Below are 72,089 nucleotides of genomic sequence, written 5' to 3' on the forward strand. Positions count from 1 at the left end.
TCATTTCAGCACGTTCAGTAGCTACTTGATATAGATTGTTTTATCCCACGCCCGAAGTATCTGGGGGTGATGTTGCCACAAGCAATAAAACCAGATATGAAAACATTATGCCCTGATTTACCAGGTGCAATACATTTGCACCTGGTAAACTGGTCAAAAAAAGTATTGTAAACCTGGAATTGTATGAATCATATTTATCATTAGAAATATGCAGTAAATTGGCTCTGCATTAGTTATGAAAGCCTACATGTTCTAAATTATTTAGACTGTCTTTCAGCTATCTACCCTTAGTAGATATCTTCTCACCTTCCTTATTTGTTTGCTTATTTTTTCTGCTAACCTTGTCTGAATAATTGATTTATGGTGTTAGGCCCTTGTGAAAATAGACACTATGGGCAAAGAAACTGTCAAACTGCCAGCTGCCCTGTCTTCATTGGTGGGTACCGAGATTGGGGAAGACGCTTCAAATGGCGACAAGATAGGGGTTAAGTAACCCAAAAGATTGACAGTGGTCTACCGAGGAGTTTCTCACGGTCCAAGCAAACTGCCTGTGCATGCCCTGTATGCCTTCATCAAAGTGCCATATCAACAGTTGGCATACATGGAGTCAAAGCGCAACTTTAGCCAGTCTGAAGTATTTGATGAGAAAGAAAGCTTCACTGGGAAGTCTACGCATTAGTGGTCACGAAATCATGAATAAGGCCATACAGGAAGGTACAGCGCTACTATGCAGCATAGAGCTATACAGTATATAAAGCAGTACTGCTGAAGGCAGATGCAACCAGGTTTTGAAAGTGCAGCAATTAGAAATAGTAGAATATGCTATAACGATATGATCAGAAACACTGCAAGACAGCGATCAACCAGTGTTTGAAACAGCAAAAAGAAAGACTGAAAACACGACAACTCAGGTGCAAGAGAGGGTTGACTGCTTACCTTACCTGAATAAAGAGAGTTATACTGCTGCTGAAAGTGACTCCAAGAGAAGTGTCTGGGGCTGTGCTTATGGAGCCGTTGTAGGAGGCTGGACTGGCTTGTAGTGAGTACCAAGGGGTACTTGCACCTTGCACCAGGCCCAGTTATCCCTTATTAGTGTATAGGGTGTCTAGCAGCTTAGGCTGATAGATAATGGTAGCTTAGCAGAGCAGCTTAGGCTGAACTAGGAGACGTGTGAAGCTACTACAGTACCACTTAGTGTCATATGCACAATATCATAAGAAAACACAATACACAGTTATACTAAAAATAAAGGTACTTTATTTTTATGACAATATGCCAAAGTATCTTAGAGTGTACCCTCAGTGAGAGGATAGGAAATATACACAAGATATATATACACAATAGTAAAAATATGCAGTATAGTCTTAGAAAACAGTGCAAACAATGTATAGTTACAATAGGATGCAATGGGGAAACATAGGGATAGGGGCAACACAAACCATATACTCCAAAAGTGGAATGCGAACCACGAATGGACCCCAAACCTATGTCACCTTGTAGAGGGTTGCTGGGACTATTAGAAAATAGTGAGAGTTAGGAAAATAACCCTCACCAAGACCCTGAAAAGTGAGTGCAAAGTGCACTAAAGTTCCCCTAAGGACAAAAGAGTCGTGTTAGAGGAATAATGCAGGAAAGACACAAACCAGCAATGCAACAACTGTGGATTTCCAATCTAGGGTACCTGTGGAACAAGGGGACCAAGTCCAAAAGTCACAAGCAAGTCGGAGATGGGCAGATGCCCCGGAAATGCCAGCTGCGGGTGCAAAGAAGCTTCGACTGGACAGAAGAAGCTGAGGTTTCTGCAGGAACAAAAAGGACTAGAGACTTCCCCTTTGGTGGACGGATCCCTCTCGCCTTGGAGAGTCGTGCAGAAGTGTTTTCCCGCCGGAAGGACGCCAACAAGCCTTGCTACACGCAAATCGTGCGTTTGGCGTTTTTGGACGCTGCTGGGGCCCAGGAGGGACCAGGAGGTCGCAAATTGGACCTGCAGAGAGAGGGAACGTCGAGCAAGACAAAGAGCCCTCACTAAAGCAGGTAGCACCCAGAGAAGTGCCAGAAACAGGCCCTACGAGGATGCGTGAAACGGTGCTCGCCGAAGTTGCACAAAGGAGTCCCACGTCGCCGGAGACCAACTTAGAAAGTCGTGCAATGCAGGTTAGAGTGCCGTGGACCCAGGCTTGGCTGTGCACAAAGGATTTCCGCCGGAAGTGCACAGGGGCCGGAGTAGCTGCAAAGTCGCGGTTCTCAGCAATGCAGCCCAGCGAGGTGAGGCAAGGACTTACCTCCACCAAACTTGGGCTGAAGAGTCACTGGACTGTGGGGGTCGCTTGGACAGCGTCGCTGGATTCAAGGGACCTCGCTCGTTGTGCTGAGAGGAGACCCAAGGGACCGGTAATGCAGCTTTTTGGTGCCTGCGGTTGCAGGGGGAAGATTCCGTCGACCCACGGGAGATTTCTTCGGAGCTTCTGGTGCAGAGAGGAGGCAGACTACCCCCACAGCATGCACAAGCAGGAAAACAGTCGAGAAGGCGGCAGGATCAGCGTTACAGAGTTGCAGTAGTCGTCTTTGCTACTATGTTGCAGGTTTGCAGGCTTCCAGCGCGGTCAGCGGTCGATTCCTTATCAGAAGGTGAAGAGGGAGATGCAGAGGAACTCGGCTGAGCTCATGCATTCGTTATCTAAAGTTTCCCCAGAGACAGAGACCCTAAATAGCCAGAAAAGAGGGTTTGGCTACCTAGGAGAGAGGAAAGGCTACTAACACCTGAAGGAGCCTATCAGCAGGAGTCTCTGACGTCACCTGGTGGCACTGGCCACTCAGAGCAGTCCAGTGTGCCAGCAGCACCTCTGTTTCCAAGATGGCAGAGGTCTGGAGCACACTGGAGGAGCTCTGGACACCTCCCAGGGGAGGTGCAGGTCAGGGGAGTGGTCACTCCCCTTTCCTTTGTCCAGTTTCGCGCCAGAGCAGGGGCTAAGGGGTCCCTGAACCGGTGTAGACTGGCTTATGCAGAATTGGGCACATCTGTGCCCAACAAAGCATTTCCAGAGGCTGGGGGAGGCTACTCCTCCCCTGCCTTCACACCATTTTCCAAAGGGAGAGGGTGTCACACCCTCTCTCAGAGGAAGTTCTTTGTTCTGCCATCCTGGGCCAGGCCTGGCTGGACCCCAGGAGGGCAGCTGCCTGTCTGAGGGGTTGGCAGCAGCAGCAGCTGCAGTGAAACCCCAGGAAGGGCAGTCTGGCAGTACCAGGGTCTGTGCTACAGACCACTGGGATCATGGAATTGTACCAACAATGCCAGGATGGCATAGAGGGGGCAATTCCATGATCATAGACATGTTACATGGCCATATTCGGAGTTACCATGGTGAAGCTATATATAGGTAGTGACCTATATGTAGTGCACGCGTGTAATGGTGTCCCCGCACTCACAAAGTTCAGTGAATTGGCTCTGAACAATGTGGGGGCACCTTGGCTAGTGCCAGGGTGCCCTCACACTAAGTAACTTTGCACCTAACCTTTACCAGGTAAAGGTTAGACATATAGGTGACTTATAAGTTACTTAAGTGCAGTGTAAAATGGCTGTGAAATAACGTGGACGTTATTTCACTCAGGCTGCAGTGGCAGGCCTGTGTAAGAATTGTCAGAGCTCCCTATGGGTGGCAAAAGAAATGCTGCAGCCCATAGGGATCTCCTGGAACCCCAATACCCTGGGTACCTCAGTACCATATACTAGGGAATTATAAGGGTGTTCCAGTAAGCCAATGTAAATTGGTAAAAATGGTCAATAGCCTGTCAGTGACAATTTGGAAAGAAATGAGAGAGCATAACCACTGAGGTTCTGATTAGCAGAGCCTCAGTGAGACAGTTAGTCACTACACAGGTAACACATTCAGGCACACTTATGAGCACTGGGGCCCTGGGTTACCAGGGTCCCAGTGACACATACAACTAAAACAACATATATACAGTGAAAATTGGGGGTAACATGCCAGGCAAGATGGTACTTTCCTACAGCCGTCCATACCTGCAGTGACGAGAGGTCTGGTAGGAAGCCGTTGTGTCAATGGAGACAATAAGAGATGACCATGAGGCTGGCACATAGGGGCAGGGCCAGGGTAGGAGCATAAAAGGAACAGCAACTTGATTTCTGGTGGAGGGAGCCGAGGGGAGCTCCACGAGCAGTGTCCGTCAATCTTGTGAACAGTTACAATGCTGGCGTTTTCTTGAAAGCACCACCTTTGAATACCAGCAAAAAGAAAAAATATTGGCTATAGATGGACTGCTTGGATAGGGACATTTGATGATTTCATTCATGTACTAGATGAAAAAGATAACAAAAAGAACAAAAAGAATATCAAGTGCCTCATAAATATTGCCCATGATGGTGTAAAAGAAGTCATATAGAAAATGCAGTGAACTGATTAAGTTATGTACCATCAAATCAAAGAAGTCTTCAATCTCAAGTTCAATCCAGTGCCGAATGTAGATGCGAAAGGTACATTTTCAGTTAAGAATGACAAAGAGTTGGTGACACCATAGATGAATTTGTTGAGAGATTGGATAGGCTCATAATACACTGCAGATTCAATGAATTTACTGATGAAGAAGCAATATGTCTCAGAGGTATTGATGGATGTCAGATTCAAGCAGAAGACGAATGCTAAGAGAAACTCCTAGAATCAAGCGAGTTCTCATGGCTTCTAGAGCTGAAGAGTGTGCTGATTGACAAGCTGGTGACCTGGAGGTCAGAGATGCCCAAAGTAATAAACATGAAAAGTAAGCAGAAATACAAATCTGAAGTACAAATGGTAAAAAGTTTGAAAGAGGAAGTTAGAAGAGATAAAAGAAGTTATGTTTCAGCTGTGGATTGTTGTTTCCGCATGAAGGTAAATGTCCTGCTATCAGTTGCGGCAGCCACAGCAAATCTTAAGGGGAAGGGTGGATTGGGGGAGAAGTGGGGGCAGGGGGTGGAAATATATATTTTTTTAAAACACATACCTGTTCCCGTCGCTGCCACTGCCTGCTGCCTCACTCCTCTTCTTCTGGTGTCCCAGCATTCACTGGGACACCAGCACAGGCTCCCCAGCAATCCTGGTGCTGCTTTCATATTAAACCTCGCATGGAATCAGTGTCAGCATTGGTCTGAGTTGCTTGGACTAACACTCAGACACTGCCCTGGGGTCTGTGCAGTTTATTCAGCCCAGCTGTTCAACACAGCTGGGTTGGAGAAACCTAAGTGCGCATGTGTGTTTAGCCGGCCTAAGACAGCCGGCCAAACACATGTGCACTTAGGTGCATTCTCTCCTCCTCTTCCTTCCCACTCCCCGTGGCCCAGCACTCTCCTCACATGCCACTGGCAGAGCCAGCAGCTGAAAGATAAAATGATAAAGAAGTATTGTTTTATTTTTCAGCTTCTGGCTTAGCCAGGAGGGCGATGCTCCTTTGCCATTGCGAAGGAGCCACCCCTGGCCATCAGACAGATTTGTAAACGCTGTGGTAAAGAGAACCATTTTGTAACAGTTTTCAAGGCGAAGGTAAAAGTAAGTGCATCACAGCAAAAAGACAAAATGATGATTGAATGTTCCAGAAGTGGTGTTCAACACGTGCCCACAAGGCTAAGCAACAACACCATTTGAGACAAATCAACACTAAATAAAGTTGATTGTCATCTGAAATATGGTCAAAAGGTTCATCATTATCGAGTGAAAGTGAAGAAAATAATTGCACAATGCTAACGTTCATCTCAGAGAAAGGCGCACATGTTGGACTGACTGAAATATCAGTCAAAGACGAGTTGACATAAGAAAGCATACTTGTCATGCAAGCATTGTCCAAAGATTACACAAAAAATAAATGGTTTTTGTTAGACCTAGCATCCTAGGTGTGGTTGCCCCTAACTTTTTGTCCTCTTACCATCCTGTTTTCCTGACTCCATTTTCGTTGCTTTAGGATTCTGGACACTTTATCACTGCTGACCAATACTGAAGTGCAGATGCTCTGTACTCTAAACATGGTTACATTAGCTTGTTCACAATCAGCTCATTTAATGTACTTGTATGTCCCTAATAAAGTACACTCTATGTTCCCAGGGCCTGTAAATTAAGTGCTACTAGTGGGCCTGCTGCACTGATTGTACCACCCACTACCACAGCCCCTCAAACATGTCTTAGACCTGCCACTGCAGAACCTGTGTGTGCAGTTTTAAACCACTATTTCAACTTGGCAAGTGTCCCCACTTGCCAACCCCAAACTTTCCTTTTTATTACATATAGGTCACCCCTAAGTCAGGCCCTGCTTAGCCCCAAGGGTGGCATACAATGTATTTAGATAGTTGGACATGTACTTTTACGTGTAGCATATCCTGGTAGAAACAAAATGCTAAATTAATTTTTCACTACTGCAAGGCATATCTCCCCTAGGTTTCCAAGTGTAATTTCTGATTTGGAAACAATAGAAATGTGGAATTTGGTGTCCCTGGACTCATAATTTTAAATCACAACTTATGGTGAAGTCAGATTTCTAATTGTCTAAATACCACCTTTAGAAAGTTTACATTTTCCTACTTTAACCAGTCTGTGCCTCTTTCTGTCTCTGAATACACGCCTGGGGTTGATGACAGCTAGGCTTTGTGCAGTTCCCCTAGAAAGCCACACACAAAGGGAGTTTGAGTTTGATATTTGAATCCTGATGGCCCATCATCCAGCTGATGGGTCTTCCTGGGCTAGATGGGAGGGAGGAGCTGACACTTACACCTGAAAAGGACTGCTTATCTCCTCATACAAAGGGCTGCATAACCTCCTTTAGAATGTCTGGTGCGAGAGAAGGAAATACATGGACCTTGTCATCCTCAAATGATTGTTCAAAGTCTCCCCCCTTAAAAGGCACATTTAGGCGTATGTACTGGAACCCAAACCCCAGCAAATCAGAACTCTACTGGATCCTGGGACATTCTGCCAGGAAGAAGGACTGCTGTGCTGCCAGAGGGGCTGTCACTCTACAACTGCATTGCTGTGTTGGCCTACTGCTTGCTGTGTTGTAGGAGGGATTGCCACTTTGCTACTTCCTTTGCTGTGCTGACCTGCTGCCTGCTGCTTCTGGCCTGGAGTGAGAGAGAGTGGACTTACTCTCTACATCTTTACAACTAAGGTTCTTGAAGGGCTAGTTGGCTTGCCCCCTGTTCTCTAAGTCTCATGGCCATCAAACAACTTTGTTGCACTTTCCCTGCACTCCTACCGAAGCCTGTTCTGTGAGAACCAGAACCATGCTTTATGAGGCAAAAGTTCCACGTGTTTGGGAATTCAGCGCTGTCGGTGTTTTTCGTATCAGACAGACCGGCTCTACAATTGTGAATGCAGTGGAGTCCCAAGTGATAACAACACATCATCTTCCTCCCGTACCTTCTGGCTTAGAGGGGTTGCTGGAGCAACAGACTGATCCACCTTCCACCCAGATGAAGGCTCACAGCATGAGTGCTGATCAGTGGGACCTCAATGAAACTGTGCGGGAGCAGAGCACTTTTCAGGAGTCCCATAACAAGGCCATCACCTGCTGCAACTCAAGTTCATCTCGATTGGAGGAATATACTGTGAAATTGGGAGTTGTGAATTCCTGGTGAATGTACTGCACTCTCATTTGTAGGCCCTCTTATGGATGTTTTCACACTAGCATCTGTGGGGCCCCAGCTATTAGACTCATTGCATCCCTCACAGTCTAACATTTCCCTGCAGGGATCTTACCCAGCAAAACCCAGTCCTATGTGATTAAAATTAATTTACACAGGGGTGAGTTTCAAATGCTCCTGTTGTAAAGAATTGTGTTTTTATTGCGTATATTTTAACCCATTCTCACAACTTAAGAAGTACTCTTTGGATATTTGTCATTTTAGTCTTGTTTCACTCAGATAGGTATACTCTATCTTTTTAAACTGATGTGGAATATTTTTTGTGATGCCTTTCCCTGTGTTACTGTAATTAAGTGTTGCACAATACTTCACACATTGCCTCCTAAGTTAAGATTGACTGTTCTGTGCCAAGATACTAGATGATGAGCACAGGTTAATTTATGGTGTGTATCTGACTTACCCTTACTAGGATTATGGTCGCTACTTGGACAAGGTGCAACCTCTGCCAACTATAGACCCAATTTCCAATAGTTCTGCAATATCTTTAATCATCAACAGCGGTTCGCCAATAAATATTATTGTTAGAAATGGGGTCTTTGGTTGACAGTCTGGTTACCCCCTGTTCAAGCAAGGACCCTCACTCTAGTTAGGATAAAAGAGAATCACCCTCAGCTAACCCCTGCTTACCCCCTTGGTAGCTTGGCAGAGCAGTAGGCTTAACCTCAGAGTGCTAGGTGTAAAGTATTTGTACCAACACACACAGTAACTTAATGAAAACACTACAAAATGACACAACACCAGTTTAGAAAAATAGGAAATATTTATCTAGACAAAACAAGACCAAAACGACAAAAATCCAACATACACAAGTCAAGTAATGATTTTTTAAAGGTTTAAAATAAAAAGAGTCTTTAGGTAGTTGTAACACCACACTAGCGCGGCTAGCGTGAAAATGTACCTGGTTTGCGTCAAAAATAACCCTGCACGGGCGGTGTGCGTCGAAAGTAACCCTGCACGGCTGTGTGCGTCGAAAACAACTCGGCACGGCGGTGCGCGTTGAAAAAGCCAACCACACGACGATCCGAAAGTCCCGCGGCGCAGGGTGCGATCTCTCAGCCTCCGTCAGCGATGCTGCGCGTCGTTTCTCCTGTTCCGGGCGTCGGTTTTTCGGTCGCGTTTCCTGCGGCGTCGTTTCTCAGCTGCGGAACCGGCGTCGCGTCGTTTTCTCAGCCGCGATCGGATTCGCGTCGATCTTTTCTCCGCACGGCGCTCGGTGCGTGTATTTTTGTCCTTAGGCTGCCAGCCTCTCCGTTCAGGGTCCCAGGAACTGGAAGGGCACCACAGAGCAGAGTAGGGGTCTCTCCAGAGACTCCAGGTGCTGGCAGGAAGAAGTCTTTGCTATCCCTGAGACTTCAACAACAGGAGGCAAGCTCTACATCAAGCCCTTGGAGATTTCTTCTTCAAGATGGAAGGCACACAAAGTCCAGTCTTTGCCCTCTTACTCTGGCAGAAGCAGCACTGCAGGAAAGCTCCACAAAGCACAGTCACAGGCAGGGCAGCACCTTTTCCTCAGCTATCAGCTCTTCTCCAGGCAGAGGTTCCTCTTGGTTCCAGAAGTGTTTCTAAAGTTTGTAAGTTTGGGTGCCCTTCTTATACCCATTTTAGTCTTTGAAGTCACCTTTCTTCAAAGGGGACTCACACCTTCTTGTGAAATCCTGCCTTGCCCAGGCAAGGCCTCAGACACACACCAGGGGGCTGGAGACAGCATTGTCAGAGGCAGGCACAGTCCTTTCAGATGAGAGTGACCACTCCACCCCTCCCTCCTAGCAGAGATGGCTAATCAGGAAATGCAGATCACACCCCAGCTCCCTTTGTGTCACTGTCTGGTGTGAGGTGAAAAACAACCCAACTGTCAAACTGACCCAGACAGGGAATCCACAAACCAGGCAGAGTCACAGAATGGTTTAAGCAAGAAAATGCTCACTTTCTAAAAGTGGCATTTCCAAACGCACAATCTTAAAATCAACTTTACTAAAAGATGTATTTTTAAATTGTGAGTTCAGGGATCCCAAACTCCACATGTCCATCTACTCTCTAGGGGAATCTACACTTTAATCATATTTAAAGGTAGCCCCCATATTATCCTATGAGAGAGAGACAGACCTTGCAACAGTGAAAACGAAATTGGCAGTATTTCACTGTCAGGACATATAAACCACATTACTATATGTCCTACCTTATCCATACACTGCACCCTGCCCTTGGGGCTACCTAGGGCCTACCTTAGGGGTGCCTTACAGGTAAGGAAAGGGAAGGTTTAGGCCTGGCAAGTGGGTACACTTGCCAAGTCGAATTTACAGTGTAAAAATACACATACAGACACTGCAGGGGCAGGTCTGAGACATGATTACAGAGCTACTTATGTGGGTGGCACAACCAGTGCTGCAGGCCCACTAGTAGCATTTGATTTACAGGCCCTGGCACCTCTAGTGCACACTACTAGGGACTTACTAGTAATTCAAATATGCCCATCATGGATGAACCACTTACATACAATTTAAACAGGAGCACTTGCACTTTAGCACTGGTTTAGCAGTGGTAAAGTGCCCAGAGTAACAAAAACAGCAAAATCAGAGTCCAGCACACATCAACAACCTGGGGAACAGAGGCAAAAAGTTAAGGGAGACCACGCCAAGGATGAAAAGTCTAACAATTATGCTTGAAGATAAATATAATGAACTATCTCCATTACCGCATTTGACACCATCGAAAACAAAAGTTTGCATGGGCTGAAAAGTAAAGGTTAAATCGAGGTGACTATAAAGCTCAAGAATACAAAAGTGCAAGCGCCCATTCATGTACTTGAAGGAACATCATCAAGTGCCTGTTTACATCATTTCAGAATGACTGCTGATAAGGGACTGATATTGGAAAATTACAATATGAATGTATTAGAAATGGGGTCTTTGGTTGACAGTCAGGTTACCCCCTGTTCAAGCAAGGACATTCGCTCTAGTCAGGGTAAAAGAGAATCACCCTCAGCTAACCCCTGCTTACTCCCTTGGTAGCTTGGCAGAGCAGTGGGCTTAACTTCAGAGTGCTAGGTGTAAAGTATTTGTACCAACACACACAGTAACTTAATGAAAACACTACAAAATGACACAACACCAGTTTAGAAGAATAGGAAATATTTATCCAAACAAAACAAGACCAAAACGACAAAAATCCACCATACACAAGTCAAGTTATCAATACAAATGCAAAAAGAGTCTTTAATTAGTTTTAAACACACACTGGCGCTGCTAGAGTGAAAATGTACCTGGTGTGCGTCAAAAATAACCCCGCACCGGCAGGTGTGCATCAAAAATAACTCCGCACGGTGGTATGTGAGTCGAAAATCCAGCCGCACGATGATCCGAAAATCCCGCAGCGCAGGTTGTGATTTCACAGCCTCCATCAGCGATGCTGTGCGTCGTTTTTCCTGCTCCGTGCGTCTATTCTTCGGTCGCGTTTCCTGTGAGCGTCGTTTCTCAGCTGCGGAGCCGGCGGCACATCGTTTTTTCAGCCGCAGATCAGATTCGCGTCAATCTTTTCCCCGCACAGCGCTCTGTGCATTGATTTTCTTGTGGGGATTCACTTTGTTAGAGTAGGTACTGACATTGTTGATCCCCCTAGTTCCAACTACTGCCTCACGACATAGATTTATCCTGGTTGTAGGCCATGCCACTAGATATTCAGGACCTAGAGCCCTACTAAGTATTTTTACTAGAGTAGTGTTCCCTAAAGAGGTCATTTCAGACAGGGGCACAAACTTCATGTCCACCTATCTGAAAGCAATGTGGGATGAGTGTGGAGTGACTTACAAGTTCACTACATTTTACCATCCATAAGCAAATGGCCTTATTTGAAGGTTTAACAAGAACGTGAAAGGCATGATTATGGGTTTACCAGAGACACCGAGGAGGAGATGGGATGTTCTTATCTCATGCCATTTGTTTGCCTACAAGGAGGTTCTTCAGAAGTGAGTAGGTTTCAGTTCTTTTGATCTGGTATTTGGACTCCCTCTTAGGATTCTCTTAAGTTTGGTTAGAGAATGTTGGCAGATGCCTCTCAAGGATCCCAAACAGGAAATCATAGATAAAGTACAAGGCCTTCTCTCTAGAATGGCTGCGAACATGAAAAGGGCAAACAAGAACTTGGAGGCCAGCCAGGAGCCTGTCAAGCACTGGTATGACCAAAAGGATTCCATGGTTGAGTACCAACCTGAATAATCAGTTTGGGTGTTAGAGACTGTAGCATCAAGAGCTCTTTGAGGCATATGGACTGGGCCTCAGCCTATCTTGGAAAATAAGGGATAAGTCACATACTTTGTGGATTTAGGTACCAAAAGGAACCTCCATAGGGTGATGCATGTGTTCAAGTTACATCATGACAGAGCAAACATGACAGTGCTCATGGTAACAGCTGCTGGGGAAGAAAAAGAGAGTGAGCCCCTCCCAGACCTCATGTTAACCCATGTTTAAGATGGTTCAGTGGAGGGAGTAATTAACTCAGCCACGTTGACACCAAAGCAACAGAACAACTGTTACAACTTGATTCAGCAGTTTGCTGGTCTGTTTTCATTGACTCTAGGTTTGACACCATAATGTACCATTGATGTGGTCACATGTGACAGTCTACCTGTCAAAAGTAAAATTTACAGGCTGTCAGACTAGCAATAAAGATGAAGTTGCTAAAATGCTAGAGTTGGGGGTGATTAAACCCTTTAGTAGTCCTTGGGTGCGCTCAGTGTTTCTGGTGCCCAAAGCCAATCCCAAAGGAGGCAAACCTGAATTAAGAATTTGTGTGGACTACAGAGGTCTAGGTACAGTCATCAAGACTGATATCACCCCATATATTGTGCTAATGAGCTCATAGATAAGTTCGAGGCTTCAACATATCTGAGTACCTTTGACCCAACATCAGGTTATTGTCAGATAGCTCTCACACAAGGAGCCAAGGAGCGGTCTATCTTTTCAACCCCAGAATGTCACTTTCAGTTCAAGGTGATACCCTTTGGGTTAAAAAATGCAGCTGCAAACCTCCATAGGTTGGTGAATAGTGTACTTTCAGTTCTGGAAAGTTTCAGTGCAGCATATCTAGATGATGTCGCTGTCTTTAGATCGTCCTGGGAGGATCACCTGGTCTCCCTCAAGGAAGAGCTTCAAGCCCTTCAACAAGCAGGTTAGACTATCAAGGCAAGTAAGTGCCAGATAGGGCAAGGGTCTGTAGTGTACTTGGGCCACCAAGTAGGCAGTGGCCAAGTACATCCTCTCCATCCCAAGATCCAGACACTTCTGGCCTGGAAAGCTCCAAAAACTCAAACTCGAGTCATCCTTTTTTGTCCTGACTGGGTGATATAGAAGGTTTGCGAAAGGTTATGGTACCATAGTGGCACCTTCAACAGAACTAACCTCTAAAAAGCGGCCAAGAAAAATGATATGGACTGACTGCCCTCAAAAGCCCTTTAACACCAAAAAGGAAGCTTTGTGCTCAGCACCTGTACTAAAGGCACCAGAGTTCAGTAACGAGTACATTGTCCAAACTAATGCTTCAGAACATGGGATTGGGGCAGTTGCCTTTATCAGCAACCAACTCTCACCCAGAGAGCAGCCTTGGAGTGCCATTGCGATGGAAGCCTTGGCTGTGGTTTGGTTCCTGAGGAAGCTTAGACCCTACTTTTTTGGGACACAATTCAAAGATCAAACTGAACATAGGCCTCGCAGATGGTTGATGCAGATGAGAGGAGAGTATCAACATTTTTTGAGGAGGTCCATTTCCCTACAGCATACAGACTTTACAGTGCAACAGAGACCTGGAACTGACCTTGGGAATGCAGATGGCCTTTTCAGATTCTTCCACACAGCTGAGGGGAATTAACAGGATAAGGGTTAGGGTGCTCACCTTTCATCTGGAGGGGGGCCATGTAGGGAAATGCCTCTTTTTGCATGTTCACCCCACATTTTTGGACTCAGGCTGCCTTTTTTTTTCTCTGATAGAGCACTGAAGCCTGCTAACCAGACCTCAGTGCCAGTGCTCTAATCCTGTACTATTTGTTTGTCAAATTGGTTACAACCTATTGTCAAGGAATGGCTAACTTAAACATCCCTAGTATATGGTACCCAGGGCATGTAAGACAGAGTGTCCACTTAGTGTGGCAGCACTGTTTGTGTCACCATTCATTTGATATGGTAAAAAATCGTTCCCAGCCTGCCACTGCAGACTGGAGCGACAGTGTTTTCACTGCCAGTTCAACTTTGAGATTGAAACCAATGGCAAAGTCACCCTGTCCCTTAACATTACACATACATCTCCCCTATAGAGCCCTATGTCAAGGAGCTACATTTTGTTAAGACATACTTTTTCAGTATGCCTTAGCAGCAAAACGTCTAAAGTGTCATTTTGCGATGAGTGAAGTTAGTAACCTCAGTAGCTAATGCAGAGTTACTGTGGTGGCATCCCAACTCATCTTTGACCTCCCCAGATGAACTCAGATCACCCCTCACCTAAAGAAGCTCCACTGGCTGCCCATTCTCAAAAGATGCCAATTCAAGAGTCTGTCTAATGCCTACGAAGCCCTGCAAACCAAGGAACAGCATACATCGACCACTGCATGAGATTCCACCAACCCTTCCAACACCTCCCTCTCCCTCACTCTCACCCAAAGCAGCAGCGTAGGTCACCCCTTCTCCCACATTGCCACAAAAGGCCTGGATCGGCCTTCCCTCCATCTCCAGACTTCCCCCTTTCTTCAGGAGTTCAGAAGGGGTCTTAGGACCTGGCTGTTCAACTGAGCCACCATAGCAGCTTACTTCTCAGCACCTGGATACCCTTTCAGGTGATTAGCTGCACTTTATGAATCCTGATTGATTGACTTCTGAATAGGAATATCTAATTAGGTCATGTAGGGTATCAAATTAAGTGTAGCACTAAATGGACCTGATGGTCAAGTTGAAATGAATCCACTTTTAAGGATATGCAACCTTGTCTCTGCTAGTCCAGTGGCCTCACGAAGGCAACCACACACAGACAGCTTCCTGCCCACCTGGGGAGATGTGTGAATGAATCTCTGACTAAGATTAAAGGCAGTTGTCACAGAGTGCAATGTCACCTCCTCTGCCAGGATGACCACTCATAGGAGGCTAGCTCAGAAGGTGTGCTTCAAAGTGGAAGCCGCCTTTGATGGGCTGCCAACTGCAACACCCCACAACACTCCTGAGCAGGATGCCTTTCTTCTTGTACATAGAATGGAGACAGGGTCAGAGTGGAGAAGATTCCCCCAAACCGGTTTTACCATAGGTGTGTAATCCCCAGGTAGCCACACCTTTACGATTGAGGAAGATTTGTTCTATCATGAAAGTGACAAGATGACAGCATTCTGAAATAGCCAAAGGCAACACATCATAGAAATATCATTACTAGGTAGCAGGGGACACAGTAACCCATTGGCTAGTGACTGCATGGTGCCTTTGGGCTACTTTCCTGGGATAATTATGGCACCCTTGGCACCCTGACCCTCACATCACATTGAAATCAGATAGAGGACTGAAGAAGGACTACTCAGCTGTAATTGCACCCACAGAAAAAAAGGCTGCATGCTTGGAAGGATTACATCTGCTGCACTTTGGGCTTGCAATGTTTAGACTGTGCCTACATCTCCAGACTGTGCCTACAGCTCCTGACTGTAAGACTGTACCTGCATCTCCAGTCTTGGGGGAAAAGTAATTACTGACATCCTACAACATCAGTGACCCAAAGGATCATTCAGCGATCCGCTGGAACCAGCTCAAGGGACACAAGAGCTGAAAATACCCAAACTGAGAGTTTGGTATCCACTACAGAAGTTTTGCCACTACCAGTTGTTGGGTACAGATAAGAGATATCCAAAACCTGACCCATGTCTCCTGGACCTGGGAATTATTGTACCCAAGGAAAATTAGTACCCACCGAAGTACTTTGCCCCAATGATGGTGCAGTTCAGCCAGTAGCTCAGCATCGGTAGGCCTGCTCCTGCAACATAGAGGACTTCAAGGGACATTGAACTCTGTGGTCAAGTTCGTCCCACTACACAAGTGTACCGAGAAACACCCACAAAGGCACCCCCATCAACCACACCACAATTGGAGCATCCTTTAAGCATCTTTTTGCCTACATCCCTCATGATCAGGATCACTCTGTTGTTGTCTATGGCGGTCGTCCTCTAAAATGTGGAACTTGGTTTAAAAATGCTCTGGTGGCCAGGGAACTGTCTAACTTATCCTCTCTGGCCCCCTAGATCTCTTTCCATCTGGACTTGGTCACCAAATTTGGGCCAGAGTTTCCAAACAGTTTCAAACTTTTCAAAAGTTTCCAAACTTTTTGTTGCCCATTGCTTGTTTGCAGTTGATATAAAAGTTATTTATTTGTTCTAAAATGTATACCGCTGGAACTCTCCAGTGGATTTTGATGAATAAGCTCAATAAAAATTCATACAAAATATAATCTATTTTTATAAATTAGTGTCTCATTTCTTTTGTGTTGTGTTACTTTCTTATTTAATTTTTTTGATGGTGTTAAATGCTTTACGGAATGTTCTTTTGCTAAGCCTTACTGCTCACAGCCACAGCTACCCAGGACTGAGCTTAAGATTAAAACGTACCTGACTGACACAAGACATTATTTGAGAGTGTTTTGCATGCAAAGCCTCCCAAACATACCAACTATTACACCAAAATCCTCACACAGATCACTGGCCATTTACAAGAAAACACAATTTAAACTGGAAAAAACCTGGAATACTTTGAAATTACTTACATAACTGAACGTGTCTCTTAAATGTACCTAATATGACACTATTTTCTCTTTTCCTTCCTCATACTATTACTTACTTACTAAGTCAGTGTCTCTCATTCACTGATACTGCTTACTACTTTCCAAATCTGTTTTCTTCTACCCTAGAACTGGGATTTTACCCATAACTCCCCCCACAACACTGCCTGTTCATTTTTTGTGGCTCAGTCACTTCAGAAGGGCTATTTGCAGTGTGGGGTGCCAACTTTCTGTTTGTTAGAGGGTACAGGGACCCACTTTTGAAAATAATGACTTCAAAGGTTTTTTATATCTGTGCAATGTTTTTACTAATCTTTACAGTAGTGGGGTGCCTTTTACTGTTTTATTTGAACATTTCTTTTCCCTGTGGCACCTGCTCCTGTGGTGCAAGTTTAAACAGTTGGGCAGCTGGGTTACTCTGTCTCCTCTCTGTTTCTCTCTGTTATTGAAAGTGGTTAATCAGGAGATTGGGTTGTAGTTGTGTTTCCACGGCTCCCGACAAATTATTCACTGTGGTCCACAGACCCAGATGGCACCAGGCATATGGGAGCTGCTGCATGGTTTCATTAACAGTTAGGGTTGGTTATGGCTTGACTGAAGGATGTTGTGATTGGAGTGTTACAAAGTGGTTTATTAGTAGGTGCTGGCAGGTACCCACCGCCAGGAATAAGGGCACAAACAAAAATAAAGTCCATTCATGGTCTAAGTAAATTCATCCCTTGTTCAACCCTTATTAGCTGGCAACTATCAGGCAGGCTCAACTTAGGAGACAGGTGTGTAAATCATTTAAAAGCACCAATACATTAAATAGGTAAGTCACAACACACAATAAAAATCCAACACCAAATTCTAAAAATAGGAAATATTTTTATATTTAAAATGACAACAAAATGACAAAATCCAATGTAGGGAGCCAGAGATATGAATTGTTAAAGATTTAAAGGTCTTAGAAGCAAATAGCACGCAAAGGGTTAAAAAAGGTCACACTGGACCGGGCCAAAGCAAAGAGCTACGGCCTGACCACAATATAACTCTTCTACACTTACTTCCAGTAGTGTTTCTTGATGCAGGAAAGTGGTCCACAACACAAATCCGACGTTCCAGAATCTCTGAGTTGCTCTTTGGGACAATGGGACTACAATTCCCACAATGCAACTGGCAAATCCTTAAACGTACACTGAACACTGTCCAGCTGGGCTCTTCTGGCAGGAGTTGATGCAGATGACTCTTGGTAGCTCCTTTATACCTGTTGCTTACAGGGAGTCCACTTCTGAATCCTTTAAAAGCCAGGCAAAGTCCTCTTTTGTGAAGCTCAGAGTGTACAGCAGATGCAGTCCTTGTGAGTGCAGTCCTTCCAGGTGCAGAGCAGGGAATCAGCAGTACAGACCTTCTTCTTCTTCTTGTTTTCAGGCAGAGATCTCAGGGTGTCCACACCACCAATCTAAAGCCCATATTTATAGGAAAATGACGGAGCGCGATTCTGCACCAAAATTGGCAGCGCCGCGCTCAGTCATTTTCACAATGCAGGGATTCACCCTATTTAATTGAATATGGCGTACCCTTGTGTTGTGCCCTGCGCTGGCGCTAAATTTACCTGCCAGCGCAGGCATCCTTGCACAATCGTGCAAGGATGTCTGTGTGGATAGGTTTGATTGTTTATGTGCGGGAAGGTGCTGCAGCACACACAGAAAGGTCAAAGCGTCATTTTCAAATGGTTGTTTATGTGCAGGAAGGGACACCTTTCCGCACATAAACAATCAATTCTGGCACTTTGCTCTTTCTATGCGTGCTGCAGAAAGCATCACACATGAAAAAAGCAAAAAATGAGAAGGAATAAAAGTATTCATCCTCGTCGTGCCTTGCTAATGCCACCCCTGAGGTGGTGTTACATTTTGGTGCTGCCTCAGGTTCCCAAAAACTTATAAATCTGAGGCAGCGTCAAATTGCAATGGATGTTGTAGTGGCACGCCCACAGCAACACCCATTGCACGCCCCTTCCACGCAAAGGGCGGCATGTGAAGGGGGCGTATTTACAAGGTGGTGTTAAGCCACAAAAACTTGCTTAACACTGCCTTGTAAATACGGTGCAGGGCATAGTGCCACTGGAGCATCATGAAAAGTGACGCTCTCTGGTGCTAGAGGCTCATAAATATGCCCCTAAGTGTCTAGAAGCTCTGACATGGCCCTTGGGATGGTAGGACTACCTTATCCAGAATGCACCAGGACAATTCATTCAAAGGCCAATGGAGGCTGTCCAGCTGGGGTCTTCTTGATGGTGCAGGTGAAGTTTTGTTAACCTGTTGCTGTCAGAGAGTCCACTCCTTCTCTTCTTGAAGCCAGGTAAAGTCATTAGAGCTGTAGTACCTCAGTGTGCATCAGATGCAGTGATGCAGAGTGCAGTTCTTTGGGGTGCAGACCAGGGTTCCAGAAGGGCAGTCCTTCTTTTCCTAGTAGCTTCAGGCAGTGATCTGAGTTGCTGGGCAACTCTCCCATATGTATTCAGTGTTGCTGGGTTGGCAAGAAGAGGTGTACCCTTTACCAATGTCACCCCTGGGGTGACCATTTCCTGCAGAGTGTGGCAAAAAGCAGTCCAAGAAAGCACTAATCCTTCAAAATCCAAACTGGAGAAACTTTATCCTGGAGGTTATAATCTGGTTTAGCCATCCCACTGTTGTGGCTAAGTTTCCTTAACACTCCCCCTCGAACCCCCGGCTAATCTAATTACTGTTATCTTTCTCACAGTCCTGCACTCAGCCTTTCCCACATCACAACACACAATTGTGCATTGCTGTACTGTCTTGCATGCAATTTGTGTAATATTGTGCTTTGGAAGTCATACTTGACACAAATCCACACAATTCAACACAGCAAGCAAGCTTGCTCCACTGCAGGAAAGGTGGTATGCATTTGTATGTCATACTTTAAATTTGACAAAAGACTCCTATAGTTTCCTAGCACTCACGTGGTCATCTATAGACTCCACTACAATAGCATATTAGAACCATATGTGAAGGAGATAGCCACTATCACACTTGGAAGTATGCAACAGCTGGAGCTCACTACATTTCCTCAGAGCCCGGGGCACTCATTTGCAGAGTCCAGCAAATCTCTTCATACATCCCCTGGCACTCAATTCAGACCCAGGAACTCTACATCATTTCTTACACTGATGATACCCCGATCAGACAATAACTCATAGTAGACTCCAACACCACTCCAACACCACCAGCAGTTGTTACAATATCCATTGACCAACATAGCTGACTTTATGTGAGAGCAATAGGTCACTTTTACTTAACCTCACAAGATGGTGGTGCTTTTATTTAGCAACATGAACTCACCTTGGTTACACACATGACTAGGCCCAAACCCCTCAAACTCCGGCTATCCCAGAAACCTGTCCTCCATCCTGGATGCATATCTCACCATGTGACTTCATAACCCCAGTGACAACTCCACCTCCTTCCAGATTATTACCATGGTCACACATTTGTTCATATGGCTCTCTCTGGATACCCTTGAAACCATCGCCAGGCCATCATTATATGTAGACTGTAGTACACCAATACCTTCTACCACAGAATGACTGCCCAGCTGCTACACAAGAGACTAACTAACATGTCACTGCCTGACTATTACTCAGCCTACTTTGTGGCACACATATCACACCTCACCTCATCAAATTGTGATTCCTCCCCATTCAGACTCACTAGTATTTCAAGACGCTCAGCCATCTCGACAAGGCACCACACTACCAGGGACTAAAAGTCAAAAGATACTTTATTCGGTCTACACAAGACCATAAAAGTGCAAAAAAAGTACAGTTAAAATATACAGTGCATAAGTACCAAAGCATTGAAAGCATCATTAAAAACATGTAAAAAGTGATATTCAGGCTACTCTCAATTAATGCCCCCACTCACTCTATGTGCAAAACAGTCTAAATTCATCAGATTGACCATAATACATTTTCCTATGAGAGGAAACGTAAAAACATTTCAAGAATGAAGATGTGAAAGTGTGAGGTGTATATAACAAATAAAACACACTCAAGTTACATCCAACGATTTCTTAGCCTTAAAGAGGACACTAGGAAACATGCATCGGCATACGACCATCCAGAAGTAGCTGTAAAAACATCAGGGCAGGCCTCACCTGTACAAAGTGCAAACATTTCAACAATGGAAATAAACACATTGAACAAGGTATTTAATAAAAACTACAAAAAAAACTAAATGCAGAAACTCTCGTGGGTAAAAATGATCACAAGTGCAGGGACTAAGCTAGCTCATACTCCACCTATGCTTCCACCTAACAATCATGGCCCTCTGCTCTGCATCACTTGCACTCACCCCCACTCTCAATATCCATATGAGCAAGATAGGAATTAGGGTGGTACCTTACATGTCAGGCAACACCAGTAAAAGCCTCGCCTGGCACTTCACGACCTCTACATGCAATATGGATTTATGCTAGTGACTGCACACTTGACTGATCAAGTGATCCTACTTGGAGGGCATGCACATGATCAGCACCTGGATACACTCTCAGGTGACAAGTTGACCCTCTGCCAAGAGAAATTGCTTACCATTACATCACATTACCTACCCTCAAGACAAGCACTCTTCCATCACGGTGCAAGGGGACCTGCAATAGCACAGACATATCTTCTACATTTCCAAGGTCCATGCTCCAGTCCTGGTTTTTTCCTTTGCATTGTGGGACTTGTAGCCCTGGCTAATAATGTTACTGCTACCACTACAAGTTCCAGGATTCAAAGGACAACCTGGACTGGGGTAGTACGTCACACATTAACCAGAAGAACTTGCTAGGGCTGGACCGGACTGAATAATGTCTAAATGGGCAATGAAAAAACAGGTATGTGATAGATAAGTTAACATGTGAGACATTCCTGCCCTTTTCCTTGAACACCGCGCATGACAGTTTGAAACATATGGGTGCATATTTATGTGCAAAGTGCATGGCTCATGCACCATGCAACGTGGTGTAGGAGCAACACATGTCCAAAATGAGATTTATAAAGCCACACAAGGTGAATTTGGGTTGCTTTGCTGCACTGTTACAAACCTCATTAAATCCCTTGTTGTCACTTACCCCGTAGTTCTTCCTGGTCCTCAACCATAGCACTGTCCTTCCACTCACGCCACCAACTCTGTTGGAATGAGTGATGCCACCTGCTCCTCCAATGTGTCCAGCTCCTCCTAGACATCGGGTCCTTCTCTAGTCCTCATGGCTGCCTTTAGGTTCCTGGAAATGTTTTCTTTGGTCCTGCTCTTGTATTTGTGTCACCTCTTCTTGCACTACAGTTCTGTCCTTTTTGTTTCCCCCTACACGGTTTATCTTATTCAATATGCATTGCTAAATGGCATCCTTCTTCCCTAATGGCAATTTGGAGGCAAAAACAAAAGGTGTTCATTTTTTGTCACCTCACTGATTAGTATTTAATTCTTCTTTTCACCAAAATTGCATTTCCTTCTTTTCTTCCTCTAGCATGCTGTCTGGTCATCTTGACTGGGATTTGGGTTGTTTCCCTCCTAACTGGTAGATGGTGCTTTTTTTGCTGTTAATGGTGTTCAGAAGTTTTCAGCCTTGAAATGTGTGGTTTTTAAAACTTTTCACGCCACACAACGCACTCCTGCATGACACACAGCTGATTTACGGCATGTAAGGCACTTTATGACATCCAAATCAGCTGTGTGCCATGTAGCTAGCAGTTGTGGTATGACACTTTTTGACATATCTTTGGTCCTTACCACATGGCGTGCCGTACAAAAAATAAGCACATTTTGTTTCTGACACAACACTGCTGCAACATAGTGCTGTGCCACATCTCATAAATATGCTCCACAGTGGGCAAACCTTCCCTTCTCACAGAGGATATTGTCCAGTCAGGATAAGAAGGTTGAGAAATCCCTGAAAATAACTTCTTCAGTCAGGAATTTTCAATCTCTTTCTTCCTTCATCCAAGAATGTGAAGATTTCTCTTATCTTTTTGGAGAGAAAGGAGATTCAGGCCTGCTTTTTATTGAATGTCATATTTGACAACCTAAAATCCTCAGGGATGGCTTTAGCAGGTTCCATTGCTGCCAAATGTAATATGCTACTCAGGACATTGAAGTTGGAAGCAGCCAAAATTATTTTCTCCTAAAAATGCCCTTCCGGGGTAATAAGCTTTTAAGTGATGATGAACTAGAGAATGTTTTGAAGAAATGCTTTAAAATCCAAGCGCACACTGAACCATTTGTTCAAAAAAAGAACACATCGGAAGAGGGAACAAAGAATTTGGATTGCTACAAAGAGGAGAGGAAGAGACTTCCAACAGAAAAGGAATTGGTCAAGGACAAGGAGATCATTGTGTCTTATCATAAAGCTACTGGATTTGGGGCAGGAATGGATTCCAAATGTGTCTCCTTCTCCCCTGTAGTGGCCTAAATGATTCCTGAGTGCCTTTGCCCACATAAGACTGTACCCTACTTAGTCACCTTCTTTTTTTTTCTTTTTTTTGTGTCCTCATACATGATTGCCATTAAGCTTATTCAGGTGCGGTAAGCTCACGAGCCAGTGCACAGGAAGCCCAGGACCATCTAGATCCCTGGATGAGACCAAGTCCCGACATAGCCAGGTCCAGGCAAATAATAATTGGACATTAGGCAATAACCATCTCAGATCTTTAAGATGTCCTATCTCCAAGTTCCAAGCCTCTCCAATTGGCTTTTATCTGCATCTTTAAAGAAAAGAACAGATCTTCTCCATTCCTTCCAATTAGGAAGGGTATTTTGAGCCCAACTTCTGCACACTTCTCTTCTTGCAAGTAAATTTAGGATAAACACCAACCCTCTTTAAAAGAGATTAAACTTAGCTGAGGAACGCGTAAGAAGCGGGGAAGAAGGTACATCGATGGCTAATACCCCAAATATGATTAACCGAGTGGGTCATCTCTACCACAAGACCCGGAGAATTAGATATTGTCTTACCCACTGCTGACCAGGAACCCTGTAGTGATTTCTCCTTAATACGGCGGCTTTAACCACCGAAAACAGTGTGGCCAAAGATGTTTGCCAAAGATTTTCCAGCTCTTCCTCTGGTAAACATCGGCTCCATTTCCTGTAAAGCGGGTGAGATACAAACTCGACTCTTGACAATAAATGTTGGTACCATCGAGAAACTTCTTTCTTTATGTCAGCAGTTACCAAAAAGTCCTGCTCCAATTGGGTCGGTTCCGGGCCAAGACCTCCCTGACTTTTGAGCCACCCATTAACCTGAAAAAACTTAAATCTAGACAAAGACCCTTGTGTTTTATGATTCCAGAACTCCCAACTCAGGGCATTCTCATCCCCGATTAACTGCCCCCCTCTAGTGACACCGCTGTTTTTAAAGGGCAGGGCCAAAATGTCAAGCAAGCGCTCCGGGGTCCCTGGGGAGTCCCAAATAGGCATATACATATACATATACAACAGCTTCCCGACCGCCGACACGAGCCCCCCCCCCGGAACCCGCCACCGACACCACCACCATCCTCACCTGGAACCCTACCACCACCGAGGAGACCACCCGTGTAATGAACTCGATCCACTCCGGATCCCCATCGGACCCCTGCCCACACCACATCTACAACAAGGCCGACGACATCATCGCACCTCACCTCCGAGACGTCATCAACGCCTCCCTCACCGCCGCCACCTTCCCGGAAAGCTGGAAACACGCAGAGCTCAACGCCCTCTTAAAGAAACCTACAGCAGACCCCACCGAACTCAAGAACTTCCGGCCCATCTCTCTCCTGCCGTTCCCCGCCAAAGTGATTGAGAAAATCGTCAACGCTCAACTCACCAACGCCCTGGAAAACAACGACTCCCTCGACCCCACACAGTTCGGTTTCAGGGCCAACCACAGCACCGAAACCGCCCTCATCGCAGCCACGGACGACATCAGAGCCCTGACCGACAAGGGAGAGACCGTGGCCCTCATACTCCTGGACCTCTCTGCAGCCTTCGACACAGTCTGCCACCGCACCCTGATATGCCGCCTCAGTAACGCCAGCATCAGAGGCAAGGCCCTGGAATGGATCATCTCCTTCTTCTCCGGAAGGACTCAGAGAGTCCGCCTGCCCCCCTTCAGATCCACAGCCACGGAGATCATCTGCGGCGTACCTCAAGGATCCTCCCTCAGCCCCACTCTCTTCAACGTCTACATGACCCCCCTGGCGAACATCGCACGCAAACACGGACTCAACCTTATTTCATACGCCAACGACACCCAGCTCATCTTATCCCTCACTAACAACCCCACATCAGCCAGGACCAAACTACATAAAGGAATGAAGGAAGTGGCGAACTGGATGACAGACAGCCGTCTGAAACTGAACACAGACAAGACAGAGGTCCTCATCCTCGGCCCCACTCCCACCGCATGGGACGACTCCTGGTGGCCCCCTGCCCTAGGCAGCACTCCCCAACCCACCGACCACGCGCGCAACCTCGGCTTCATCCTGGACTCCTCCCTCACCATGACCAGACAGGTGAACTCGGTGACCTCGCATGCTTCAACACCCTCCGCATGCTCCGCAAGATCTTCCGCTGGATCCTCACCGACACCAGGAAGACCGTCACCCACGCCCTCGTCACCAGCCGCTTGGACTACGGGAACACCCTGTACGCCGGCATCGCCACCAAGCTGCAGAGGAAACTCCAACGGATCCAGAACGCTGCCGCAAGACTCATCCTGGACATCCCTCGCCACCACCACATTTCCGGACACCTGAAAAAACTCCATTGGCTACCCGTCAACAAGCGGATCACCTTCTGACTACTCACCCACGCACACAAAGCCCTTCACAACCTTGGACCCAAACTCATCAACAACCGCGTCTCCTTCTACACCCCTCCGCGCACTCTGCGCTCCACCGGACAGGCCCTGGCAGCCGTACCCCGCATCCACAAAGCCACCGCCGGAGGAAGATCCTTCTCTTTCCTGGCAGCGACGACCTGGAACTCTCTGCCCAGCCACCTTCGCGCCATACCTGACCACCTCTCCTTCAGAAGGCAGCTCAAGACCTGGCTCTTCGAGCACTGACCCCCCCCCCCCCCAGCGCCTTGAGACCCTTGATGGGTGAGTAGCGCGCTTTATAAATGCGATTGATTGATTGATTACTATGCTATAATAACCAACGGCAAGAAAGGATCTTATTTCGTACCAGCTAGTGGCAGCAGCTCGTAAACATTTCAGCCTGACTTTTTTGACAAATTTGTACAGGAAACCGTTTACAGGACAACCTGTCAATTCTGCCCTAAACATACATCCCCTTATTGAAGCATCCGGGGACAACAGTAACATCCTGGTATTTTTGGGTTGGTATGACCAGCAATACAACTGCAGATCAGGAAGGGCCAAGCCACCCGCTCCGACCCTCCTCATCAGTTTCTTCCAAGATAAACAAACCCCTTTGCTGGCCCATATAAAGTATGTAATGTTTGCCTGTACATTTAAAATACCCTTTTTATCAAAATGCAAAGGGATGTTGTCAAATAAAAAAGTAATCTTCGGTAAAATGGACATCTTGATCAAGTTAACATGACCATAAATTGTAAGTGGCAAATTTCGCCACTTTCTCAAAAAGCCCCGACCTCTTTGGCACATTATCTAAGTTCTTGGAGGCTAACTCTCCCAGATCGTGTGTTATTATTCTACCCAGGTACCTAGCCCCTGGAACCTTTTTAAGGTCTTCATAATTTTGATTCCAGGTCATTATCTCTGTTTTTCCCTCATTCACTTCATAACCTGCCAAATTAGAGAAAATCATCACAATTTTTTTTTAATTTGGAATCGCCGACGTAACATCAGAAGTAAAAACCGTCAGATCATCCGCATACAACGCAATTTTCCTACAAAAATCGCAGACCACAAAAGATCTTATATAAACATTAGACCTCAAACTTTCTGCAAGGGGTTCAATATATAAATCAAAAAGGATCGGGAAAGGGGGCACCCCTGCCTGGTGCCTCTACCTATCTGCACTTTCGGTGACGGGATGCCATTAACCAGGATTATCGCAGATGGAGCCCTGTATATCTTTATGAACACATTAATTAAGGACTCATCAATTCCTAAATGGGCCAGGGTAGCCATAAGATATTTCCAGTTCACTCAATCAAATGCCTTAGCGGCATCCACTGTCACAGCTGCCAAGGGAATATCTAAAGTCGTCGCCAAATGAATACCACCTATTAGAGTATGATTGAGATCTCTCATATTCCTACCTGGTAAGAAGCCCTGCTGATCCTGATGTATCAATTGACTAGCCACTTTATTCAGACGCCTGCCAAAATACTAGTAAACACCTTATAATCACTATTTAGCAGAGAAATCGGCCTGTAAGATTGACATTCCACAGGATTCTTACCAGGTTTCAACAGCAATATGATTACCTCCTCGTTCCAGGAATTTGGGACAGAAGAACTCTCCAGCAGTATAGCATTAAACAACTGCACCCAAACTGGAACAATGACTTCTTCCAATGCCACATAAAGCTCACTTGGGATCCCATCAGGACTCGCCACTTTCCCTTTCTTTACTTTTTTGACAGCGGCTAAAATCTAGGAGCCTGATATTGCTTGACCGAAACAGAGTGCATCCTTGCCTACTAATCTTTGAAGCAGCTTCTGTCCCAACCATGCGTTTATAACCCCAACATCTGGGTCTAGATCTTCCTTGTAAAGCTTCTGGTAAAAGGATTTAAATGCTGCGATTATCCAATTATTATCCTCAACCACCACATGTATGTCCTCATCTATAATCCTCTTGATGTTGTTCTGAAGCAACTCCAGTCTGCTCTTCCACGCTAACAATTTTCCACAACTTTTACCATGTATAATGTTACGCGCTCTACTAGTTTCCCATTTCTGTTCCATCTTTACCTCCTGCATAACCTGGAATCTTGCCTGCAGGTCACCTAAATGCTCTAACCCTGCCCCCCCCACCAGCCTCACTAAATGTCCCTGCCTTTAATACCTCCTCTACCCTCGCTATCTCCCCCTCCAATTCAAGTTGAAGAGACCTCTCATGCTTCACCCAGTGCACTGCTAAACTAGTTATCGTCCCTCTTAACCATGCCGTGTCCCATACCACATGAATTGGGGCGGAAGCCATGTTACAATAAAAAAAACTCCTGTGACAGCTGTGAAATCTTATGCACTAGTTAAGGCTGAGCTAACACCCTTCTATCGAATGTCCACCTCCTAATCTTCCACCCTCCCTTCTGCTGGATTTTCAACAATAAGGCCGTATGATCCAATGAATGGTTTGGCTTCTGGTTCAAGTCTACGACTCTCTCGAAAATTTGTCTCTCCACCAAAAAATAGCCTAACCTCGAATACTGACCATTCTTTTTACTATAGAAGTGTATTCCCTGCTTTCCCCCTTAATTTCCGCAACATATCACATAACCCAAAATTTTCCATCATGTCTAACAAGTAAGATCTCATTTTTGGAGAATTAATTAGTATTCTCTCCGAAGACCTGTCCAAGATGTTATCCAATAAAATATTTAAGTCCCCCCGAAAATAATTGGGGCTTTAAACTCAAGAAGGCCATCAAATAATTTGGACAATGGAGTAATGTCATCTACATTTGGCCCGTAATAACTAACTAATGTATAAGCAGGCTCATGAACCTTTATCTCCGTGATTATCCAAACCCCTCCCTCATCCACCTTACACCGACCTAAGCTTACCCCAGAGTTTGCTTTAATGACCACATCTACCCCTTTAGAACAACACATCTGATCAGATCAGTGGCAATTATGGACTCCACACATCCCAACTTAGAAAAAAGATCCTTACATTCCTGCCTCAGAAGACGGGTCTCCTGCACTATCATTATCTGGGCTTGACTGTCTTTTAGATATTGCAAAATCAATCGGTGTCTTTTAACAACCCAAAGACCATTAACATTCCAGCAAAGGATAGCCACAGGTTTCCTCATGTTTCTATCAGACAGACCCATTTAGACCAGGCGGATTTCAACTGCATCCTTCCCCAAAAAAACCCAATATACGTATCAAACCTACTACTGGTCTTCCTGTTATATATATGAATATATACATAGCTAAAACTACAAAAACTCTGAAATTGCCCAGTCATACTTCAGTGAACTAACCATAACTTGCATGTTGTCATATACCGCTAACAATCTCAGATGTTACATGAGTCAAGACATGTTAAATGACACCATTGATGATCTCACTGATGGCACCTCAAATGCCATCCTCCTTGTTAATGTTATTCACACTAATCCAAACACCCTTACCTCATTCTAAAATGTAAAAAAGAAAGTTGTCAGTAAAGGTTTTTTAATCATGTACAGCATAGTATTATTGTGTACATGTGTGGGTCCATAGAATTGAAGTAGTGTACACTCTTGAGGCTAGTGTGGTCATGTACTTTGAAAGTTATATAGCAGACCATTTATAAATCAGTAAAGTTTGGGATGCAAGTAGTACTCCATGTTATATGAGGTCAAGGCTGAGCACATCTGATGCGGATTGAAGAAAACATGTTTCAAAGTAGGTTGCGGCTTAAAGACAAAGCCTGTTTGAAAACAATATGTGGGAAAATACAAAGCTCTGATTGACAATAGATTATCTAACATAAGATACCTGGTCAGGTGCCAATATTAAATAGGGGAAAAACAGTGCTATAGACTAATTGTATGTAACAAGGATGTTTTTGAGGTGTGGGTATTTATTTCAGGAATTTCACCAAAGATATTGAGGCTTTGCAGATTATTGAGTAATGTAGAATGTTAGGAATTTAGAACTTATAAATATTTTGACTGGGTTTGTAAGCTTTGTTTCTGATCCTATGTGATTGTACTCATATTAGGAATTTTTATAGTGCATTTTAGCAAACTAAGAAGTATTGTCCATGGGTCCTGGCAGAAGTTGTCTCATAAGTGATAAATGATTACCTGTGAAACTTGTTACTTAAAATTACGGGTCATGTGAAGAAGGTGACCCTTTTAAGGTGAATAGAGTAAAAAAACTCTTTTTTTGAGGGTGTTCAAGGTTTAAAAAAGGGGTCACCCAATTAAAGTTTAAAGAGGCATTTTGTTTATTAGATGGGTGAATACTAGTAAAAATAAGTAGCATCCACCAAATGTGGGTGACTTGATAAATATGCTCTGTGTCCAGCATGTGGTCACAGGTTCTGTCCGCTATTCCTTGATTGGAGAAAATGGAGCAAAGGTGTAGAGTGCTTTTTTTTATCAAGCCCACAAACCATATAGGAAGCTGTCAAAATGACTGCATGATGTCATCAGTAATGTAATGGGGTAACACTGGTGCTGCCATCAAAATTGTAATTTAACATGTCATAAGCAACGTAATATGTGAGGTCATAAGCAGTGCATGACAGGGTGCAAGTAACCTAAGTCATCTGAAAAACATGTTACATCGGTGTGCACACATAAATTCTACATTATAGCCTTGGTTCAATATAATATTTACTCTAGTGTGATGGGTTGCAGTTACTCTAGCCAGGGCTGGTCTTAGAACTTCTGGGGCCCCGGGCGAAAGGGAAGCTGTAGGGCCCCTCTAATTTGCATTTGACATTACAAGAAATTACACCACAGAGAGTGACATCACAGAGAGTGCCATCACAAAAGTGGCATCATAGGACTGTTTATCCTTTTTAGCATCCCTGAAGTGACCTAGTCCTATCATTTGAATCCTCCTCCGGTGGATGTCTGTGCTAGTGCAAGTTTGAATTGAAATCCCTTTTACTGTGACGGGAAAGGAAAGTTAATGATGTACTTATTTTTAAACCATTAGTGTAGCCAGTTGTGAGGATAAAGCAGTGGACAGCGTTGGAGTGAGTGTATTTTTTCCAGCAGTATACCAATGTGTACTCCTGCTGCTACTGTGAGATGAGAGGTTAGGCCTTTGTATCCTCTGGACAGAGAAACAATATCAGCAATTAGGTTTTGCATCAATACTACTGCAGAACTGCTCAGTTTCCTAGTTAGAAACTGGAAACTGACCCCTTACTCACTCCCAGGGAATTTTCTCTGATACTCTTGGAGTCATTAAGAAGTTCTTGCATTGCATTACTATGTGGCTGTTAATAAAGAGCTCTTGCTTTGGTGGTGAAGTAAAAGGAGGATTGCTGTGACAAACCCACAATAGGGAATGCATTATGGGTGTGTCAACTTGTGGGGCTTAAAATATGGAATCATACTTTGTTTATGGGAGCTTCGCAAAGAGCTTCACTGGTTGGCAAAGTTCTCAAAGGTGCTTTTCCCTGCAGCTTTCTTAAAGAAGGCCTTGAGGATGCACTATTAAACAGTTTGTATTTGTAAGGCTCTCTCTAGAAGCTTAGTCTAAACAAAATATGTTAAAATTTACAATTACTAATGTAACATGCAAGTAGCAGTTGGGTGTCACTCAAAATGTCATATGCATTGATGTATAGATGGCACACTCAAAAACACAGCAAATACAGAATTGCCACACACACAGGCAAGGGAGTAGCCATACAATAAAATGGCTCCCGCTTTGAACTAAAGTTCTTATGGCATAAAGCAAGCAAAGTAAGTCATTGCAGCCCTTCCCAGAAGAGCTCTCTTATCTCTTCCATCAAGGATCTAGCCATTCATCCTTCCATCAAGCTGCTGATATCCACCATTCCACATTTAGAGTCTGTCAGTCATTTATTCTGTCATCCATAATTCAGTCTTTCACCATTCAGTGTGAAATTTCCATCCATGTGTCCATCCATATCAAAACCTATCCAAAGATTTTCAAACATATCCATCCTTCCATCCATCATTTCACCAATCCATCCCTCTATCCACCCTTTCACTCATCCATCAACCATCCATCAATTCTTCCATTCATTCATCCACCATTCTGTTCATCCTTTCACTCAGCAATCCACACTTCCACCCATCCATCCATCTACTCATCCATCCATCCATTTACCCTTTCACCCATCCAGCCATCCTTTCATTTGCTCATCCATCCATCCATTCACTCATCCATCCACCCATTCACCCGTTCACTCATCCACCCATTCTTTCTTTCATCTCTCTACATTCCCTTTCACTCATCCATCCATTCTTTCACTCATCCACCCTTACATCCCTTTCTTCATTCATCTAGCAACTCATCCATCCCATCCATCTTGTCAATTATCCATCCATTCTTTCACTCGTCCATCCATCCTCCCTTTAACTCTCCATCCTCTTTCACTTAGCCATCAATCCACCCTTCACCCATCCACCCATTCATCCATCTACGCATCCACATATTCATTCATTAACCCTATTACTCATCCATCCTTTCTCTCATCCATCCATCTACCCTTTCACTATTTTACTCATCCATTCATCCTTTTGTCCATCGACCCCTCCCCTTACTCACTTATCCATCCTTATATCTGTCTTTTCACTCATCTGTCCATTCACCCTTTTACTTATCTATTCATCCATCCATCGTTCCATCCATCATTTCACTCATCCATCCTCCCTTCCACTCGCTCATCATCCACCCTTTGACTCCGTCCAATCATTCATGGTCTTATCCATCTATCATTCACCCTTACACACCGTCATCAATCCTTCCACCCATCCATCTACGCTTTCACCCATCCATCCGTTCACCCACCCACCCATCCATCTATATACCCTTTCACTGATCCATCCTTCCACTCAGCAATTCATCTGTCTATTCTTTCATCATCCATCCATCCATTCATTCACTCTTTCACTCATCTATCCAGCCATCCACTCATCCCATCACTTACTCACACACCCTTTCACATTAATTATGAGCTGAGCCTTTGTCTGAAGAGTTGCAGACAGAAGAGGCCCATCAAGAGCTCCACCCTCGCTGTAGTTCCTAAAGCAAGCGGCGGTACGATGCCCCTGCACATAGGCAATCTGAAAATGTGTAAATCATGCATGATGCACAGGGCCAGGACGTGAGGTGAATGTTACATGGTGTTGCTTCCTTTTTTTTAACAGATTTATATAGCGCAGACTCGGACAAAGGTCTATGGAGCGCTTTACACGATAGACGATTATATCACAAAAGGTCATTTTTCCCTTTATGCATGGGGAAATGTAAGTGATTTGTCTAAAACCACAGCATTTCAAGCCAACCCTAGGCCTTGCACTTTGTTCCCCAGTTCCATTAAACTTCTTCATGTGATGGAAGGCCCAGGTGAGGGACGTTCATCCCCATGGCTACAAGGCAATAGGTTAGCGCTGTGCTGCCAATGAGAGAGGCCCCCCTCCCTCTGTCCTCGGATAGTGGCCGTAAGGCCCAGTGAAGAAGGCCCCGTACCTGGAACTTGCAGCCTGCTCCAGTGCTTCAAGGCCCAGGGGAGTGTGATTTGCTGAACACTGCTGCTATGCCAGTCTGATCTGGCTTCTACCTCCTCACCAACCCACCTTTCCTCACCTGATAATGTCCGCTGGTCCTTGGAACAGAAGGGTTCTCCTATTGCCTGGCACCCAAAACAGAAAGGTCAGCTTTTTCGGAGGGGACAAGTCCCTAACATTGTGAGCCAACACAATCAATGGCGTTGATACAGCTTATTTTCTCACCCACTGTTTCCCTTCTCCCTCTACTCCTGCACCCCCAGCAATGCCACCACGTCCTAGGGCCATCGAGTTCAAGGCACCTAACTCAAAAAATAAATTTGCGATGTGATCGGATGGGGAAGGGGCATAGAAGGGGCAGGAGGCTGACTGCAACTGTGGCCTTTCACAAGTAAGAAAGGCACCACTTTTTTTTTACCTGAATCCGGGGACCTGGGGCAGCTGCTTACATCGCCCATGACTAGAACCGGCCCTCACCATAGCAATAACATTGTTGTTCTGTAATGTTTATGACTGAGACTTTTAAATAGATCAATGTTAATTGATGGATACAAAACATTTTAGCTTATAAATAGAAGGTCCATCCATTCATTTTTGGTACATTCCCCATGTGACAAATTCATTGATGCACTAAAATGACAAATAAATAGGGGTGTTTATGTACTGACCTAACAATCGATTTTTTGTGAGTGGTAACTTGACATTGCATATGCCATGTAACTATGTACATTTTTGGAAGTGTGTACAGCAATAAGCATTTATCAGGTCACCATCGTACACCACTTGACCATTTTGGTATGCTGCATCTCCCAATTATTGTGTATTGTGTAGAATCTAAACTGGGTGTGTTACAAGAGCCACACTGTCCAGGTCACCGATTACATCTGGAAATCCACCAGTGATATTACATTTTGCCTTGACATAACTCACTATTAAAGTGTGAGGTTGAAACATTCTGTTATGTGGTGCAAGTTGGAGCAGGACAACCATACAATCCTCAAACCTTTCAAAAAATAGGTTGTGCCAGCACATGAAAACTTTCCACTGATGTTTGAAATCTCTAAGTCGCCAAAAAAATTCAATGTGGTGAAATGGCAATCTTTATTCAATATTGCTCTCAATAACAGTTCTTCTTTCTTCCAATATGAAGTAGATCATGTCTATTTCAAGTCAGTGATTTGTAAGAATGTATTTGGGGAACATTTTCAGTAGATTCAGACATATCCTGATCATTTGTGATCTGGTCTTCTTCAATGCCTCATGGGTCTTGAACCCTCTGTTGTTGGGCCTGGAGCAGCAATAACCATTACATTTACCTCCTAGATATGTAAGTGATACATGCCGGTGCATAACTCATGGTGCTGTTTGGGAATGTGTTCTTACAGGAGACTGAAATTACGAAATAGTCTTCAACTGTAATGATTATCTTAATATTGGTCTGGTTATTTGAGGTATGAATGTGGTTTGGAATTATTTTACTTTTTTTACTTGCTCCTAACATTTTATTTTTTTAAATAAACAAGTCTCGGAATGTTTAACAAATATTTTTGATTTTTGGAATTCCTTCCCAGTGTATAGCGCACAATGCCAATGAAAATACAACACAGAGTTACCAAAAAATAAAGACATTTTTATTGTTATTACAATATAAAACCACACGGAATTACTATCATTGCAAGAAGAGTGATTTTGTTTAATATCTCATCTATCAACTATAGACTGTGTAGGAGGGCAATGTTAAGTTATACTGAATAATACTCAATGATTTCTTAAGGTGTCATTACAGGTTTGCTGGATTGTAGTTCAGAGATACATGGGGAGTAGTGGAAAGGAATCTCTGCTTCCGGCCTGGAGTCCAGTATCGCAATTCCACAGTTAACATGTCAGACAATGTCTCTTTTTGCATGATCACCCCTATTTTGTTGAATAATACTATTGAATTTTGTATTCTATATACTGGGATCCTACTAACCAAGACCAGGTGCATGTGCTCTGACCCCTAACAACTGGTCAAAATAGTTAAAATCCCTGAGTAGCATATTTAACTGACATATAAGTTTATAGTAGATGGTACCCTGTGGGTTCAAATTAAATGTCACTAGTGGACTTCAGCACTTATTGTGCACTCAATAAAGTGCCAATGTAAAACATGCCTCTAGGTCTGCCACAGCAGCTTAGCTGGCCAGTTTAAAAACTGCCATTTTGACCAATCAAAATTGAGGGTGGGCATAATTGGTTTACATTTCTCTTGTGTAAATACTGCAAAATTACTCCTAATTATGCATACTTGTGTAAGAAGCATGATCCATCTTTTAGCTCTATTTTCTTGGAGCAAAATGGACCCTGGTATCAACAATGGGTCTGAAGATGCCTTTTGTTCTAAGAAAATAGTACTAAATCCTACAGGACATGAGCAGCAGTCACCATCAGCCCCTCTCTCTCTCTTAGGCCCAGATTTATCACACAAGACGACCCAAGGCAATGCAAGTCCTTAGGTCAGATTTACGAAGCCATGGAAAGACATCTTGTGAAAATAAGTCAAACACCCCTCTTAATAGTTAAACCAAATCCTAGAGGCACATTTTGTCAATTTAAAAAATGGTAACTTTAGAAAAAAACTTTTTTCCTGCCTAAAGGCTTGGAGCCTTTTTTAGAGTTAATCCCTAACTGGTACATGACAGCCTCTAGCCCCTCCCCCTGAAAAAGGTAAGAATGCCTGCCGTGAAAAGGGAACATAAGGGACTTGGATAGGAGGAGATGTGACCTCCTCCTGACAGTATAGCCTCTGGGATGTGCCCACCAACAGCTCAAACTTCAAAAGTGCATATCCTACCTCAGATAGATGCATTAGACACCTAGGCTTGCCCTTTTCATTGTCCATGTTGTCAGGGTGGAATCAATCACAGTGGGGTAAAGACGTCTTTTAGAATAGAGTTGCAGGGGGAGTTTCTTATTTCCGCAGGCACACCCCAATGATCTGCCCAGGTCTCTACCCAGGTGAGGAAAAGTTCCTTCATGTTGAAGCTTGGCAGAGCAGTGTACAGTGGGACTGTTTGGAGTCAAACCCCCAGGAAATTATGTCAAAGTAAGCTTACCTCTGGGAACTTTATCTCTATTTGTCAGTTTTCCACTAACACCACTGGACCGGTGGAAGTCAGAAGAAGGACCGTACCTTCTGTAGAATGTATGAAGAGAGACCCCAAGGGCTGGACCTGCTACCACGTGTACCTAGGAAAGAGAGGTGGTCTCCAAGGGTCAGTTGGCTGAACGTCTGTTAACCTACAGGCTCAGAAAAGCTGTTAAAAACCTACATTTTTCCATGAGCCCAGCTGACCAGTTCCTACTGGATTTTCCCTGAACTCTGCTGGTGGCTTCTGAGAGAGTGAGTACCAACTGCCAAGTGGTGCAGACAAGGCCTTAAAGGAGTCTACTCCTATGACCCTAAAACCTCCACAACTGGATGCTTGTAAACCATTTCAGAACTCTTCTTCAAGAGAACCAATGGAGACCGGGTTTGGTATCAGAGCCTCAGACACTGATATTGAATCACAGATTGGATTCAACCTGACGGTTTCCCCTCTGAAAGGATTTTGACTGCCAGAAAGGTGTATAAGTTTGAATGTAGAGGTACTTAGGCCGATGTTGAACAGCAGATGACTGCCAACGAGAATTTCTGGGAACAGATTCTGAACTTCACTTGCTTAGTGATTTCTTGACATTAATATTGACTGTCCCAAGTTTCCCACTGGAGCCAAGGTTCACAATGAAGATCCAGACTTCACTAGGCTGCAGTCTTCAGACCCACCTTTGGCTCCAGCATGCAGCCCAACCCACTGATGATCTGTGGACAAGCACTGTTCTCCAGAACATCTTCATAATCAGAAGGTAACATTTTCAACTGAGCAAACCTGGTCCCTATTTCTGATTGGCAATAGCTCGCAGTCAGCCTTAGATTTTGTATTAGCTCCAGTCTAGTGCAAACAGATAATTGGGATTGGCACTTTGCACTTTAAAGTGCAATTCTGAACTTTGGGTTCACTACATCTGCTATTTTTACAGTTTAGTGTATATTTGTTCATTAAATATTACTGTATTTTTTATGAATTGAAGCGTGCTTTATTGTTGTTATGTGTTTTCTTCGGTTTAGCTGTTTAGGTACTGATAAGCGTTTCACACATTTCTCCTAAATTAAGCCTGTCTGCTCTGTACTACAGCTATGAAGGGTTGAGCTCATGTTTAAATTAATTAGACATAACTGGACCTTATTTGGAATTGTGATAATATTACTTGGTAAGGACTCACATTCCCTCCAACTAATAATCAGCATTCTCACATATCTATTTTGTTCTCAAATGTAAGGAATACCCACACAGGCCCAGTGTAAAAAGAGTATTTTTTTAATGCTTTTGCCACAATTCCTAGAACAAATCTGCTGACATTTTTTTCCTGCCTAGAGGAGGCAGAAGATGTCAGTAAAAGAGCCTGCCGTGGTTGGGCTCTGGACACGAGAGCTCAAAGCAAGTCAGAGCAGAGTTGTTCAGACACTGTCTTTTCCCCTAGTGGTGCTTCAAGGGTCAGGTGGTGAGCAGACAGTGCTGCTACCTGTAGCCACTCCCCTACCCCTGCAAGTATTTCATTGGAATTATTGTGTCCGGAGACACTAAAGTACATATAATGGTTGGTAAGGTATCTCCCCTGGATTTAATGCTCTATGGATTCCAATACTAATAATGAGAGACTACGAGGAGTGTGCCTAGACTTAACTAATTAAAGGGTCCATACTTGTACTAAAATAATAAAGAGTGCAGTTTATTTTTTTCATTCCAACTGCGGATATCACTTCTTTTCTGTAGAGCAAGAATGCTTTTGTTGCACTAGACCCCAGTCGCACAAGTTAATACCAGAAATAAGATCCGACCTCCTGTACAGTGTCTCTGTGAGATGTTGTTAAGAAATATGAAGAAGTAAGTAGTCTTTTACCAACAATTTTGTCTCACTTTTTCACTCTAACCTAATGATATTGTAAGCAGTAAATATAAGTTCATGTCAAAGAAATCCCTGATATTTCATGGTTCAGATTTAATTGGGGAAAAGGTGAAATTTTACACTAAAGCAGTGTTTTCTACATAGAGCACTAAGTTAGGGAAATCAAAACTGCCCAGTGCTGAAAAAGAATTAATAGGTACCAGGAAGATATGGTTTTGGATAATGTGAAAAAGTTTATTCATAAGGTAAAACCAAATACTGCAACTATGAAGTGTGGGTGAGAATACAAAGCATGCATTTTGTTCTTACCTCAAGGTTGAATTACACTTTGGATAAATCACCATGGATTATATATTGCTATACTCCTTTGGAAAATCAATACAAAATGTAGGAACTTTAATTTGTCCCTGTTACAAGTATTGTGCAGGCATTATGCTATGGTACGATTGTCCAATAATTCTGTTGGATGCTGTGGTCAAACTGAATAACTCAATGAGGACCTGTAGTTGTCCATCCTTTACAGGAAGAATTGCCTTAAGTACACTGCTGCACAGCAGAAAAGAGAACATAGTGTCCTTCTTCAGCCTCAATCTTCTTTAGATGCCACCTGGAGCATTCTCTTCAACACAAGATTTCTTCACAGTGAACATTTTTCAAACTGGATAGAATCATGGATATATCCTAAACCAAGGCTTAAAAAGTTCTTCCATTCAAGGGAACTTTAATACACAAATTTGTTTACTGAAAGACTAAACATAAGAACCAGATTCATTGTTGAAGTGCAGCACGTCCCTCTTTGACCTTTAGCAGTGCCTCCTTGTGCAAATGTGTACCACATGTTTGCAACTTAAGAGTTTACAGATTTCAAAATTAAGAACATTTTGAAATATGAAAAAAAGTTTTTAAAGACCAGGACATGTGTCTTGGGTTATTCTTAGATGTAATTAATTTCTGGATGTCAATCCAGTGAAGACAACACAATTTAAATTGGAAACAAACTTACACTGGAATACTTTGAAAGGACTTACATACCTGAACTTGTCTCTAAATTGTACCTAAAATGACATTGACTCCTCTTTTCCTTCATTGTCCTATTCATACAGAGTGAGTGAATATGCCCCATTCATAGGTACTACCAGGGGCTTAGCTCGGGGTGAGGGTGTTTGGGGTGTTACACTCCCCTTAAAATATACATTCTGTAGTAAAAAGTTGGGAACGTATGCTTTCAGCTGGGTAATGTTTGATAAAATGTGAGTTGATTTTTCAGCATAGCATACGTTCCCGGCATTCAACCACAGCACGAGCTGGTCGACGTACCCATTTCTGCCCATTGGCAGGATTCCATGGAATCTTGCGAAATCTTCATGTAGCTCTGCAGAGTTCTGCTGAGTCAAATTCCGCAAGTTCTGCCCACCACTATAGTTTACGTGCTCCTTGCTAATATAAGGAGAGGATGATGTCACAGAGGATGTTGTCTTATACGAACAGGACTAGTAGATTGAGCGCTTTACTGAGTTCATGTTTCCCAAGCTTTAATCAAGAATGTTCAGTCTCTGTGTTTCAGTATGAGGAAATTATTTGGGGGGAGAATGGAGATTCAAGCCTTTTATTGACTGTCATGTTTAATAACCGGAAATAGTCAGGGATAGCTTTGGCAAGTATGTAGCTGCCAGTTGTCATTTACAACATAGGACCTAGAAGTTGGAAGCACCCTAAATAATTGTATAAAAAAAATACCCTTCTCAGGTAACAAGCTTTTTGGTGATGAAATGGAGGAAGTTGCGTGCAAATGCTTTAAGATCCAAAACCATACCCACCCATTCACCATGAAGAGAAAGACTTGGGAAGGGGGCACGAAGAAGTTGTATCGCTACAATGGACCCCACCAGGATAGAAGTTGGTTTCAACAAAAGAGTAATCACTGTGGCTCTTCCTCTTGTGATGTATGTCGTGGAGGCAACACAAAACAACATTACTGACTAAGCCTATACCCCTACTGCAAGGGTAGGAGGTTGTCTTCAGTTGTTCCATCAGATATTGGAAGGCCTCAATTAGAGACAAGTGGGTCCAACAGATTGTTTCTCAAAGATGCTTTATAGAGGTTCTTCCAGATAATCCAGAACAACATTTGTCCAGATTTCTTTGCCCGGGGAAAAGATTAAGAAAAATGCTTTGTGGGTCAGTATTTCTTTTCCTCTAGTCAAGGAGGACATCCATCCTGTCCGTCTGAGGGAAAGTGGGATAGGATGTTATTTCAGAGCATTCCTTGTGCCTCAGGCGATTTCTGAATGATTGTAGAATTGAGTTTCTTGAAACAATATATTACCGCAGATCCATTCAATATTGCTTGAACTGGGGTCTCTGGTTGGCAATTGGTTTACACCCTGTCCAAGTAGGGACCATCACTCTAGTCAGGGTAAGGGTGTCACACTCTTAAGATAACCCCTGTTCACCCCCTTGGTAGCCTGACACGAGCAGTCAGGCTTATCTCAGAGGCAATGTGTTAAGTATTTGTCAATATTTACCTAAGCAACATAAGACCAAAATGGCAAAACTCCAACATACACAAGCAAAGGTATGAATTTTAAAAGGTTAAGGGCCAGATGAACGTACCTTTTTTCTTATCTATTTACCAAATCACAAAATAGGTTTGCGAGTCGAAATTAGGAAGGGGCATTCCCGTCCTAATTGTGAGGCCCAGAGCTATGTAGGATTGTTTTGTGACCGTGAATGCGGTCACAAAACAATTGCAGTTAGCACCAATTTCAAATTGGTGCTAACCCATAAGCAAACGTGAAGGGACCCCTTTCCCCAAGTGAATGGTAGCTAAAATATTTTTTCAGAGCAGGCAATGGTCCCATGGACCACTGCCTGCTCTGAAAACATGAAAAGAAAACTTTTCATTTTTGTTTTTGAAATGTATCCCATTTTCCTTCCACCCCTTCGTTCTCAGGCCTTTTCCACATCAGGTATCAGGCATTTATTTGGCTATTTGGGGCAGTTCGCACTTTGGCTCATAACTTCTTGTCCACATAAGCTACCCAGGCCAAATTTGTGTCCTTTTGTCCAACATCCTATTAAGTCTAGAGGAACCCAGAGTTTGTGGGTTGTCCTGGAGGATACCAAGAAATTTGCCAAAATAGAACAAAAAATTCAATTCTTTTAAAGCAATGGGAAACAAAGGCTGCAGAAGAGAGCTTGTGTTTTTTTTCCCATGAAAATGGCATCAACAAAAGGTTTTCAGTGATAAAATCACCATCTTCCCAGCTTTCAGGAACAGGCAGACCTGAATAACAAAATCACATTTTTCAACACAATTTTGGCATTTTACTGGGGCATTCCCCATTTTTACTATTTCTTGTGCTTTCAGCCTCCTTCCAGTTGGGTGTGAAACCATAGCTGGATCCAGGACAGCTCACAATTCTGAATTTAGCAAGGGTTCACTTGTGTAGATCCTTGAAGGTTTTCCTACAGAAAATAACAGCTAAAATAAAACAATATTGAAATTGAGATGAAAAGGAGAGCCATTTCTGTCCACGTTTTCTTCTACAACTTTTTCCAGCTATAGCAGATTCTTAAAAGCAATATGCTGTTGCGTGTGCTGGACTCTTCTGGTTGCAGGCACCCTGCAATGGGTTTTCATTGCATACAGGGTATACAGCAATTCATTTGGTGAATTATAAAGAGTGATAAATAGGTATCGAGGAAACCTTTGTATTTCCAAAATGGGCACAGGACATGGTGTTGAGAAGCAGTGGTTATTTGCACATCTCTGAATTTCGGGGTCTCCATACTAGCATGTTAATTACAGGGCATTTATCAAATAGTTGTCTTTTTTACACGCTGTCTTACATTTGGAAGGAAAAAATGTAGAGAAAGATAAGGGGCAAGAAGACTTGTTCTTCTATTCTGTGTTCTCCCAAGTCTCCCAATATAAATGGTACCTCACTTGCATGGTTAGGCCTAATGCCGCAATAGGTAACGCAACATGGACATATCACATTTTTACATTGAAATCTGACATGTTTTTTGGAAAGTGCCTCGTTGTGGATTTTGGCCTCTAGCTCAGCCGGTACCTAGTGAAACCAAGCAAACCTATAAATTTTTTAAAACTAGACACCTAGGGGAACTGATGATGGGGTAACTCGTGGTGCTCTCACCAGGTTCTGTTACCCAGAAACCTTTGCAAACCTCAAAGGTTGGCAAAGAAACACTTTTTCTTCACATTTCAGTGATAGAAAGTTCTGGAATCTGAGAGGAGCCACAAATTTCCTTCCACCCAGCATTCCCCCAAGTCTCCTCATAAAAATGGTACCTGACTTGTGTGGGTAGGCCTAGCGCCCACGACAGGAAATGCCCCAAAACACAACATGGACACATTACATTTTCTCAAAGAAAACTGACCTGTTGTTTTGCAAAGTGCCTAGCTGAGGATTTTGGCCTCTAGCTCATCCGGCACCTGGGAAAACCTACCAAACCTGGACACCTAGGGGAATCAAGGGTGGGGTGAATTGTGGTGCTCTCACCAGGTTCTGTTACCCAGAATCCTTAGCAAACCTCAAAATTTGGCCCAAAAAAACCCCTTTTTCCTCACATTTTGTTGCTGCAAAGTTCTGGAATCTGAGGGGAGCCACAAACTTCCTTCCACTTGGCAGTTCCCCAGGCTTCCTGATTAAAATGGTACCTCACTTGTGTGGGTAAGCCTATTGGCTGTGACAGGAAAGGACCAAAAACACTACATGGACACATCAAAATGATCAAATACAAAACTGCCAGGTTTTGCCAGGGGGGAGCATCTGCGTTTTTGGTCCTGGCCTCAGCAGCCATCTATGGAGACCTACCTAACCCAGACATTTCTGAAAACTAGACACCCGAGGGAGTACAGTGAAGTGTGACTTGCATGGATCCCCCAGTGTTTTCTTACCCAGAATCCTCAGCAAGCCTTAAATTTAGCTGAAAAATAAAAGATTTCCCACATTTTCGTGTGGGATCACCACACCGGCACAAATATCTGAAAACCCAACGTTCTCCTCAGTCTCCCAATACAAATGATACCTCACTTGTGTAAGTGGGCCAAATGCCTGTGACAGCGAAGACCAAAAACATGTCAAAATTGAGGGGGAACTAATGCGGGTCCAAAGGAGCAGTTTGCAAAAAAAAAGATTTTAGGCTCACAAGTGGGGCAGAATAGTTATTGGTATAGATGCAACAATGCTGGGTGGTAAGAATTTTGTGGATTCCTGCAGATTCCGGAAGGTTCCATCTCAGAAATATGGGGAAATTGTGTGATTTCAAGCAAAATTGGAGGTTTGCAGGGCACTGTGGGTAAGAAAATGGTGCAGGGTGCATGTAAAGCACACCACCCTGTACTCACCCAGATGTTTAGTTTTCAGATGTGTCTACGTCTCGTAGATTTTTCTAGATGGCAGCATCCCAAAGTCCAAAAAGTGCAGCCCTCATCATTCCAAGTGGGGCGATTTTGAGAGTTAAACAAGCTCTTGTGGCCCAAATGTAAAACCAAAACCCAAAATAATCAAACGTCCTCTTGCTTGCCATAGGATAAGATCTTTTAGTGTGCTGGGGTAGAGCTGAAAGACTGTTACCCCCTTCAGTTGGGGTGGGGGCATAACCATGCCCATATTGGTTGGTAGCCACCACCCCACTAATTGTTTTTTTATTTCCTGGCATCTAGTAGGCTTTCTGCCCCCTGGGGGGTGGATCGGGGGTAATTCACAACTATCTTTGTCCCCATTTATTTGGGGTGGGGGTATTGACACCCCCCCACCATCTTTAAAAAAAAAAATCTTACCTGGTATCTGGTGGGCTTTCTACCCAAAGGGGGCAGAATTGCTCAACAGTAAAGTGCCCCCATGGGGAGTGACCCATGCCCCACCAAACAAAACACATACACACACACACCCATTTCTGGTGCATAAGTGGTTTCTGCCCCCCGGGGGGCAGATCGGCCTTATAGAAATGGCCTAAAATAATTTGCCTCCAGGGGAGCGACCCTTGCCTAAGGGGTCGCTCCCCATCTGTAAAAAAAAAAAATCCCTGGTGTCTAGTGGTTTCTGCCATCGGCCTAATTAAAATGGGCTGATCTACCACCAAGGGGGGCAGAAGTGACGTAAAATAAATGTTCCCCCCAGGGGAGAGACTCTGGCCTAAGGGGTTGTTCCCGTTGCGTGAAACTGACAATAAAAAAATCCCTAGTGCTTAGTGGTTTCTGTCCCCATTGGGGGCAGATTGGCCTAATAAAAATAGGCCGATCTGCCCCCAAAGGGGACAGAAAAGGTCTCATAAATAATTGCCCCCCAGGGGAGCGACCGTTGCTCAAGGGGTTGCTTTCCTTCATTGTTTATGTAAAAAAAAAAGGTATCCCTGGTGTCTAGTGGCTTCTGCCCCCTCCCCCCTGGGGGCAGATCAGCCTAATTAAAATAGGCCCGTCAGCCCCAGGGCAGGGGTGCAGAAATGTCCTAATAAAAAATTGCCTCCCAGGGGAGATACCCGTGCTTAACGGGTCGCTCCCCTTTATTGATTTTGTAAAAAAAAAGAAATCGCTGGGATTTAATGGCTTCTGCCCCCACCCCCGGGGGCAGATCGGCCTAAATAAACAGGCCTATCACTATGCACTCAGGAAGAGGGCATTTATGAGAAGTATCTTTACATCTGAGTGCATAAAGATACTACTCATAAATGCCCTTTGTGAATTCCCAAAGTCGTAAACTCAGACGTTTGGTCTAACTTTAGAACAAACATCTAAGTTCACCTTTGTGAATCGGGCCCTACATGCTTTAGATCTTGTACATGGAGCTTACATAAATAACAGAGTCCCTCTCCCTTAAGAAAAAGTGATGAAGTGCAGAGTGCAATTATATTCCAACATACACAGTTTTAAAAAAACAATGCCCGGCAAGAATCAATACAATTTTTTTTTTTTATTGTAAATAGTTAAAAATGTTGGCACACACCACATCAGTAGGAGAACGCAAGCATTGGAAAGCCTCATACACCGATTGCAGATTGTATTGACATTTGTTTTAAATGGTGGCATTGTGCAAACTGAAAAGAAGACCATGCAAAAATTACAAGATTTAGATTGTGTACGAGGAGATTATACATCGCAAAATCTCTCTCAATTTAGGGACAGCGTCCCAAGCTCCTATTACTATTTGCAGCTGTAACAAATTTAATCTCAGCAGTAAAATTGTTCTCTGAACCCAATGTGGAAAAAAAAGTGACAAAAGTTTGCATTTTGTTCCATACATAGATTTTCTGCATAACAACATTTCTTTCATGACGCTGGCACACCAACCTATCCTGACTCAAATTTAATTCAAAGGAAGATATTTTTTAGATAACATTTTAGAAAGGATTGAAATCTAAAAAAGCACTAATATGATTTCTGCCCTAACTTTTAAGATGGGACAGAAGACTGCACTTTTTTTCTTTTCTTAAACTGAAGATTTCATATCGCAAGGCAGCAAATATTGACCCAGCTTCCCTCAAACCTGTGGCCAGGGCTGTAACAAAAGTTGACAATATTCCGAATTCCAGACGTAGAACATACTACCCTACTATGGGGTTTGAATTACAGATCTGATGCAAGATACATCATTTGATTACTTCAAAAAAGCACTAGTACCTCATATCCATCACCTCACAAGCATAACATAAGGCAGGATGAATCTATACCCAGAAGACTGATAATACATGGGCAAGCTGCCTTCTCTCACAAATTTTGTATAATCTACTAATATAGCTATCTTGAAGGCATGACCTAACTTGAACAGTGTTTTACATGATCACAGTCTTTGCAATCACTAGAGAAGATTTTCATTATATGGGGATAAAGTTGGACGTTCCATATCTTTTCATGCCCTAGAAGCTAATTAACACTCCCCCGTCATCTAGAGCCCTTTTTCCGAAAAGTCAGGATCTTTCTTTTCAGGTATTTATTTTTAAATAGTGTTCTGTTGCACAGTATTCCAGTGCAGTGAGGCACCATTGAAGACTAACAGTGGTTAAATCAATCAAGACAACATTGTCCGCATAAGGGAGACAACATATGTCCATTTTGACAACTTTCAAAGCATCCCCATTTACCTTCCTACCCTCTGCAGGAGATCATCAATATATATGGAAAACAACAAAGGCACCCAACAGACAGCAATGTTTCAGGCCGTTATGTTCATGATGTTTGGGATAAGTCATGACTCCCACCCATTAGTACTTCACTCTAGGATTATGTATGAAGAGCTATGACTAGCCTAAACAAATGTGAAGGCATACCCAACCAAAATAACTTTCTCCACAGCGTCCGACGATCAACTGTATCAAACGCTGTGGAGAAGTTGATAATTGCCTGTCGTACTGCAATGTTGTCTAATGTACAACTATTCCTCCTGAATCCAGCCTGTTCCCATTGTTTAAGGTGGATTAATATACTTTTAGCAAACAGTTTACCTACCTCATCTAATAACGCTATTTGCCTGCAGCTTTGCTGGGGAGGATTGAAGACCCTTTTTTTATAGTGGCGCGATAATGCTGCCTTTCCAAGATGTAAGGTATTTTCTGAGAAATAACAGTAAAGAACTAATGGGCACAAAAAAGATGCCCACAGTGTATCCTCCTGTTTAATGATAGAGCTTGAGATTTCTTTAGGGCCTATTTTGCCAGATGCTCTGGCACTCTTAATAAAACCCACAATCTCCTGGACTGTGGGGGTCCATAGAGCTCAAACAATTTTGCTTCAACTCGAAGACCCAAAGGGTCACTAGCACTGGGATTACCTTTGTAAAGATTGTAAATATAATTTCTCCAGTCAGCATCAGAAATGGGACTTATGTCCCCTGGTCATGGCCATTGGGCCCATTGCCATGTAGGTGGGCCCAAGATTGACCCACCTATGGCACTTTGAAATAAAATAAGAAATACTTACCTGTACTCACCTTACTTACCTGGGATGGGGTCCCATCCTCTGGTGTTGGTGGGGGTGTCCCTGGGGCTAGGGAAGGGCACCAGTGGGCCCATTCCATGGTCTTTGACCATGGAAATAGGCCCACAGGTCCCCTAATGCCTGCCCTGACCCAAGAGTTAAATAATGGTGCTAACCAAGCTTAGCCCCATTATTCAGGCCCCCTACCCCGTGCTTGATTTTAGCACTGGGGATAAATATGGTGCTAAGGCCTATCATCATTTTTTGCATGGGAACGCCTACCTTGCATCTCATTGACGCAAGGTAGTTTCCCTCTAGTAAAAAATTACTTTAACTCTAAAACTTTGGATCTGGACGGGTCTAGCACCAAAGTATAAATTTGGAGTTAGGTTTGCAAAAAATTGGCGTAAAAAAAAAAATGACGCAAATTCGGTGCAAAGCAAGTATAAATATGAGGGCAAGATTGTCTCCTTCTCCCCTGTTGCATCCCCAATTAACCCTGAGTGCCTTTGCCCGTGTAAAACTGTGGGTCTAGAGATTAAGAGGAGACGATTTTCTTTCTTCCTATGTCTAAATCTGTTCAAGATTCTAGATGGCAATTCAACAACAAAGCTAATAGTCACTATTGGTCATTATTTTTTACATGGTACAGAGACAGGACCTTATATATAGCTGATACTTTATCATTTGATATCTTACCATTCATCAGCAGGGATTTGAGAAAGGGATACCTATATCCACCGTTACACTGAAAGTGGGCAACAGTAAGCGCATTCAGATCCCCTTGCATGAGTTATCCTCAGTCAAGCCTCTGATATCAGTGCTTTTTAAGGCTTTTGATCTTTTAAGACCTAAAATGTGAAAGTCCTTTGCTAGCTTGGGATCTTCTCTTCATTTTGTTGTTTCTGCAAAAAGCTCCTTTGGAGCATTACCCTTGGAGATTTACCAGAGAAGTTCCTTACATTCTTTCTTGTTGTCATTATCTCACTTAGGTGATTGGATGAGTTGGGCTCCCTAGTATGTTGCTATTCTCAACTTACAATTTTTGCGGGTCGTATAGCGCAATTACTAGAACCTAAATGCATTTTAAAAGTCAATTCTGACTTCCATAGAAGTCAGAAGGTTATTCTCAATGCTTAAACCCCAGAAGATATTAAAGACAATCCTTAAATTTAATTTAAGTACAGTGAAGACATCAGCAATATAGACTCTCTAATGACTTATTCGCAAAGTCAGGAGGGGAGAAAAAGCCCTTCTCCTTTCACTCTGGCAAGTAGGGCAAGAACCATAATCTCTTCTGCACACCATAATCATGGAAGGGAGGTCTTGAAACAATAAATGCTTATTTCTCCAGAGGGATGGCAGAGTCATGTGCTAAATGGGCAAGTGCTTGCAATAGAAAAATCTGTAAGGCTGCAACTTGGTCGCCCCACTCTACATGTATTCTACAGTATAGGTTACATGTTGCATAAGAGTCTGAGTTAGCTTTTAGATCACAGATTATTTTGTGATCCATGTCGACTTAAAATGCATTTGGCCTACTCTTTCTTTATGTTTGTTTAGTAATGCTCGGGGAAGATATCTGTACCTGTTGCATTTAGAATAAAATGAGAGAATATGGGAAGAATAATAAATATGTGTTTTTCAGCTGTATTCAATGTTGGTGTGTTTCTTTATCTGGTGAATGTGTTGATTAGCTTTGCCAAACCTCCGTAAGTAAGGAATGGGATGGGGAAGGAGAAAAGGATGTTTGGCTGCATACCAGTGATCTTCATTTTTATGATTCTTCCTTACTCATCCCAGTAATTAAGAAGCTCCCTCCCACTGTGTTTCCTTCCTTAGTCCTTTTAGAGCTTTTTAAATGTTGTGGTAAGGGAGAGTATTTATGCCCAAAATCCCAATTTTAGGGATAGAAATAGAAACCAGCTTTGGGAAGTTGTGAGCAGAATCAGTAGATGGGGCTCATTCCTTTAGATGTAAGTAGAGGGATGTGCATTTTGAAATAGAATATGACATGTAAATATAAAATATGTAATCATCTATTTAAAGCGATTGTGACATTTAATAATTAAATAATAAATAAATAAGACATGTTTTACATTAATTTAAATGCATTTATATTTTTAGGCATTTCAATTTTTTTTTATGTGTGGAACATTATTTTCTCTGTAGCTTTATTTTAAGTTCTTTTCTCCGTTAGGTTCTATGGGAGAATGTTGCAGTATCAATGGTTGAACATGTGTAGTCCTGGACTTACTATAAAGTGTAAGTCACTACAAAAATGTGAGTTAGTACAAAAGCACAGTTTGTAAATACCAAAAAGTAGTAAACTTACTCAAAAGTATACAGAGGCACACAACACCATCACTCATACACATCCATGCACAAAACAACACACACCCCTAAACATCACCACACACATCACAACACACACCACCTCACACATCACTCACACCACCCCATGGCACCGCAAAGACACCCCAGGTTTTCTGAGGAGGAACTCAGGGTCATGGTGGAGGAAATCATCCGGGTAGAGCCACAGCTATTCGGATCACAGGTGCAGCACACCTCCATAGCTAGGAAGATGGAGCTATGACGCAGAATCGTGGACAGGGTCAATGCAGTGGGACAGCACCCAAGAACACGGGATGACATCAGGAAGAGATGGAACGACTTACGGGGGAAGGTGCGTTCCGTGGTCTCAAGACACCACATTGCGGTTCAGAGGACTGGCGGCGGACCCCCGCCCCCTCCCCCACAACTAACAACATGGGAGGAGCAGATCTTGGCTATACTGCATTCTGAGGGCTTCGCTGGAGTAGCTGGAGGAATGGACTCCGGTAAGTCAAATCTTTCACTACTTCATCCCCCATCCTACCTGCATGCTATCACATACCCTACCCTCGCCCTCACCCCAACACTCCAACTCCTCACATATGTCCCACTATCACAAACCACACATCCCAACACCAAGCCCTGCATGCAACAACAAAGCATGGACACCCATCACCAATTCATGTCCACTACAGATACCCACACAGACCCCTAAACAATTATCACACAAGGTCCTACACAAGAATGTAAGCACTGGGGTACAGGGTCACCCACCCATTGCACACCATGGCACACACAGATGCAATAATCATGCCTTTACACCCCTGCAGGACCCCTACCTAATGTCACCGGACAGGAGGTTCCAGGCATGTCCACTCCCCCAACAGAAGAGGCCCACAGTGATGACAGCAGCTCTGTCCAACTGGATCTAGATGACCAGCCTGGCCCATCTGGGACCTCGGGACAGTTGGTTCCCCTCACACTGTCACAGGTCACTATAGAGCCTCCCCCCTCAGGAAACACCAGTACAGCACCCACCCAGCGGGCCCATACCTCTGTCCCCAGGACACGTCAAGCAGCAGTGTGTCCACCACTACAGGGAACCTAGGCTAACCCACCACCCCAAGAACATCAGGGACCTGGGGGCAGTGGCATTGGGCACACGGTTCTGGGGACAGAGGCCCATGAAAACCGGGGAACTGGGAGGTCTGCTGTTCGACAGGGGGAGGACAGGCCCAGGGAACCCACTCTCCACGAGGCCCTCTCCAACAGCATGGGAGCGTACCATAATTCCCAGGAATTATGGCAACGGTACTGGCCAAGTTTCAGGAGATCCAGCGGCTGCAGGAGGAACAGTATTTGGGGTTCAGGGAGGAACTCAAGTCCATCAACACCACCCTGGCACCATTGTAGGGGTGCTGAAGGACCTCGTGAACACCAGGAGGGACACTGTGGCACAACAAGGGGCCCCTGACACTGGCCTGGATGGTTAACTGCCCACCACCTCCGCCAGCACTAGTGGACAGTAGGCACCGCAACAGGACCACAACACCAGCAACCCACCCCCTGCAGATGGAGAACCACCCCGCAAGCGGTCCCTGAGATCCAGGACAAAGACAGAGAACAATGCAAAGACCCCCGCCAAGAAATGAGACCACCCTGAATGTCATCCTTCTGTCCCACTTTGTCACCCTGTCCATCCTTAAACTGCTCTAGCTCCACTTCCTATGCCCCTTTGGACAATGCACCTGTGAGACAAATAACTGGACTCTGCTATGGACATTCCTCCACCATCACCCCTTCCCATTTTACAACCCCCTTCATTATTTAGCACTTAAATAAACACCCTTTAATCACAAAACAATCTGGAGTCAGTCTGTGCTTTCACAAATGTGTATTTGCAATAACTGAGGCAAATAGCAATGTCCATTGTATTGTCAACATACCTATGTCACATAGCTCTAGTCCATGAGGTAACATAGCAGAGGTCAAACAGTGGGACCCACATCTGTGAAATCGAAAGGGAAAGTGACAAATTAGGGTCCATACACTGCGTGAATGTGACAGACAGATGATAGGTCGAACAATTTTATCAGATGTAGGAGGCAGTGATGTCATCTTACCTGTGTCTCACTGGATGTATTGCTGGATCACGGTGGTGTTTCTGTTGTCTATGTCCTCTTCTTCTGCCTCCTCTTCTTCACTGTCCACAGGCTCCACAACTGCCACAAGACCTCCTTCTGGACCATCCTCCTGCAGAAAAGGCACCTGTCATCGCAAAGCCAAGTTGTGCCGCATACAGCAGGCCACGATGATCTGGCACACCTTCTTTGGTGAGTAGTATAGGGAACCACCTGTCATATGGAGGCACCGGAACCTGGCCTTCAGGAGGCCGAAGGTCCTCTCTATAACCCTCCTAGTTCGCCCATGTGCCTCATTGTAGCGTTCCTCTGCCCTTGTCCTGGGATTCCTCACTGGGGTCAGTAGCCAGGACAGGTTGGTGTAGCCAGAGACACCTGCAAATGTCGAGGGACAACTGTTAGACACACACTAACCATTAGGGAAAACCCCAGACCCAGACAACTATTCACACTGTATAGGGTCCTTGTCCTTACCTAATAGCCACACACTGTGCCTCTGGAGTTTCCCCATCACATAAGGGATTCTGCTATTCCTCAGAATGTAAGTGTCATGCACTGAGCCAGGAAATTTGACATTCACATGGGAGATGTACTGGTCGGCCAAACACACCATCTGCACATTCATCGAATGGTAGCTCTTCCGGTTTCTGTACACATGTTCACTCCTGCGGGGGGTACCAAGGCCACATGTGTCCAATCAATGGCACCTATGATGTTGGGGATATGTCCCAGGGCATAGAAGTCACCTTTCACGGTAGGCAAATCCTCCACTTGAGGGAACAATGTAGGTGCACATGTGTTTCAGCAGGGCAGACAACACTCTGGACAACACGTTTGAGAACATAGGCTGGGACATCCCTGGTGCTATGGCCACTGTTGTTTGAAAAGACCCACTAACCAGGAAGTGGAGTACTGACAGGACCTGCACTAGAGGGGGGATTCCTGTGGGATGGCGGATAGCTGACATCAGGTCTGGCTCCAGCTGGGTACACAGTTCCTGGATTGTGGCACGGTCAAGCCTGTAGGTGATGATCACATGTCTTTCCTCCATTGTCGACAGGTCCACCAATGGTCGGTACACAGCAGGATGCCGCCATCTCCTCACATGTCCCAGCGGACAGTGCCTATGAAGGACAACAGCGAGCACAGAGTCAAACAATGCAGAGGTACGTACCCACAGCTTACACAGAACACCAATCATAATCCAAAAAGTGGCCTGTATGTGTGTTGAGTCTAGGCCTAGGTATGTGTGACGCAGTTAAAAATGAAGCCATGTGGGCCCCTGAAATGGCGGCTGCCTGACCTGTAAAGTGGGACAATTGGATGTGAGGTAACTGCGCTGGCGTTGTACACCGTCGCGGTAGGTGGTCAAAGACCGCGGCGCAATGCTGCATTGGATAACATTGGACCTGTGGGATGGCGGATAGCTGATATCAGGTCTGGCTCCAACTGGGCACAGAGTTCCTGGATTGTGGCACGATCAAGTCTGTAGGTGACAATTACACGTCGCTCTTCTATTGTCGACAGGTCCACCAGCGATCTGTACACCGGAGGATGCCGCCATCTTATCACCTGCCCCAGCGGACGTGCCCTATGGATTAGATCAGCGAGCAGAGGGTCAGCCAACACTGAGGTACTAAAACAACAACTTTATTGCACACATTTGTCAATCCGTTATGTGCCTGTCTTAGTGTGTATGCAAGGCCTAGATATGTGTGACACATTTAAAAATAATGCCATGTGGCCACCTGAAATGGCACTGCCTGACCTGTAATGTGGGACAAGGGGATATGAGGTAACTGCGCTGGCGTTGTACACCATCGCAGTAGGCGGTCGAAGACCGCAGCGCAATCCTGCATTGGTTAACATTTTACCCTATGGGTCCCAGGAGCCAATGACGATGTACACCGGCGGTGACGGTATGCACCACGGTGGACGTGACGCCATTTTCTCTCTGTTCACTCACTTGATACCTGACCTTCAACAGGAGAGGACCTACACTACAAGTGCTGCTGTGACCTCAGTCTGGAAGCGACAATGGCTCATGTGTCTGGGGAAAGGGCCCCTGAAATTCACATCAGAGGAGTTGGAGAAACTAGTGGATGGGGTCCTCCCCCAGTACACGCTACTCTACGGTCCTCCAGACAAACAGGTGAGTACACTGTGAGCACCAGAAGAAGGATATTTGGCGTGCCATCGCCAAGGACGTCCTGGCCCTGGGGGTGCACCACAGACGGAGCACCCACTACCGTAAAAGATGGGAGGGCATTCGCCGCTGGAGCAAGAAGACGGCGGAGGCCCAGCTGGGCGTGGCCTCCCAACGTGGGAGGGGTGCCTGTCGCTCCATGACCCCCCTGATGTTCCGGATCCTGGCGGTGGCGTATCCGGAGTTGGATGGGCGCTTTAGGGCATCACAGCAGCCACAAGGGGGTGAGTACAGTCACATCCATCTGACTCTGCGCGCATTGGAGGTGTCTGGGTGTGGTAGGTGGGCTGTGGGTTCCCCTAGGCTAGGGCGTAGGCAAGGACCCTTTGTGAGGCAGGCGAAGAGGCACCCCAACCCCACCAGTAGTGAGAGCCATCTACACCTAGTCAGGCTCCTGTGACTTCCATGTGTGCAGCAATTGGGCATAGGCCATGTACCCCATGTCCCTGTGAGGAATTAGGGAACTCTAAGTGCATGGCGTTGTGCAGAGGGCTGCTGTGTCTGTAGTGTCTGCCAACGGTAGCGGTTTTGCATGTACTGAACTTTCCCCCATTTTTGTGGTCTCCCTGTTCTTGTGTGCATTAGCATCATCAGGCGGAGAAGCTGTGCCACCGGAGAAGGAGGGAGCTGCATCCCACATGGCCCTGGAGGGCGACACTACGGAGTCAGAATTCACCAGTGGGACGGAGGGCGAGGGGAGCTCCACGGCGGGGACTGGAGTAGAGACCAGCGACACCGACTCCTCCTCTGATGGGAGCTCCCTTGCGGTGGCGGGCCCCTCTGTGCCCCCGCATCTACAGGTACAGCCGCCACCCCCCCTACCAGCACTGCCCTCCCAGCAGCCCCTCAGCATGTGGCCCGTGGCCGCTCACCCAGGAATGTGGGCATCTCCTTCGCCCCAGGCACCTCAGCCTCTGCCCCAGTCAGCCCTGCTGCCCTCAGTGAGGAGGCCATTGACCTCCTGAGATCCCTCACTGTTGGGCCGTCTACCATTCTGAATCCCATCCAGGGTGTAGAGAGGCAGTTGCAACAGAAAAATGCATACCTAGAGGGCATTCATTCTGGCCAGGCAGACCAACAGAGAGCATTTCAGACTCTGGCCTCAGCACTGATGGCAGCCATTGTCCCTGTGTCCAACCTCCCCCCTCCAACTTCCTCCACCCAGACCCAATCCCCAGTACCTCAGTCTATCCAAAGCACACCATCAGACCAGCATGCACACACCTCAACACACAAGGGTAGCTCTGGCAAACATAAGCACCACACATCCCACAGGTAGTCACACAAGCATCATACCCATGCACACACACCAACATCCACTGCCTCCACTGTGTCCCCCTCCTCCATGTCACCCTCCCTGTCACATCTCCACTCACACCTGCATGCACTACATCCTCAGCCACTACCTGTATCACCAGCACGCCCATCACCACACACCGCTCACGTGCACTCACCACCCCCACTACCATTCACACATCCCCTGTGTCCTCTACCAGTGTGTCTGTGAGCCCTCCTCCCAAAGAACACAAACGCAGTCACACACCCACCCAACAGCCATCCACCTCATGACAGCCTCCAGCCCATGCTCCTTCACACAGTCAGCAAACGCACACCTCCTACAACCACTACCTCTTCCTCCACTCCCAAACCCCTCCATCTACCCGTCCCAGTGTGTCTAAAAATCTTTTCCTGTCAAACCTTGACCTCTTCCCTTCCCTTCACCTCCCCCACCCCTTCCGTCCACTAGGGCCCGCCTTTCCAGGTCCCAACCCAGCACCTCAGCCACCACATCACCGGGCACAGTGGTGCCAGCAGTAACCGGATTCTGGAGTGCGCCAAGCAGCAGGGATGCCAGTGTCCCAAGGAGCGAGGCCAAGGACATTTCCCCACCTCCAAAACAGAAGAAGTTGCCCACATCCCGCAGGGAGAAGGCCAAAACACCTGCCACCAAGGGCTCAGCCAGGACAACAGTTGGGAGTGGCAACACAGCTGCACCACCATCCAAGGTGGGGAAGGGCCTGAAAAAGAAAGGCAAGTCAATGTTGCCGCAAACCTGCACGGCGGACAAGACCGCCACCGGCACCGCCACATGCACCGCCGCCACAGGCACCGCCGCCACAGGCACCGCCGCCAGCACCCAAGATACTGAGCCCTTCACCTGCACCGCAGACACTCTGCCCTTTAGCATCACCAAGCTCAGTGAGCCCGCCACCAGCACCGCCGCTCAGGACACTGCCGCCAGCACCAAGGTCAGTGAGCCCGCCACCTGCACCGCCGCTCAGGACACCGCCGCGAGCACCAAGGTCAGTGAGCCCACCACCAGCACCGCCGCTCAGGACACCGCCACCAGCACTGCCGCCAGCACCAAGGTCAGTGAGCCCACCACCAGCACCGCCGCTCAGGACACCGCTGCCAGCACCAAGGTCAGTGAGCCCCCCACCAGCACTGCTGCTGATGACACAGCCGTGAGCACCAAGGTCAGTGAGCCCCCCACCAGCACCGCTGCCCAATGAGCACCGCAAGCATCGCCGCTACTGAGCCCGCTGCCAGCACCGCCAGTGACCACGCCACATCCTGAGCCAGTGGCACCACCACAGACATGGCTGCCATCCCTAGTGGTCATTCATGGGAGGCTGGTGGTCAGTTCCAGGGGCCTAGCCAGCTTGCATGTTGCACCACCGTCAGTGGAGTGTCACATCCACTACCTCTGTCCTTGGCAGGATGAAGTACTCTTGGCACAAAGCCCCCTCCAGAACCAGTGGAGAAAGACATCCACTACCTCTGTCCTTGGCAGGATGAAGCACTCTGGGCACAAAGCCCCCTCCAGAACCAGTGGAGTATCACATCCACCACCTCTGTCCTTGGCAGGATGAAGCACTCTGGGCACAAAGCCCCCTCCAGAACCAGTGGAGAAAGACATCCACTACCTCTGTCCTTGGAAGGAAGAAGCATTCTGGGCACAAAGCCCCCTCCAGAACCAGTGGAGAAAGACATCCACTACCTCATTTCTTGGCAGGTTGAAGCACTCTGGGCACAAAGCCCCATCCAGAACCAGTTAACCAGTGGAGTATCACATCCACTACCTCTGTCCTTGGCAGGATGAAGCACTCTGGGCACAAAGCTCCCTCCAGAACCAGTGGAGTATCACATCCACTACCTCAGTCCTTGGCAGGATGAAGCACTCTGGGCACAAAGCCCCCTCCAGAACCAGTGGAGTATCACATCCACTACCTCAGTCCTTGGCAGGATGAAGCACTCTGGGCACAAAGCCCCCTCCAGAACCAGTGGAGATTGTTATCCACTTGAGAGACTGTGGCTTTGCACTCCCCAGGATAAAGCAGTGGGCAAACCACCCACTGGAGAGACTTGAGAGACTGTGGCTTTGCACTCCCCAGGATGCAGCAGTGGGCAAACCACCCACTGGAAATACTTGAGCAACTGTGGCTTTGCACTCCCCAGGATAAAGCAGTGGGCAAACCACCCACTGGAGAGACTTGAGAGACTGTGGCTTTGCACTCCACAGGATACATCAATGGGCATGGAGCCCCCTCGTGGAGCTGGCGTTGTGCACTCATCCGGCTGAGGTGCCCCCCCTTCCCTTCCCTCTGAGGTGCCTGTGTTTTTTTTCACTCTGATGTCCCTGCAGTGTTCTCTCCGTTTCGATCGGGTATCTTGTGTGGGCCTTGCCCATGCATTTTGGGCCCAGTGGTCCACGGACTATATTGGTGCATTACCTGGACTTTAATTCTTGGTGTACATATTTGTTTATAGTGTATATAAATTTTTGATTAATGGATTTTACATGATTACAATCGTTCAACTCATTTCCTTTTGTCCTTGCGTTCTTTCCGGGGGGGGGGTTGGGGGTGTAAATGTAATGGTTCAGCATATATTGGTGTGTGTGTTGTTGTGGGTGAGGGCGGGGGTGGGGGTGTTGCGTGTGTGTGTCACTCTCTTTTCCCTCCCCCCTCCCCTGTGACGTAGGTGCAGTACTCACCGTGGTTGTCGCCGCCGTCGGTTGTGCTCCTGTTAGAGGAGTAGGAAGACAATCGCTGGGAGTATTTGGAGTTCAGGCTCCATGGCGTCCTGGTTCCTCGTGGAATGTGTAGAGGTGAGTGTTTCCCCTTCCAAGTCCTGTTTCCGCCGTGTTTTTGTTCGCGTTGAATCTGCCCTGGAAAAGGTGGTGGATTGGCCTGTCATAATAGTGTGGGCGGTACATTGTCTTCCGCCTGTCTATTGGCTGTGGCCGCCATGCTGTTTGTTTGTACCGCCGTGGCGGTCGGAGTGTTAAAGTGGCTGTCTATGTTGGCGGTTTCCGCCACGGTCATAATTCCATTTTTTTTACCTCCGGCCTGTTGGCGGTTTTACCGCTGCTTTACCACCGACCGCCAGGGTTGTAATGAGGGCCAAAGTGTGATGCTGCTTCACCACATAATTACCTTCTAAATGGCTAAAGAGCTGCATTCCAAATGTATTGGAAATTTCGATTTGACTGTTGGCTGGAGTCACCAACTTATAAAAGAAGAGGTTATCCAGCCTGAGCGAATTTCTCACATCTCACCAAGGGCAGAGAAAAATTAGTCACAGTCACCAAATCTTGCTGAAGTGAAATTTAATAGGCATCCAGAGAACCCTACACAGTTTCGGAAACTAAGGACCATATTTATACTTCTTTAGCACTGCATTTGCATAATTTTTTGAAGCAAAAACGGCACAAACTTGCAAAATACAATTGTATTTTGTAAGTTTATTCCATTTTTGAGTCAAAAAGCGGCACAAATGCAGCACTAAAAAAGTATAAATATGGGCCTAAGTTTCCTCATTCACCTGTGAAGTGTATTTGTTAAGCTAATAACTTTGGGCCTGTTTGACAAATCTTCACAAATTTTTGTAAATAATTACAACACTCAGGTCAGCTGCTGTTTTGAAATTTTTTAGGTGATGCATCAAGCGGGGCCGATAAAAAAGAGGGGGCCCCAAAACATGTTTTCCTCACACAATTTTACTTAGGAATTTTAGACACGACTGCAGCCTGAACCGTTGGACGGAATTACTCCACATTTGGCAGGAAGGAAGCTCTTGGTCCAGAAAGTGCCATTTTTGTGATTTGGTATAAAGTCTTTCAGTAGTTTTGAAGATATTAAAAGAAAACCCAATTTGTATATCTAGAGGTGCAAAGCCTTCGCTAACCCTCTCGTGCAGAGATCTGATTGGCTGCCACACTTCAACCAGTAAGTGTTGGGAGACATTTTGGGACTCAGACTCAGTGAATCCCAAACACAAAAAAAAGTGGCAGGGTAAGGAATACCCTGACACCCTGGCCTTGGTGCTAGGGTCCCCCTGGGACTCAGGTTGGGCAAAAAAATATTTTATGTTTAATTTTCAATGAAAATTGCAGCAGATTTATGAATTCTGTGAAAATAAAAAAAGTGTCGTCTCATGCACTTATTTAGAATACAGCTGCTGGATGGGCCAGGTCCCAGAGTCATGTGGGAATAAAAAATAAGGAGGGGACACACAGGGTCCACCTCTTAGGGCTCTTTTGAGCTCTGGTGTCCACTACTTTAATTATAAAATTAAGGGGGGCTGTACGAAACCCCCTCCTGGGGTTTGGAAATGTCCCAGGGACCACTGCTGCCCTGGTACAAGTAACATATTTAAAACTGGGGGGGGGTGCATATATGGCTCTGGGACCACCATCTCCCCAGGTACGGCCTGTGCAAATTAAAGGAGTGGGCTGCACTTCCCCCCTCTTGGACCCATTAATGGCCCTGAGGATCCCTGCCCCAATGCTGGCTCCTGCTATCTCCCAGACTGTCCACCCTAGGACACAGCAGTTTGCTTTCACTTGGCGGGAGCTGTGACAGCTCCATTTATTTAATCCTCACTGTACAGGTCAAAACTGTGGGGTAACATAAACTGTGATGCTCTTGCACATGTAAACATATCTTGTTCAAGAAAATGCTAAACCTTTCTGTAAGTATTCTGCTTGTTCCCCTTTTCCTTAATTTGCATTAATTTGGATTTAAGTTATATGTCACATCAGCATTCGAGATTCAAACCTTAAAAGAAAGACAATATGGATATTATGGGGTCGTTGTTTGTGTCAATCTTCTGTGGTAAATACATTAAAAATATGTTCAATGCCCCTCAACAAAGATGTGAAAACTGTTTTGAAACAAGTTCATGGGATCAAATGTATTCGAATAAGCTGAGGGTCAAAGCTGCTTGAAGTCCAATAGCCCATTGCGTGATGCCAAGATAGAAGATGGAAATAAAGGTTACTGCAGTGGAAACGCCTGCTGAATTTATATTGAGTAAATGTGAGTGTTACTTTCCACATTTACATGTAGGTGCGAATTGCCCTTCATGCACTACTTGCAATCACTGAACATTCTCTTTTCCTCAACCCCTTAATCAAGTCACCAGGACCATGTTGGATTTTTAACTATAAAGTACAGATATTTAGAGTGCAATATACCGTTGCAAATGAACTGCTGATCCAAAGTGTCATTGCTGTTTCGAAATACTTAGGGGCATCTTGGGACAAGAGAATTAGGGCCAAATTTACAAGAAAATGGGGCATCACTAGTGCACCACTTTCCTTGCGGCCCCCTTGCGTCCCCTAACACCACCATGGTAGCCATGTTAGGGGCAATAGCGTCATTCTTTTGATGCTATTGTAATGCTATACTGGATTATCGTAAAAAAATTAATCCAGTATAGTGTTAAGAGGCCCATTGCAATCAATGGGGGCCTCATTTTAACACCTGCTTTAAGCAGGGGTTAAAAATTACGCTAGAAATGATGCAGTGGAATCTTGTACATTCCATTGCTCCATTTTTATCGAACGTCTAACGAGGGAACGCCCCCTTTGTTTACATTATGCATATATTATGCATGATGTGGCGCAAAGGGTTTACAAGGTGGTGCCACCTTGTAAATATGGCGTTATGGTAGTGGCTGGTTAGCGTTACATTTGCGGCAAATATTTCAACACAAATGTGGCGCTATGGGGCAGAAGGGTCTTGTAAATCAGTTCTATTAAATTAACCGAATGGTTAGTCGTACCGTGAGTGGCATTACACCAAGACCTGGTTAGGCATACTGAAGTGCTAATACGGTTTCATTGCGAGCCTGTGATATTAGTTATATGGGAAGACGCTTATTATTTTAAATTTCGTTTTATGTACTTTTTTTTTTTTTTTTTTCATCTAACTGCTATTTTGCATTAAATGTTTTTTATCGATCTCATTATCTAATATAATATATATATATATATATATATATATATATATATTGATTGTTATTGCACAACAGCAAGGGCATTTTCCTCACTATGTTCCATGCTTTATTAGTGCAGCACATTTTTGCTTGGTATTATTTTTGCATCGTATTCCATAGTCATCATCAGCAGTAATAGAGTGCAGCGATACGAGTAATTGTCATCGTGCAAAATGTATTTGAGCCCGATTTTGCTTTTTCATGCTCTTAAACAAGATTTATTGAAAATATAAATGTCACTAGAAAGGGAGAATGAACATATTGTCCAACCTCTGATAACATGGGAATACACACTAACACAAGTAAACGACTTTTCTTTTACTCTTGTATATTTTACTATCGAATCCTAAATCACAACAATAAAATGCCTACATTCTATGACAACTTACAAAAAGTAGGTCTAATAAAGATGTTATAAGCTGCAGTAATGCAGGTCTGACACCCATGTTCAGCGTGTTTCTCATTCTGCCAAGCTACCTTGTTAATGACAAAAGAGAGCATCCTATAAATACAAAAATATATTACCCAGTGAAATTGTGAGGTGCATTGTTGTAAAATAGTATGGGTGAATCATTGTTATTCGTTGTGGCATGTTTCTTTAGGGATAATTGAGTTTTAAAACTGTCAATAATAATGCTTTCTTGTACCACAATTTAGACATTATCAACTATCAGGATCTCAGTGTGGAAATCAAATCTATTAGTTACATGATTTGGCCTGCTGGGTTTTTGATTAAAATCTCTTGATTAAAATGCCCCCTTCTAATAACTTGAAAATTTCATTTTCCAATGCTTGTGCCAGCAACCATGCATGAAATTTATAAAGTCAGAGAAAACAATGACGATATGAAACAATATACAAGGCTGTCTCTATTAATAATGCGCTACTTGAAAACATTTGTAGGATCAAAAATGCAAAATAATTATTCAGCGGATATTGTGCAAACTAATTGCGGTTGCTGTGTGTTTTGCTAACCTGCTTTAATATTAGTAAAATTGGTATCCTAACTGAGAAACGACAGTTTCTGAGATGTGTAATGTTTGTAGGTTAAACACTATTCTAAAGTGAATTCTTGTTATCTTTGATATATGCTTTCATGATCCTATTTTAAAGGAACCGCTGGCTTGGAAAATTACTATCTGCATCTAGATCTGCGTCTCCTACTTGCCACTGCATCGACCCACACAATGCACCTAAATCCAGTAGTACAGGGGGCAGTGGCAACAAGAGTCTTAGAAAGCCTCACCTGACTAGTGTCTGAAGCAAGACGTGGCAGCAGAATAGGGTAGATGCGATTGAAATATTCATTGTAGGGGTGTAATCTTGTGTGATTACACACATTTCTTGTTCCACACCTTATGGTAAAGTCCAGAAATTATGCCATTGTACAATGAGGATTACTTGTCCATGGCGAAAGTTTAGATAAGGAGCATGGGAACAATGCAAATGACCTTAATACAAGCAGGTGTTGATGGTGGCCAGCAGGTCAAGCAGCGACATCCAAGGTGGGAAAGGGACACAAGGCTAAGGGGAAGTCAGCACAGGGCACGGACCCTCTGGCTGAGGGACTGGTGTCACCCCTTCTGGCAAACAGAACAGCAACCTGTACGGCGGTGGACACCGCCACCTGCACCGCCACCTGCACGTCTGCTGCCTCAGCAGCAGTCCCTAGCATCATACCCAGTGGGCAGCCATCCGAGGCTGCAGGAGACATCCTGGTGTCTCCCTCCACAGGTGCTGACACATGGACCACCGGCAGCATCTCCGCCACAGACACCGCCGCAGCCACCGCTACGAACCCCGCGACGTGCACGGACGGTGCCACCACAGCTGACATGGCAAACTTTCCCAGTGGACAGCTGTCGGAGGCTGCAGGAGACGTCCTGGACCCTGCACAGCATACATGAGGCACCACACCCAGCACTGTTGGTACCAGCAGGTGGCAGGCAAAGTCGCAGCAGGCTGGAGTGTGTCTCTGACTCATGGAGTATCATGCTACCTGTTCCCAGGCAATCTCGTGGCACACACACCCAGGTGAGGGAATGGGACCTGCCACACTTCATGTGCAGCACTCTGGGCACAAAGCCCCCTGCAGAATCAGTGGAGAAAAGCATCCACTATCCCAGTCCTTGGCAGGATGAAGCACTCTGGGCACCAAGCCCCCTCCAGAACCAGTGGAGAAAAGCATCCACTACCCCAGTCCCTGGCAGGATGAAGCACTCTGGGCACGAAGCCCCCTCCAGAACCAGTGGAGAAAAGGATCCACTAGAGAGACTGTGGCATTGCACTGCCCAGGACCAATCAGTGGGCAACCCACCCACTTGAGAGACTTGTGAGACTGTGGCTTTGCACTCCCGGGACCAATCTGTGGGCAACCCACCCACTTGAGAGACTTGTGAGACTGTGGCTTTGCACTCCCCAGGACCAATCTGTGGGCAACCCACCCACTTGAGAAACTTGTGAGACTGTGGTCCCCATCCCCCTGAGGTGCCTGTTTATTTTCGAGCAGATGCCCCAGCGTTGTTCTCTCCGTTTAGAGTCAGGTATCATGTGTGGGCTTCGCCCCTGCATTTTGGGACCACTGGTCCACGGACAATGATTGGAACACTATCCGGACTTGTGTAGTTGCTGTACATATTTGTATACAATGATCTTTTACAGAGCTGTTTCCATATCTGAATTATCGATGATTACACTTGTTACAATCATTTCATTTTGTCCTTGCGTTCTTCCAGGGGGTGACGGGGTGTGTATGTAATGTTGATGAATGTATTTGTGTGTATGTTGTTGTGGGTGAGGTTGGGGGTGTTGTGTGTTGCATGTGTGTGTCCCTCTCTCTTAACTCCCCCCTCCCCTGTGTGCTAGGTGCAGTACTCACCATGGTCGTCGCCGCCGTCTTTGCTGCTCCTGGTAGAAGAGAAGGTAAACCAACATTGGTAGCACCTGAAGTTCGGGCTCTATGGCGTCCTGGTTCCTCATTGGGTGTCGAGAGATGAGTGGTTTCCCTTCCAAAGACTGTTTCCGCTGTGCTTTTGATGGCGTTGGTACCGCCCCGGAAAAGGTGGCGGATAGGCCTACTGTAATACAGTGGGCGGTACATTGTCTTCCGCCTGTCTGTTGGCGGTTACCGCTGCGGTGTTTGTTTCTACCGCCGTGGCGTTCGGAGTGTTAAAGTGGCTGTCTGTGTTGGTGGTTTCCGCCATGGTCGTGATTCAATTTTTTTTCCGCCGGCCTGTTGACGATATTACCGTCGCTTTAACACCGACCACCAGGGTTGTAATGAGGGCTAAAGTCTTTTTGGGCCTAAGACTTCAGGGAACAGGAGGCAAGCTCTATTCAAGCCCTTGGAGAGCACTTCTTTGCCACAGCCAGAGGCAGCAGGACAACAGCAAGGCAGCAGTCCTTCACAGAAAGCAAACACGTGAGTCCTTTGGGCAACCAGGCAGTTCTTTTTGGCAGGATGCAGGTTCTGGTTCAAGTTTCTTCTCCAGGAAGTGTCTGAGTTGGTATGGGCAGAGGTCCTGTTAAAATACCCAAATGTGCCTTTGAAGTGGGGGGACTTCAAAGAGTGGCTTAGAAGTGCAAAAGGCCCCCTTTCAGTCCAATCCTGTCTGCCAGGGTCCCAGTAGGGGGTGTGGCAGTCCTTTGTGTGAGGGCAGGCTACTGTCCTTTGACAAGCAAGTGTCAGGCCCTCCACCCTCCCAGCCCAGGAAGACCCATTCAAAATGCAGATGTGTGCAAGTGAGGCTGAGCATCCTGTGTTTGGGGTGTGTCTGAGTAAATGCACAAGGGAGCTGTCAACTAAACCCAGCCAGCCATGGGCTGTAAGGTACAGAAGGATTTAAGTGCAGAGAAATGCTCACTTTCTAAATGTGGCATTTCTAAAATAGTAATATTAAATCCAACTTCACCAGTCAGCAGGATTTTGTATCATCATTCTGGCCATACTAAATATGACCTTCCTACTCCTTTCAGATCAGCAGCTACCACGCAAACAATATATGAGGGCAGCCCCAATGTTAGCCTATGAAGAAAGCAGGCCTCACAGTAGTGTAAAAAGGAATTTAGGAGTTTTACACTACCAGGACAAGTAAACTACAAAGGTACACGTCCTGCCTTTTGTCTACACAACACCCTGCCCTATAGGTTACCTAGGGCATAACATAGGGGTGACATATGTAGAAAAAGGGGAGTTTTAGGCTTGGCAAGTACTTTGGAATGCCAAGGTGAATTGGCAGTGACACTGCACACACAGGCCTTGCAATGGCAGGCTTGAGACAAGGTTAAGGAGCTACTTAAGTGGGTGGTACAATCAGTGCTGCAGGCCAAGTAGTAGCATTTAATCTACAGGCCTTGGGCGCATATAATGCACTTTACTAGGGACTGATAAGTAAATTAAATAATCCAATTTGGGTATGATCCAAAGTTATCATGTTTAAATGGAGAGAGCATATGCACTTTAGCACTGGTTAGCAGTGGTAAAGTGTGTAGAGTCTTAAAACCAGCAAAAACAGTATCTAGAAAGTGGAGGGAGGCAGGCAAAAAGTTAGGGGTGACCACTCTAAGGCTGTCAGGTCTAACACAGAGAATCCACTTTTGCACCTACTTCCAGGTTGGCAGGGGCTCCTGTTTTTCTGGACTATTCTTCGACTTCTTGACTTGGTCTCCTCTCGCCACATGTCTTCATGTCCAGGAATCGATTGTTTTTTGCTTGCTGTTTTCAATCAATCAATCAATCAATCATTGAATTTATAAAGCGCGCTACGTACCCGTGAGGGTTTTAAGGGGCTGGGAGGGGGAGAGAGGGGGGAGAGCTGGTGTTACTGGTCGAAGAGCCAGGTCTTGAGGAGTCTTCTGAAGGTGAGTAGGTCTTGAGTCTGTCGCAGGTTGGTGGAGAGGGTGTTCCAGGTTTTGGCGGCGAGGTATGAGAAAGATCTGCCACCGGAGGTCTTTCTTCGGATGTGGGGGACGACGGCGAGGGTGAGGTTGGTGGAGCGGAGCTGACGGTTGGGGGTGTAAAAGTTGAGTCTGTTGTTTAGGTAGGCTGGTTCGGTGTCGTGGAGCGCTTTGTGAGCGTGGGTAAGAAGCTTGAAAGTGATCCTTTTGTCCACGGGAAGCCAGTGAAGGTTTCTCAGGTGGTGGGAGGTGTGGTTGTGGCGGGGTACGTTGAGGATCAGCCGGGCGGAGGCGTTTTGGATACGTTGAAGGCGTAATAGGTCTTTTGCTGGGATGCCTGTATAGAGTGCGTTGCCGTAGTCCAGCCTGCTGCTGACGAGGGCCTGTGTCACTGTTCTTCTTGTTTCTGTCAGGATCCACTTGTAGATTCTGCGGAGCATGCGGAGTGTGTTGTAGCAGGAGGAGGAAACTGCGTTGACCTGTTTAGACAAGGTGAGGGAGGAGTTGAGGATGAAGCCCTGGTTGCGAGCGTGGTCGGACGGTGTCGGTGGGGTTCCTAGTGCGGTGGGCCACCAGGAGTCGTCCCAGGCAGAGGGGGTGGGTCCGAGGATGTGGACCTCCGTCTTGTCCGAGTTCAGTTTCAGACGGTTGTTTCTCATCCAATCGGCGATGGATTTCGTTCCCTCGTGGAGGTTGGTTTTGGCGGTGTGGGGGTCTTTGGTAAGTGAGAGGATGAGCTGGGTGTCGTCGGCGTAGGTGAGGATGTTGAGGTTGTGTTGTCGGGCCACTTGAGGGGGGCCATGTAGATGTTGAACAGCGTTGGGCTGAGGGATGAGCCTTGGGGGACGCCGCAGATGATGTCGGTGGCTTCGGAGCGGAAAGGGGGGAGGCGGACTCTCTGGGTTCTGCCGGAGAGGAATGAGACGATCCAGTGAGGGCTTTACCTTGAATTCCGGTTTCGTGGAGGCGTGATTTCAGGGTGCGGTGGCAGACTGTGTCGAAGGCGGCAGATAGGTCCAGGAGGATGAGGGCTGATGTTTCGCCGTTGTCCATTTGTCGTCTGATGTCGTCTGTGGTGGCGAGAAGGGCGGTTTCGGTGCTGTGGTTTCGTCTGAAGCCAGACTGGGAGGGGTCTAGGATGCCGTTGTCTTCGAGGTAGCTGGTTAGTTGTTTGTTAACGATTTTTTCAATCACCTTTGCTGGGAAAGGGAGCAGGGAGATGGGTCGGAAGTTCTAGAGGTCTGCTTTGGGCTTCTGGAGGAGGGCGCGGATTTCGTCGTGTTTCCTTTTTTCAGGGAATGCCGCTGTTTCGAAGGAGATGTTGATGACCTTCCGTAGTTGGGGGGCGATGGTGGAGTCGGCTTTGTTGTATACGTGGTGAGGGCAGGGGTCTGACGGAGATCCTGAGTGGATGGAGTTCATGATCTTGTGTGTCTCTGTGTCGTTCACGTTGGTCCAGGAGGTCAGTGGTTTGCACAGGTGGAGTGTTCGGGGGTGGGGTCTGGCGTGGGAGTGGCGTCAAAGCTGTCGTGGATGTCGGTGATCTTCCGGTGAAAGAAGGTGGACAGTGCGTTGCAGAGTTCTTGGGATGGAGGGATGTCTTTGATGTTGGCGCTGGGGTTGGAGAGTTCTTTCACGATGCTGAAGAGCTCTTTGCTGTCATGTGTGTTGTTGTCCAGGCGGTCCTTGAAGTGGGATCGTTTGGCTTGTCTGATGAGTTGGTGGTGCTTGCGGGTGGCGTCCTTGTGGGCTGTGAGGCTGTGAGGTGTGCGTTTGGGGAGCCATTCCTTTTTTAGCTTCCGACAGTCGCGTTTGGAATTTAGGAGCTCGTCGGTGAACCAGGCGACTTTTCTTCTGGCTTGGTTGTCGGTGGGTTTTTTGAGTGGCGCGAGGGTGTTGGCGCAGTCGTTGATCCACAGGGTGAGGTTGTTGGCGGCGGTGTCTGGGTCGGTGGAGTCAGGGGGTGGGTTCTGGGCAAGGGCGTTGGTAAGCTGGACTTCCGTAACTTTGCTCCAGCATCAGCGGGGTGGTTGTTGGATGCGGTGGTGCTCGGTAGGTTTCTTGTAGGTGAAGTGGATGCAGTGGTGGTCGGTCCAGTGGAGTACGGTGGTATGGTTGAAGGTGACGTGGGCACTTGAGGAGAAGATGGGATCAAGCGTGTGGCCGGCGATGTGGTTTGGTGTGTTGATGAGTTGTCTGAGGCCGTGGTTGGTGAGATTGTCGATCAGGGTAGTGGAGTTGGTGTAGTTGTTGTTCTCCAGATGGAAATTTAGGTCACCGAGGAGGATGTAATCCGTTGAGGTGAGTGCATGGGTGCTGGTGAGGTCGGCGAGGGTTTCGCTGAATGGTGCTCGTGGTCCGGGGGGGTCTGTAGATGAGCGTTTCTCTGAGAGTGGTGTTGGGGTCGGTGTGGATGCGGAAGTGTAGGTGTTCGGTGGTCTTGAGGGAGTCGTCAGGGTGTGTGTCGACCTTGAGGGAGGATTTGTGGGCGATGGCTATGCCTCCTCCGATTCCGTTTTTGCGGTCCCTACGGATGATCTTGTAGCCGTCCGGGATGGCTATTGCGATGTCGGGCGCCGAGGAGTCGTTCCACCAGGTTTTGGTAAGGAAGGCTACGTCTGGGGCGGTGGAGTCGAGCAGGTCCCAGAGCTCGATGGTGTGCTTGCGTGCGGAGCGGGTGTTGAGGAGTATGCAGTGGAGGTGGTTAGTTTCGGTCTTTGTTGGTTTCATTGTTCTGTCGCATTTGAATCTGCAGGTGCGGCATGCGAAGGGTCCGTGGGTGTTCCTTGGTGAGGGCTGGGAGCATGCTGTGATGCGGCTGGGGTTGAGGGCGTTGAGTTGGTCGGCCGTGTAGCGGCGTCTGGAGGTGCAGGGGTCTAGCGGACCAAGGGGGGTGGCGCTGGGCGCGGTCCAGGCGTGGGCGGGCGCAGACGGGCTTGCCTTTGGCACGCCCGCTGCGCGCGTATGCTGCGCAGCCGCGGCTGGCATAAGAGGAGGGGAGGGTGGGTGTGGCAGCTGGGAGGCGGGAGGGCCTGTCCAATGGGAGGGCTGAGGGGAGGGGCCACAGGGGCGGGAAACTGGCTAAAGGAATGGTGAGAAGGAAGGGGGAGGGGCTGCAGGGGACGCAGCGGCGGGAAACTGGCTAAAGGAGCGGTGAAAAGGAGGGGGAGGGGTTGCAGGGGACGCAGCGGCGGGAAACTGGCTAAAGGAGCGGTGAAAAAACGGGATGGAGCGCGGAAAGGCGGAGCGGAGAGCGAACTGCCTGCAGTAGCAGGGTCTTACTTGGTTCTTGCATAATCCTTTATCACGACTTGTAGTGTGTCCTGAGGAAACTCGCTGTACTTTACTCCTGCTTTCCTGGGCTCTGGCGCGGAGTACTTTACTCACCTTTGTTGTTTTCTTACACTCCCAGTGTCTCTCTACAAACTTCACTTGCCTAGGGGGGAATTTGACATTCATTTACCACTATTTTAGTATATGGTTTGTGTTGCCCCTAGACCCATTGCAATCTACTGTATTTTCTACTGTTTGCACTAATCTATGACTGTTTACTTACCTGATTTTGGTTACTAGTGTATATATTGTGTATAGTACTTACCTCCAGAAGGGGTATTGCCTCTAAAATATTGTTGGCCTTGTGTGCCTATAGGGGAACAGGTGGCTGAACTGGGGGAGGTCCCTGAGCTGTTGCAGTGGCAGAAGGAAGAGGGACCCACCAGGGAAGCATTCTGTGTAGCACAGAAGACATGCCCCACTCTGGAGGGTTTGCGGCAGTGGGGGGAAATGTAAGGCTCCCTTCCAAACTTTTCCTGTTGTCAGTACCCCTTTTAAAATGGTTGGCATTGACATTGTGGGGAATCTGGATTCCAAGACAGCTGTGGGCAACAGGTTTATCCTTTTCTTTGTGGACCATGCCACCTGGTACCCAGACGTCATTCCTCTGAGGTCAATCACTTCCCCAGGGCTGGGTCGTGCTTTGATGGGGGGTTTTACCCGCATGGGGTTCCCCAAGGAAGTGGTATCTGATAGGGGTACCAACCTCATATCCACGTATATGAAGTCTCTGTGGAAGTACTGGGGGTAACCTAAAAGTCCACCACCCCCAAAGTAATGGTCTGGTTGAGAGATTCCAACTCAGCTTGAAAGGCATGATCATGGACCTGTCAGGGCCCTTGAGGCAGAAGTGGGACATCCTCTTGCCATGCCTTCTGTTCGCTTACAGGAAAGTGAGCAAAAAAACTGATGGATTAAACCCAAATCTGTGACTGGGGGTGAATGTTTGATTTGTTCTACATTCCATCCATCAACTGTTCTTTTTGCGTTTATCGCCCCAATTGGGAAGGGTATGCCCAGACTTGGGTCCCGTGCTCACTATGCCACTGGATTCAAGCTAGCCTGGCTGAAGAAGGGTGATACCCTGAAACCGGTCCCAGGATGCTTGTTTCCGGTCCAGGGAGGACATGGCCTGGCAGTTCGGGCTGGACTGCTCCCATGAAGAACAGGGTCAAGAATGATTTGCATATGGCTGGGTCCAAACTGGGGTGGCATGGTGAGTAAAAGAAAGATGGATTAAACCCAGATCTGTGACTGGGGTTGGGTGTTTGCATTGTCAGCACTCCGTCCATCATCCTCTTGTGTTGCTAAAGTTTCCCTAAGTGGGAAGGGTATGCCCAGACGTGGGTCCCTTGCTCACTGTGCCACTGGAATCAAGCTAGCCTGGCTGAAGAAGGGTGATACCCTGAAACCGGTCCTAGGATGCTTGTTTCCAGTCCAGGGATGACCTGGCCTGGCAGTTTGGGCTGGACTGTTCCAATGAAGAACAGGGTCAAAACTGATTTGCATATGGTTGGGTCCAAACTGGGGTGGCATGGTGAGCAAAAGAACGATGGATTAAACCCAGATCTGTGACTGGGGGTGAGTGTTTGCATTGTCAGCGCTCCGTCCATCATCCTTTTGTGTTGCTAAAGTTGCCCTAAGTGGGAAGGGTATGCACAGACATGGGTCCCTTGCTCACTGTGCCTCTGGAATCAAGCTAGCCTGGCTGAAGAAGGGTGATATTCTGAAACCGGTCCCAGGATGCTTGTTTCCGGTCCAGGGAGGACCTGGCAAGGCAGTTCGAGCTGGACTGCTCCCATGAGGAACAGGGTCAAGATTGATTTGCATATGGCTGGGTCCAAACTGGGGTGGCATGGTGAGCAAAAGAACGATGGATTGAACCCAGATCCGTGACTGGGGGTGAGTGTTTGCATTGTCAGCACTCCGTCTATCATCCTTTTGTGTTGCTAGAGACTCCTACCCTGCCAAGTGGTGCCCATCCAGTTCCTGGGACCCTGAAAGGAAAAGCTGGCAGAACAAGAGTAAGAAATCCACGCAGAGACTGGTGTGTGGGGAAAAGATCGACGCAACTCCTAGACGTGGCTGAAAAAGAAATGCACCACCGGCTTCGTGACTGAAATCGATGGTCGCCTGCAGTGCGGCTGGAAGATTGTCATACGTGGCTGGAGAAACGATGCACAGAATCGCTGACGGAAGCTGGTGAAATCACAACCCGTGCTGCGTGGTTTTTGAATCATCGTGCAGCAGGATTTCTGATGCAAACATCGCTGGGTATGTAAAAATGATGCAAGGCCGGCCCGGACCCGAGAGTACTGTTCGGATCGACGCATCCTGCGTAGAGAAGAAACGACGCACACCGACCCAACCAAAGGAGAAACGACACACAACTTGTGAGTGATATCGACGCCTAGCAAGCCCCTTTTGAAGCACACTCCCCCGTGAGAGGTTATTTTTGATACACCCAGGTACATTTCCAGGCTAACAGCGTTAGCATTGTATTCAAAATCCCATGTAGACTCTTTTTGGTTTTTAATTGATAACTTGACTTGTGTATTGTGGATTTTTGTCATTTTGGTCTTCTTTTGTTCAGATAAATATTTACTATTTTTCTAAACCTGTGTTGTGTCATTTTGTAGTGTTTTCATTAAGTTACTGTGTGTGTTGGTACAAATACCTTACACCTAGCACTTTGAAGTTAAGCCTACTGCCCGTGCCAAGCTACCAAGGGGGTGAGCGGGAGCGAGCTGCGGGTGATTCACTTTTACCCTGACTAGAGTGAGGGTCCTTGCTTGGACAGGGGGTAACCTGACTGCCAACCAAAGACTCCATTTCTAACATTGGTGATCAGTGGTTGGGATTGGACTTGTATTTGTACTTGACATACAGAGATTAAGGGGGTCATTCTGACCCTGGCGGCCGGTGACCGCCAGGGTCACCGACCACGGGAGCACCGCCAACAGGCTGGCGGTGCTCCCAAGGGCATTCTGACCGCGGCGGTTCAGCCGCGGCCAGAAAGGGTAAACCGGCGGTCTCCCGCCGGTTTACCACTGCCCTACAGAATCCTCCATGGCTGCGGAGCGCGCTCCGCAGCCATGGGGATTCTGAGAC

Source organism: Pleurodeles waltl, chromosome 9, assembly GCF_031143425.1.
Source record: "Pleurodeles waltl isolate 20211129_DDA chromosome 9, aPleWal1.hap1.20221129, whole genome shotgun sequence".
Lineage (NCBI taxonomy): Eukaryota > Metazoa > Chordata > Amphibia > Caudata > Salamandridae > Pleurodeles > Pleurodeles waltl.